At 32.9% G+C, this 71,767-nt stretch overlaps 7 protein-coding genes across 10 annotated transcripts in view; 4 read left to right on the top strand and 3 right to left on the bottom strand.

Annotated features, from left to right (window-relative positions):
- LOC108836019 (uncharacterized) overlaps positions 1-2,652 on the bottom strand; it is a 3,949-nt gene extending 1,297 nt beyond the window's left edge. Inside the window, exons 1-5 of the mRNA XM_057004168.1 lie at positions 1,765-2,652; positions 652-1,464; positions 517-555; positions 325-405; positions 102-206 (exon numbers count right to left, since the gene is read on the bottom strand). Of these exons, the coding sequence (XP_056860148.1) occupies positions 102-206; positions 325-405; positions 517-555; positions 652-1,464; positions 1,765-2,652 (1,926 nt within the window). The remainder of the gene's footprint in view (positions 1-101; positions 207-324; positions 406-516; positions 556-651; positions 1,465-1,764) is intronic.
- A 554-nt stretch (positions 2,653-3,206) lies between these two features.
- On the bottom strand, positions 3,207-5,416 carry LOC108843152 (F-box/LRR-repeat protein 16). The gene has a single exon (XM_018616261.2). It carries the CDS (start codon positions 4,864-4,866, stop codon positions 3,316-3,318), a length of 1,551 nt encoding a protein of 516 aa, XP_018471763.2. The 5' UTR covers positions 4,867-5,416; the 3' UTR covers positions 3,207-3,315.
- Positions 5,417-37,195: 31,779 nt separating this feature from the next.
- LOC108824375 (cyclin-D3-3) lies at positions 37,196-38,808 on the top strand. Its single transcript, XM_018597794.2, has 4 exons — positions 37,196-37,785; positions 37,876-38,083; positions 38,165-38,295; positions 38,408-38,808. The coding sequence occupies exons 1-4, from the start codon at positions 37,330-37,332 to the stop codon at positions 38,681-38,683; spliced, it is 1,071 nt and encodes a 356-aa protein (XP_018453296.2). The 5' UTR covers positions 37,196-37,329; the 3' UTR covers positions 38,684-38,808.
- A 4,532-nt stretch (positions 38,809-43,340) lies between these two features.
- LOC108822967 (protein ASPARTIC PROTEASE IN GUARD CELL 2) lies at positions 43,341-46,779 on the top strand. Its single transcript, XM_018596185.2, has 12 exons — positions 43,341-43,674; positions 43,764-43,884; positions 44,211-44,638; positions 44,750-44,906; positions 44,991-45,073; positions 45,149-45,248; positions 45,349-45,421; positions 45,504-45,698; positions 45,797-45,924; positions 46,003-46,104; positions 46,193-46,290; positions 46,381-46,779. The coding sequence occupies exons 1-12, from the start codon at positions 43,436-43,438 to the stop codon at positions 46,559-46,561; spliced, it is 1,905 nt and encodes a 634-aa protein (XP_018451687.2). The 5' UTR covers positions 43,341-43,435; the 3' UTR covers positions 46,562-46,779.
- Positions 46,780-52,106: 5,327 nt separating this feature from the next.
- Positions 52,107-54,220, top strand: LOC108841941 (uncharacterized). Of its 4 annotated transcripts, none has more exons than XM_018614730.2 (4): positions 52,107-52,205; positions 52,589-53,200; positions 53,255-53,718; positions 53,814-54,220. In XM_018614730.2, the coding sequence occupies exons 2-4, from the start codon at positions 52,612-52,614 to the stop codon at positions 53,997-53,999; spliced, it is 1,239 nt and encodes a 412-aa protein (XP_018470232.2). In that variant the 5' UTR covers positions 52,107-52,205; positions 52,589-52,611; the 3' UTR covers positions 54,000-54,220. The 4 variants fall into 4 exon arrangements, with proteins under 4 accessions (XP_018470232.2, XP_056857079.1, XP_056857075.1 ...); XM_057001099.1 differs by having other exon boundaries at positions 52,159-52,205; positions 52,586-53,200; XM_057001095.1 differs by lacking the exon at positions 52,107-52,205 and adding an exon at positions 52,214-52,449 and having other exon boundaries at positions 52,586-53,200.
- Positions 54,221-55,773: 1,553 nt separating this feature from the next.
- Positions 55,774-57,678, top strand: LOC108841106 (uncharacterized). Its single transcript, XM_018613889.2, has one exon. It carries the CDS (start codon positions 55,814-55,816, stop codon positions 57,455-57,457), a length of 1,644 nt encoding a protein of 547 aa, XP_018469391.2. The 5' UTR covers positions 55,774-55,813; the 3' UTR covers positions 57,458-57,678.
- Positions 57,679-66,921: 9,243 nt separating this feature from the next.
- LOC108815934 (casein kinase II subunit alpha-2) lies at positions 66,922-69,300 on the bottom strand. Its single transcript, XM_018588477.2, has 10 exons — positions 69,120-69,300; positions 68,755-68,884; positions 68,343-68,537; positions 68,099-68,256; positions 67,915-68,005; positions 67,768-67,833; positions 67,595-67,677; positions 67,449-67,512; positions 67,289-67,357; positions 66,922-67,183 (listed from the first exon to the last, which is right to left on the bottom strand). Exons 1-10 carry the CDS (start codon positions 69,203-69,205, stop codon positions 67,124-67,126), a joined length of 1,002 nt encoding a protein of 333 aa, XP_018443979.1. The 5' UTR covers positions 69,206-69,300; the 3' UTR covers positions 66,922-67,123.
- Between the last annotated feature and the right edge of the window lie 2,467 nt (positions 69,301-71,767).

Raw genomic sequence — 71,767 nt, 5'->3', positions numbered from 1 at the left:
AAAAATGTCTAAACAACTTAGCCGTCAATTGTAGTGTTAATCGGTAACATAGTCAGCTAAACCGTTAAATACATATTTTGAGTGGAATTTAGATATCTTACCTGTTCAGGGAGGATATTGGGGTCAGCCGGTTCCTCGTTGTGCTGACCAGGGTTTTGATCGTCTTCCACCGCATGAGACTGGAGTGAGACGTCGTCAGAGTTAACCTTAACAAATAAATGCAAAAACGTCTTAACAAATTAGCCGTTAATTGCAGTATTAATCGGCAACATAGTCAGCTAAACCGTTATAAAAAAAATTTACATCCAAATTTGGATAACTTACCTGTTCAGGCACGAGATTATGCTCAGCCGGTTCGTCAATGTGCTGAGCAGGGGGCATTGTCGAAACAACAGATGAGGTTGCCTATACGGGAATTATCGTTTAATTAGACGTGTTCTACGGGTGCATGAACTTAGCTGTAAACAAGGTAAATCACGGTATAAAAAGTTAGTTAAATGCTAATTGTATATTTACCTGATCTGTAGACATGTTAGCTGCTACTGGTTCCTTTACCTAAACATTTTGTTATCAGCCATAAACTAAGTTAGTGCACCAAATAGTTTTACCAAATAACCAACGGTGGATGATCTGTGGGATTAGAGATCTTACCGGTTCAGTTTCAAGATTCCCATCGCGGACAGGACTTACAGCCTCAAAAGTTTGCATAGGGATGTGAACATCTGTCTTCCCAGGGAGAGAGCTATGATCAGGCCCGATGTCAAGATCGCTAAGCACTGACCTGATGCGGATTTCAGCAGCCTCAGATGGTGTGCTATTGTCCGGTATACTTGGCATACTGAATTTCCCAGCGGCAGAATCGGGCTTCTGATGTTGTTCTTCTGATAGCTTGCTTTTGTCAGTCGGTGAATCTGGCAGCGAAGACTTTGGGAAACCCATTTCCTCAACAGGGACGTCACGGCTGGAGCTGGGCTGCCTAATGACTTGTGATAGACTGTTGATAATAGACCCTTCCATTATCTTCATTTGGCAGACCAGGGAGTCAGCGATCCTTTTATCTAAGTCCTCGAAAGCGAGCTGCTGTGATAGGATGGTCGAGGCGCCAAGTTTCTCAAACTTGTCTTCTATTGCTTTGTAAATACGCTTCTCCAGTGCAGAGATTTCCTCGAAAAAGAAACCATGGCTTGAAGTATCACAATTCTCGCTTCGTGATGCCTCCCCAGGGGAATCGTTCTCGTTTTTATCGCTTCGTTCTTTGTCCTTGAGTTTCTCCCCGCCTCGCAGACGTGCAAGCTCCTTAGCGGTCATACCACCTTTAAACATATCTTTACGGAAAGGAAAACCGTTGGTAATCAATCGGACCATGTTGTCTACGGCGGTGTCTATCAATTCATCGGCCCAAGTGAAATCTTTACCAGCTGACCATCCTTCGTACGGGTCATCGAGAATACACTTAACAGGTACCTGCAATGAAAAACGAGGTGTGTGTTAGCATTTATTATCGAGATAACTATATAAGATGTATGCAAATATAACAAGTTAGGAGTTAAACAGCACTATAGCGGCTAAGTTAGGTTGTATCCTGCTAATCAATAGAGACCAGAGTTCTACCATTTTATAGTAATAGTTAGCAGCTACTAATCAATTTATCCATTAATAATCGACTTAGCATCCAATACATTTGATCTCGTATTTGCTGGTTCTTTAACTGGTAATCCATTTATTAACAAGGAACCCTTAAATGTATACTGTTAAGAGCTTTACCTGGCATTCGACGTCTGCGTTCTTGGCGTGCCCAGGAATAAGACAGTACTTAGCAGCATTGGAGGGAGGTTTCTGCGCGGCTTCTTCATCGGTGGTCTCGCATTCGCTGTCGGAATCAACAATGACAATCGGGTCCGACACAGTGATTTCTTCTTTCAGCTGAGGGACAGCAGCCAAAAGTACATGCTGAATTGCATCAACATAACCGCGGAGTGCGACAGAGGTTTTAGCCAAATTCACTTCGTCCTTAGAAATGAGAGAGTTCGCAAGCGTTTGGAACGCAGCTCTCCCCCAAGGGAATGCAAGAAACTCGTCGAGATCACGAATCATTTCTACATGTTCCGGGATAATTTTAGGAGTGTGCGAAGAAGGAAAAAGAAGAGAAGATGTGATGACAAGACAGGCTAACTTAATCCTCGCTTCTTTGCCCTTCACAAGCTTCATCTTCAACATTTCGATGGCTGTATCGACTGTACAAAACTTCAAAGACCCAAGAAGTTCGTTCCAGTAGAGTTTTTCCTTCAAAGGGTTACGTTTCCTCCTTGTGGGTTCGGGTAACTGCCCACAATTTAACCCTGTGACGATAGCGAACTCGCGTAAAGACATTCTGACAGGGTGCCCCGCAAACAGAAACCAGACCTCGTACTGTTTGTTGACTTTGAGTATCCGGACGATCATATATTGACAAAACGCACCAGAGAATGGAGGAGTGTCCTCGATAGCAAGAATCTTGCCGAAAGTAGATTGACGAAGAAACGCTAACTCCTCTGTTTCTAGGGCGGAGATAAGCAACTCGGTTCTTTTGGTCTTGATGTACGAGTTGACCCGTTCTCCGACTGGTTCTTCGCCGGCGGCGAACATTCTTTCTGGAAGGATTTCGTCGGCCATCTCGGGTTTGGGTAAAAGGGGGAGATTTCGATTGGGAAAATTAGGGTAAACAGAGAAAATGAAATCAATGCAAAGTTGAGAAGAAGAAAGTGGGATTAAAACAGGTGAAAAATGTCGTTGAGAGGACGCGAGTTAATGCAACCCTTCGTTAAACGATTTTCATAAATAAACTTTTTACACGCAACATTCTGATTTTACAGGGAAAGGCGCGACACAGATCATTGACCAATAGGAGAAGAGGAGTGCCCGACACAAATGAGGCGCGTTGCAGGCCTACTTGGCGTAGGTTGGCGCGTGGCTTAAAACGGAATAAGGGTAAAATCGTCAACAAATAATGGTTGACAATTCAAAGGTTATATGGCGAATTAGGGGTCGGTTTAGGTGCAATTCTACCAATTTCTCTTAACTTTATTGGAAACTGATTGATCAATAGTATTTTAATGTATTATTTATGATTGGTTGATTTGTTTTATATTTATATTATCAATGATGTTATCTTTTAAAAAATTAAGTTTCTTAATTCTTGTGCTTTCAACAAAACATAATAACATACATGATCACATGAAATATTGATAATGAATTGTTAAAGATCATACAAACAAACAAGAAATAATACAGAAGCGGGATCTTCTTTTCCCTTTTTGAAAAAAAAAGACGTCGTAATCAAGTAGAACTAGTCGCTTCACTCAGCAACCATCTCCTTAGTGTGAAAGCCACAAAGTTTTTACTTGCAAGTAACTTAGTCTTCAACATAGCTAACCTACCACCACCACCACCTGCAACCTCTCCATCCCCACCACCATCAGCAACCGGCGTCAGCACCTCCTCAACCACCGTCTCAAGACCTCCCCCACCATCCTCACTTCCCATGACCTGACCTTTGGTCTCATCTCCATCCATACTCACCACCAACGTCCTCCTCCGTTCACGCAGCCACTCCCTGACATCCCCTGTAACAACAATACACTTCTTCACCTTCAGCTTCACCAGATTAGGACACCCCAACGCAAGCGCCTTGATCCCAACATCCGTAACCGGACATCCCTTGATGCAGAACTTCCTCAACGCCACGCACTTCTCCGCGATGCAAGCCATCTCCACATCCCCAATCGCACCACTCCCACAGAGAGCCAACCTTTCCAGCTTCTTACAGTTGGAAGCAATAGCAGACAAGCTCGCATGCGTCGCGTCAACACCGATAAGCACAAGCTCTTGCAGTAACAAACAGTGCTTAGCTAAAGCCATCAGACCTTCGTCCCCGATCCTCTTCGTCCTCCACCCATCAATATGAACCTTCCTAAGCACTTTACATCTCTCCACAACGCAAACCAGACCCGAATTCGAGCACTCAGGTGTCTTCACAATGTGTAAAGTCTCCAACTTTAGACATTTCGATATCCCAGAGAGTCCCAAATCACTAACTTGTAGCCTCTCCAAGTGAATCTCAGTCAAAGAACTCTCCCCATCTCCGTTAACTTGAAGAACTTTATCCCAATTACCTAAACAACGAATGATCCTCAGCTTCTTTAACGTCCTCGACGCAACTAAAGACTCGAACACCTGACCGTTAACAAGCTCCTTCAAACATACAGACCTAAGCGAAGGAGACACGTGGAGCTTAACCGCCTCCGCCGTCTCGTGGATCCCTCTGATCCTCTTAACAGACAACTCCTCGAGAACCTTGCAATGCTCCAGCACAGCGTTCAACCCCCTCGCTCCGAAATCGCAGGACCCGCAGGAGAGCTTCTTCAGGCTCTTGCAGTTTCTCGCGAACGACTCCATCCCCAGATCCGTGATCTCGCGGCAGCCGCGGAGCTTGACGCGCGTCAGATTCGAGCAGCGGAGGGAGATAACGGCGAAGGCCTCGTCGGTTAGGCTGAAGGAGTTCCGATCGCATCGGAGAGCGAGCTTGGTGACGGAATCGAATCGGGAGAAGAGGGAAGGCAGGAAAGGGAGGATCTCCGCCTTGGCGGCGAGGGATAAGCGGTGGCGGTTCTGGCCGTCGATTAGTAGCCAACGTTTGGAGACTAGAGAGCAGCGTTTCCGATCTCCGGCGGTGAGGAATTGGAAGATGTGAGCGAGGCAGTCGTCGGGGAGATCTGCCGTGAGATCGTGATCGGTGGAATCGTAATCTAGGAACTCCGGAGGAGGCCAGAGCCATAGAGCGGTGTCTCGTGATGTTGAATCCGCCGGAGAAGACGGAGCTTGGCCCATTTTGTGTGGTGCATGCGCCACACCGAGTGGAGAGGATAAAATGGGGTAAGGCTGGGTTGAGTCACGAGTCACGAGTTTTCTTTTTTGAGATTTTTTTTCTTTTTCGAGTTTTCTTCAAGTAGTCACCACCAACTCACTCTCTCTTTCTCTCCTCATCAAAGCCCATGTATTTACTTAGCGTTTGGCACGATGGGCTTTCTTTTGCTACATATTATCACAGTGGAACTCTCGAGTCTCTCAACTATTTGAATCCATATGTAGAGCTGTCAATTGGTCGGCTGTCCGTAGGCTAGCCCAATACTTAGTCTTGCGATTCGATTCGACAACGAGGATCAAGAAGGTTCTGGAGGGTTCATCGAGGGTGATTCGAGTGAGATTCTCATCACGAAGTGACGACGACAACGAGGGTTCATCGAGGGTGAGATTCTAGGTGAAGCGACGATGGCAATCTCTTTCCGGCAATCTCTCTCTCTCTCAGGCTCTCTCTCCGGCGATATCTCTCTCAGGCTCTCTCTCTCCGGCGATCTCTCTCTCAGACTCGACCATATGATATACGAAAAAAACTTAGATCCTAGCACCTCATACATTGAATCATCTTAGGGTTCCTTTAAGTTCAAATTATTAACATACAAAACAATTCAATTCATCCCCCATCTATGCCTTCCCTCATTCAATTCAATCTCGTATATGCTAGGTTAAATAAAATACGAATTGATGAAAATTGCTCTTAAATAGGTGACAATAAAAATCAAAAATCAAAAATAGAAATCTAATTAGATCTGGTTTGGGTGAGATCGGTTCGATATGATGTCTGGTTGGTGAGTTCAGTTCGAGTATGTTAATATTAATTAAAACAAAAACTAGAAAAGAAGAAAAAAAAGAAAGCTCACACACTGCGAGCTCACGACTCCTTCACTTGTCTCCCAAGCTATTTTCATCGGACCACTACTTTTCCAATGTCAAGTATTCCTTCGTGACAGGTCAGAATCCATGTTAGTTCTTCTCTCCTCTTCGAGCTGCACTGGATAGAATTTGGGTTCAAGGTTTGTAATTGAATTGATGAATTTGGTATGTACATTCGTCTTTAACACCATTGTTTTTAGGTTAATAAATGAAACTGGTATACAATGTATACAAGTGGTTGAATGGCACCGAGATCGATTAGTAAATGAAACCTATCAATTTGAGTTCTTGTTGAATCAAAACACGGTATAACTAAGAAAATAGATAATTGTACTATAATGGTATAACTATAGATAACTAAGTAAAATTCAAAAAAACTGAAGTCAATTTATTGATTTTGTTCCATTGTTTTTGTAGGATATAGTGACGAAATATGTGAGCGTACATTTTAAATTCCAAGGTCGCATGTATATAGTAACCTTGAAGATATCAGTGGAGAATATAAGTTACGACAAGTGTTATGATGATATACTCGTCGTAAATTACATACATTTCGTCGTAATTTCGTAGTTTCGATTTCATCGTTACTCCGTCATAACGTATATCGTCATAACACAGATGTAGTGTAACGTCTGCCTGTTTCATCGTAATTGAGTCTTAATATGTCCTTAAGGAGTCATAAAATAACGTCATTAAAAAGATATTAGAGAGTCCCAACTTTTATGATCCATTAACATCGACAGAAAAGTAAATTATTTGTAACTATAACGACTAGTTACGTCTACAATCGATGTTAATGGTTGTAAATGACTAGTGTCTTCTTGTTCCTCTCAGAGAGTTGCAATGATGGTGTTGGCCGCCGTCAGATTCATACGGAGCTGAGAATCTTTAGGCTGATGTCGCCCTCGGGATATTGTCAACCAAAACCAATTTCGATTATATGTCTCCTTTTTCGGGAGAACCTTCAATTGAATTTAAGAATTTAATTAGTAAAATAGTAAAGATTACAAATGTATGTATATAATTGTAAAATGATTATAACCTCTTCAAATATATGTTAATGTCTTGCGTGGACAAGTGGACTGGTGTGCTATCCGTAGTTTGTTGCATCAACTGGGTCTGACACTCTTCAATCCACACCACGACCTCGTTGTGGATCTTTTCTGATCTACGATCCACAAATGTGCCATCTTGGTGCAGGTGTGTCTCTTTGAAAATTCGGGAAAGAGACGGTAATTCTCCTTCCCGAACAGCCTAAAAAATAAACACTTAAGCGTTATCAGAAAATTCATTAATAATTAAAAGAAATTAAAAGTAAAAGAATTAAGACTTACGATCTGTAGTGCCACCCTGGCATCTATTCAGAAGTGTGGACCATATCCAAATTTCCCTCTGGATCAGGCGTCATCCGGGCTGCCAAGCGTGAAACGGACATTCTAACTGAGCGAGGAGCATACTAGTAATCCTTCTGGCCAGACCGAACAAGATCGCTGATGTAGATGGGTTTCGCATCATCTCCTATATCCAGCCACTTCTCCTCCAGTCGGTGAAGGTGTTTGTAAGCTGTAGCTTTGCTATATATTTTTGGATGTCTTCTTGTCACGCTCTTTCACGTCAATAGACCAATTCTTTTTTTGCTGCAAAAAAAATTCATTAAAAAACAAATAATGAAATTTAAAAGAAAAATAGATAAAGTTTTAAAAAATACCGCAAAACACTTGAACCAAGTGGTCCAAATGTAATCCGGTGTAAGATACCAGTTTGGATGCGCTTGGACGAAGTACCCTTGATGGTGTCTGAAACACTCTGGCTTAGGACATTGTCAACGGCAAACCTGTAATTTTTTAAAGAAACTAAATTAAATAAATGTAATAAATGAAGCAAAAATATTTTTAAAAATTAAGAAAAAATTATCAATAAGTGTTAGGCGGTCGATCGAGATTGCGTAAACCTTCTTGGTCGGGTTATTGGAGGAGATCTTCGACGGTATACCGAGCATACAGAGCATTGAGTGGCACCATCAAATCTGGATGTATAACTCCGGGAGCAGGATGCACTGGAGATGCCTCCGGAGCTGGAGGAGGATGATCATGCTGTGGAGGAGGAGGAATATACGGAGGCGGACACATATACAGAGGAGGAAGAGGAGGAGACATAGAATGACTCTGCAACGAATATCGCTGACTGACTCTCAGGGACAACCTCAGGAGCTGATGCGGTATCCAAAATAGAAGCTGATGTGTCGCGGCCGAGGAAAGTAGCACCATATGTGGTATGTTCTTGCGACACTTCCTACTAGCCATCTGTACAAAAATAAATTAGTGACATTTGAAAAATTAAATCTGTTGAAACAATAATTCCATGCCTAAACTTACTATATTTCTAAACTAAATATTTTTCTAAGCTAATTACATGTATAAACTAATTCCATTCCTAACCACCTAAACTAATTAAAAACAATAAAACAATTCCCGTGATCGTTGGGAGAGAGAGAGATGAGTGTTGGAGATTAATGAGCCACCACAATGGGATGGTTTTCTCGGCTTTTATATAGGAAATTTTGATTCATCCCTCTGGCGTCGTAACATTACGAAGTCTTACGACGAATTAGGGACGACCCGCGTTTTAGTGTATCGACCAATTCGGAATGACCCGTGCTTTTGTATTTACAGAAATTAAAGACGAATAATATGTTAAGAAGATTTTGAGATGGTCCGTGTTTTCCTTATACGATCCAGTTATGGAGAATAGGTTTTATACCCTAAAATCAAAACAGTAAACCCTAAATTTATAAGTGTAAATTCATATATAACAACATCAATATGAAATTTCATTATTATTTTAAACATAGAGTTGCTTTAAATGTAATTAAACATAAAATTGTTACAATACCATTAACATAGAGTTGTTACATATCATCACTTTCTTCAAATTCATCTTCATTGTCTTTGATATCTTGCATATTTGCATTGTTTTAGCTATTCATTTATATGCATTTTCATCATATAGAATAATATTTAGACATGTTCAGGTTGCATTTTGCATACATAAGTCTTTATTAGGTATTAGGACACCACATGGAGTTCTTGGAAACATTTGGAAGCAATGTGATCAAAAAGAGGGTGAAATATGAGCATGGATGGAGGCCTTAGAGAAATCTTCTGTTACTAAGATTTTGTGGAGACACAGGAAATTGAGTTAGATTTCTAATGGAAGTGGTTTCAAGTCATTTAGAGATGTAATGGAGGAGTTATGATCAATTTACTAGATGCATATCCATCATGGTCGAGAACCGCAGAGCGACCTTCTGGAGCGACCCCCTAAGGTGGCTCCCAACCAGAGCGACCTACCTAAGTCGCTCGCGTTCTCATCGCCCGGAGACACAAAAATGGAGGCTGGAGCGACCTGTCAGAGCGACCCCCCAAGGTCGCTCCCAACCCCAGAGCGACTTCCTGGAGTGACCCTCTGAGGTCGCTCCGCGTTATCTGCTGCACGATTTTATTACTTTTCAAGGAACTTTTTGCAATTTATTATGCACGTTTTTAGACTTCTAAACCTAAGTTTAAGTATTTTGTAAGCCTATGGAGGCAGATCTACCTTTTTCATGGGAAGAACACAAAACTCTCAATAAAAGTTCATCTCTTTTGGATTTTGATTTGTTATGTTCTTGTGTTTCTGTTGATTTCTTATATATTTCTCTACATGATTAATCTGAAATCCACCATGGGTTTAAGAGGAATCATGGAGATTAGTGAGTAATCACCTTTTGAATTCATGGGTTAGGGAGATTAAGGGTGATTAGGCTAGTTCTAGGATTTTTTAGTGTAGATCATTCTTGTTCCTTGCTAGTAGAGTATTCATAATGTATCTTTTGAGTTAGCTACTTAGAAGTTGATCTTTCCCACCAAAAAGGTGTTTGATGAAATGTCTGAGACAACTCTCCTAAGCTTTTAGTGTACTTTGCCAAAAACATTTGTTGTTAAAGATGCTAAGATAGCTATTAGTCTTGTTCTTAATGATTGCTTTCATATTATTCAACCAAAGACATTTGATGTTTGAGATGTGTTAGCAAATGAGCATTCATCTAGACATAGAGCTTGCTTAGAATTGTGTTTAGGCTTAAGGTTGATAGTTTGATTGATCATTTGCATTTCTTAGTTCGAAACTTGATCACCCAAGGTCAAATTTCCTACACCCATGAGTTCTCTTTTCCATTAGTTAAGAAAGTATCATTCTTTTATTGCATTCAATCATTAGTAGTAATTTAAAATCATTCAAATCTCTGGTTGCACTTAGATTAAATAGGCACTTGCATTCTTATTGCTTTAAATCCCTTATGATTGGTTCGACAATCTTTTATACTACATCATTTGTCTTAGGAGCCTTGAAAACTCTTAACAGCAAAACTCTTCAATTGGTTCCTCTGCTCCTCAAGAGAGCAACACTGATGCCTTACTGAAGCAAATCTTAGAGTCTCAGACTAGAAGTGAGAAGCATGTAGGTTATGAATTGAAGAACCTTCACTCCAATTTGATGGGAGCTACACTGATATGAACAACAAATTCTCACACCTTTCTTCTACAGTCAAGACTTTAGAGAATCAGTTTGCTTCTATGGCTTCCACCTCCAAGCAGCCAATGGGAACTCTACCAGGGAAACCAGACCAGAATCCCACAAAGTACTGCAATGTTACCCTCTCTACTACTTCTTCAGAGATTGAGCTGAATGAGCACAAGAAAGAGGTAGATGAGATTAAAAAATTGGTGTTTGGAACTGATATTGGACAGGTTGAGCAACAGATTATGACAACAAGTGGGGCAAAGATTGTGGAGAAAGTATACAAGCTGGTTGCAGCTAAGGTTGTGAAGAGAGATGGACACAAGGTTGAGATGGTCACGCAGGAGGACACCACTGAGGTTGAGCAGTCACCTTATGATAAACTCCCATTTCCACAGAGGGTCCTCACCAAAGCTCAGAAGAAGGTCATCTCCAAGTTCAGGAAAGATCTTAGTGATGTTGGGGTAAAGCTTCCAGAGATCTCGGGTATGCGAGAGGCTCGTGTACAAATGATGCTCATCCAGGACATTCTAACTCACAAAGATAAGGTAGCAAAGCTCATGGACTTCTCTACTCTGCAACTTGACCCACAAGTCCCACCAAAGTCTCTCCCTAAACAAGAACACCAGGGGATGTTTACCTTGTCTTGCTCCCTTGGTAAGCTCACTTTGATGATGCTCTTGTTGATTCTGGTGCAAGTGTGAATGTGATCTCTATAGAGATGGTAAAGACTCTAGGGATTGAGAGCATGAAGCCAACCAGATCTTTACTACAGTTTGGGGATTCTTCTTCTACAACCCCAATTGGTCTCATCAAGGATTTTCCTATGAAGATTGGAGCATGCAACATCCCTGTTGACCTCACTGTCCTAAAGATGGCAACTGCAAAGAGGTTCCCACTCATCCTTGGCACTCCATTTCTCACAACTGTAGGAGGTTGCATAGACTTTGATAACAAGGTCACACTCCTCAAAGTGAACAAAGCTGTCTCATATCCTCTCCAGCCCCTAGAGATGAAGTTTGTGTATTGTGGAACAATCACTTGTGAAGCATCATCCATTGAGAAACCAAAGGCTGAAGTGCTGTATGTTGAGAAAGAAACTCTTGCTGGAGAGTCCTCTACAGAGATGTGTGATGAGCACTTGGAAAGTGCTAAAAAGGAGGAGGTGAGTAGAGCCACAAAGGCTACTCATGTCAAGAAGAAGATGATGAAAGAACCTCACCCTCCACCTCTTGATACACTGCCACACACTCTCACTCTTCACCCAATGAAGCTTAAGGATGGAGTTATTGAGTACAAGATCAGATGTAAAGGAAAGACTACATCATTCTCAAGTGCAAGGGCCATCATCACTCATGAGCTCCAAGATGATCCAATCAAGCTTCAAGAGCTCCTCTCTCAGGTCCTGACCATCACTCTTAATAGTGGGAAGGACCCCCCTTCTCCACTCTCCATTTGAGGTACCACTCCACTACCTTACCCTTGTATATACCAGTTTTTCTCTGCATTTTAGTTTTCTTTTGGGTGTCTCTCTCTCACTCACACAGAGACTGTGTGATTCAAGTGTGGGGGAGATACCAAGTATTTGATCATGTTTGCTTTGATGATTTTGAGTCTCATACATTACATTTTACATTCTTATTTGCATAGAAAAACAAAAAAAAAATTAAATTTTTTTTTGAAAAACACAAAAGAATGATTTAGTGTATCATTTGCATCTTTAGGATTGAGTCTGGAAGCATATAGGTTGCATTCATGCATTAGGGGGATATCAATCTTGTATAGAGCTCATGCTAAGTACTGAATTTGATGACATTTGTAATCATGGCAAGTAGCTTGAGCATCCTATAGAAAGCTTGTAGATTTCGAGCCTTGAAACCTCCTCTTGAAACTCATTTGATTGTTTGAAACTCTCTCTTTGAAAAAGCTCTTGTTTTAACTAAACCTGATGTCTCTTGCTTATGGTCCTTTGTGTACTAAGTCATGGATATACACACTTGAGTTTTCCCATCTGTTTTACCAATCTTTTTGACAAACTCAAGTGGTACTCCACTCCTTAAACCCATACCTCCTTTTTAAACCATCATTTTTTGTTGAGTGAGGCCTCTTTGGAAAGCTTTACATGTGCATAATGTTGAGAGCATTGGGAACGATAATGCTTAGTCTCCATTCTTGCTAGATTAGCCACTCTATTGTCTAGCTATAAGAAGGGGGTGAGTGTTGTGATTGTGATTTGGGGATATGAAAGGTTTGACTCTTTGTGCTTAAATGACTAGTCTTTATGGGATAAGTAGAGGAGTATATAGCTCTTGTTTTGAGAAGTCTTGGCCCAAAAAAAATGAATAAAAAAAAGGAAAAAAAAGTCGAATAAAAAGAGAAAAGAAATTAAAAAGGGGACTAGCAAAGTTTTTAGGAGCTAAGATTTATTTAAAAAGTTGTGAAAAATCCCTTATTGATTTCAAAAAGAAAGAGTTTGATGTGAAAATGTTCTTGGGATCTTTTGATGAGAGATGTGAGTTGGGTTTGATATTGAGGAATAATTGAATATCTTGTGTGTTTGGGAAAGGGTAGAACAATGGAGATTGAGCATTGTATGCATGAGTTGATCCCTTTCTTAGATATATTATGTGTAATGTCAAGGCTACTTTTTTTTAGAACAAACCACCTTAAAATATCATTTTGAACCTCTTGATTCATTTTGCACTAAAGCCTTTTCCTTACCAAACCAAATGACTTAGACCATTTGACCATTTGTGAGATTTCTATTGAGTTTGCTTTATGAATGTTAGAGAGATGGTGGATTTGTGGTTTGTGGATGCATGATTAATGAGAAAGGAGCTGGGATAGGCCTAGAGAAGTTAGAGATGGATAAAATCTTTGCTCTTGCTATTTGGTATAATTATGCAAGGTTGTTAGGTTGAGAACTAAGAAGACTTTCTTTTGATTATGAGTCCCCATCTTCAAACCTCTTCTCCTTAGTTCTTGAAAGTTTTCTTGTGGACAAGTAAAGGACTAGTGTGGGGGAGTTGATATCTTGCATATTTGCATTGTTTTAGCTATTCATTTATATGCATTTTCATCATATAGAATAATATTTAAACATGTTCAGGTTGCATTTTGCATACATAAGTCTTTATTGGGTATTAGGACACCACATGGAGTTCTTGGAAACATTTGGAAGCAATGTGATCAAAAAGGGGGTGAAAGATGAGCATGGATGGAGGCCTTAGAGAAATCTTCTGTTGCTAAGATTTTGTGGAGACACAGGAAATGAGTTAGCTTTCTAATGGAAGTGGTTTCAAGTCATTTGGAGATGTAATGGAGGAGTTATGATCAATTTACTAGAGGCATATCCATCTTGGTCGAGAAACGCAGAGTGACCTTCTGGAGCGACCCCCTAAGGTGGCTCCCAACCAGAGCGACCTACCTAAGTCGCTCGAGTTCTCATCGCCCGGAGACACAAAAATGGAGGCTGGAGCGACCTCTCAGAGCGACCCCCCAAGGTCGCTCCCAACCCCAGAGCGACTTCCTGGAGTGACCCTCTGAGGTCGCTCCGCGTTATCTGCTGCACGATTTTATTATTTTTCAAGGACCTTTTTGCAATTTATTATGCACGTTTTTAGACTTCTAAACCTAAGTTTAAGTACTTTGTAAGCCTAGGGAGGCAGATCTACCTTTTTTCATGGGAAGAATAAAAGTTCATCTCTTTTGGATTTTGATTTGTTATGTTCTTGTGTTTCTGTTGATTTCTTATATATTTCTCTACATGATTAATCTGAAATCCACCATGGGTTTAAGAGGAATCATGGAGATTAGTGAGTAATCACCTTTTGAATTCATGGGTTAGAGAGATTAAGGGTGATTAAGCTAGTTCTAGGATGTTTTAGTGTAGATCATTCTTGTTCCTTGCTAGTAGAGTATTCATAATGTATCTTTTGAGTTAGCTACTTAAAAGTTGATCATTAGGCTTTTCCCACCCAAAAGGTGTTTGATGAAATGTCTGAGACAACTCTCCTAAGCTTTTAGTGTACTTTGCCAAAGACATTTGTTGTTAAAGATGCTAAGATAGCTATTAGACTTGTTCTTAATGATTGCTTTCATATTATTCAACCAAAGACATTTGATGTTTGAGATGTGTTAGCAAATGAGCATTCATCTAGACATAGAGCTTGATTAGAATTGTGTTTAGGCTTAAGGTTGATAGTTTGATTGATCATTTGCATATCTTAGTTCGAAATTTGATCACCTAAGGTCAAATTTCCTACACCCATGAGTTCTCTTTTCCATTAGTTAAGAAAGTATCATTCTTTTATTGCATTCAATCATTAGTAGTAATTTAAAATCATTCAAATTTCTGGTTGCACTTAGATTAAATAGGCACTTGCATTCTCATTGCTTTAAATCCCTTAGAATTGGTTCGACAATCTTTTATACTACATCATTTGTCTTAGGAGCCTCGAAAACTCTTAATATCAGTCTTCGTCTGGTAGATCTTTATATTCATGTTTTTGTGGATCAGCAAGTAAGATTTCGTCTGTAGGTTGTTCATGTACTTATATTTCAGTTACACAATCTTGTTACAAAGGTGCTTCTTCACCACCGATTATTCGTCCTCGAAGCATCTGTTATAGTTGATAACCAAGATATTCCAGATTCTTTGATCCTCAGATATGGAATAAAACAAATTTGCTTTGCTTGAGATTATTGTATTTCTGTGCCGCATTGATATCCACAACTCCAGACTTGTTATACCGAACATCTTTATTAACGACATGATCGAACTGGTCACATTTGTAGAGGACGCATTTCATCATTACTAAACTAGAGAATCCGACTTCAAATATCTTTTGCAAGACCCCATAGAATTATGTTTCATCCTTCACACATATTCTATAGTTGACTATTGCATGGCAATTTTCATACTTGTAAGTGTGAAAAGTGTAGACTCGTGTGAAAAACATAGGTGATGTTGTGACCTTAGAAACGGGCCTTGGATCAATTAGAGAAACCTTGGAGGATAGAATGAACTGTCATAAACAACCTGTAAATAAAATAAGAACACACACACACACATATATATATATAATGTTTAGTAGCTGATATACTTGGGTCTTCAACCATATAACATAGTGTTGTTCTTTCCTTTTGTTAATCTTGTTATTTGTTATTTGTTATTTCTAATATAGCTTCTTCAACCTTGGCAACAGACACACTATTTTTGAAAAGTAAACAAAAGGAATCATTTCGAATATATTTACCTTTCAAAATACTGCATTTCCTCGCAGTTTAGAAGTATATATGTGTGGACACTATGACAGTATTCTAGACTCGATCACAAAACTTCTTTCAGTTTCTCACTTAGACGTCTAATTTGACTGAAAATGTCTAGAACACATTCTACTGCATATGTTGGCATAACACCATCATCATCATATTTTCTTGGAGCTTCTTTTGGGTTCACACTTTTGACCCAAACTAGTACGAAGTGAAGTGAGAAGTTTCCTCCATCAAACTCCCAGCAACTATCGAACATTCCACATTTGCAAGAGTTTTTGCTTTCCCTTTTAAATAGTTTATGGATAGCTCATACGGATACATCCATCTGTAATGAAAATTGCCCAAAGCAATGCCTCGTGCAGGAGGTGAACAACTAGATGTTCCATGCATCAAAAAATGATGAGGAAAATATTTCTCCAAAATGCACATTAAGATCGGGATATTCTCATCAAGTTGTCTAATACCATTTTCAGTTAAGGTAAGTGTGCCAAGATCCCTAAAAAAGCTCCAATGCCTACAAATATTGTATAACAATCAGATATATGTATTCGTATAAAAATAATTTAACTCAACCACTTATAAGAATTTAATTAGATACTTGCAAGTGCTTCGTGGACATTTTTGGGATGTAGTTTTGCCAATAAAAATGGTAATAGTCGTTTCATAAGAATATGACAGTCATGACTCTTCATCCCTTCCATTTTTTGCCCTTACTCAACACATCTTAAGAGATTTGAAATATACTCATCTGATGCGGCCATCAAACCGTAGCTGAACCGGAGGTCGACCCAACACCTTACCAAACCAGCCAAGGCGCTAATCAGGACATATGTGCACTAAAAATGCCATATTTTTCAAACCTGGAGGATTTTTGCATGAAACCAATTTTCATGGATTCTACACCCAAGGCGGAATCCACACCCATTTAGAATTATACCAAAAGCTATCCGGAGCAAGAAGATATCAATTTTACAAACCGGAGGTTCTCCAGCCCATCAATCCGCGAGTACCCCAATTTAGAAGGAGATTCAAGCCTAAGGAAGGAGCGGCCTGAACCAAAGCCCATCATAAGATTCAAGAGGGATCTCTCAGATTTACAACAAGCCCAAGAAAATTAGAAAGTCCATATAAGAACTGCTTGCATTGTAAAGCTTCTTTTACAAGAACAATCATATGTCTGATGCAGCTCAAATTGACCCTAGGTCCAAAGGATTTGAGGCTTTCGACCTTTTCGCATCAGATCGTCGATGGCGTTAAATTAATGATTCTCCTCTCTGCATCTTTAGTGGTTGTGGCAAGTGTTCATATTCATGGTTCCATAAGTGGGTTGCAGTGTTTTGGAGCATAATAAAGAGTGATGACTTGGACATCCGTGATAATTCGATCAATGATGGTACTCTCCTTCTAATCCTTCTCATCCCGGTTCATTCTCTCCAATTCAGCAGATGGTATAGTTGGATATGTTCTGTATTCTGTAAAAACTTAGCTATTAGTCTTTAGTTTGTTTCTGGGGATATTTGTTGTCCGCCAGCTTTAGCTTCCAGGGATTATTCTCTTGTCTGTTGGCTTTGACTCTGGGAGATGGTATGTATTTCGTCGGCTTTGGTTGTAAGAAGTTGTGTAATTTTTTGTTTGAATCAAATATAATCTTCCTTAGGAAAAAACAAATATATAATCTAGGATATAAAGACATGGCCCCAGCACCAGCCTGTTTTGTTACTTTTTAGTTTTTACCATTTGGTTGCTCTTTTTAATTCCTCTAAAGGGAAAATAAATGTTTTAATTAGTAGCAAAGTAAGAAATCACAAGTTTCAGTTTTTAAGTTATTTGTTTTTTATTCTTTTATTTTTACATATCTTTATGAAATGATTAAAGAATTGCAATTGTTTTTTTGACAAGCTTAATACATTATAATACTTCTACGGAGTATTTATGTTCTTTTGGTTGCCTCCTTTTTTGCAACCGAAAATAACAATTATAGCAAGAACAGTGACAAGGTCTATAAACGGCTTAACTTTTCAGGTATCACAACAAGTTGTCAAATAGTATTTGTTTTTATCTTCGTACTAGGTCTATAATTATGAACTGGTACTAGAAATTAAGTTGGTGGTAATGATGTTAGATTGTATAATAATGAGAATGTACCAATAATGATGGAAAATCATGAATCAATGGACATTTTCTACCAAATTTATGTGGAATGGAGCAAAAAGAATTATCATGTTACCTAACAATCTAGCATCTTATAATGCTTACTATCAGTTTGACAAAAAAATAAATAATAATGCTTACTATAAAAATAGCAATACAATGGAACAGTTTTTATTCAAAAAAAAAACAATGGAACAGTGATTTTGAAATAATACTCTACTTCAAATGAACCAGACTAAAATGTAATTTTATTTTATAGGATGATATTTGTTATCTATAAATAGAAAATACAAGATTTTTTTCTTAGATAGTTTAATGAGAAAAGAGCTTCCTTTTAACTTCAAAAGAAATTGCGATGATCAAGTGAGTGGTAGGTAATAACACATTTGAATTTGCCATGATTGATATATGAAAATTGTCAACGGTTGGTCATTTATACAAGGATTATATGTAACTTACATTTCACAAAATACTGATATTGTATTTTAGTAGTTAGCACAAAAGGATAGTGAAATTACAAAATATATTGCTGATCTCCATACAAATAACCAAACACAAATTTTAATTATTTTATTTGCAAAATGTAACGGCTTCTAGTGTTTTTAATATTTTCTAGTGTTATTCTATATACATATGCTTGTTATATATATATATATCCTAAATGTCAAATTATTTGTAAACAATATCATATATGTGGTGATCATTATTTTATCCGAAAACACATTATATAACTTATTACACATTTTATAAAATTACTAGTGACATAAAAAAAAAACTTATTACACATTTTATAAAATTACTAGTGACATCAAACCACAAATTGTTGATAGAAGATTTCAAAATACCAAATAGGTATGCATCGAGTAGAGGAAAGACAGAAAAGTCAAAATAAGTGAATTTGAAAGAATTGACAAAAAAGTGAATTTGAAAGAAAAAAATCAATGTCTATTATATAGACTTTAATCTAGGCGAGTCTGAACATGGAAATGAGGCTGTATGAACAAGCCTCAAGTTTTTTTTTCCCATCTGATAATATTAACTTGAAGGAGGAATACAAGGTTTGATACATAAGCTGATTCACAGCAACAAGCCTCAAGTTACATTTGGCATTATGTTTATATGTTATTCGGCCGGGGAAGAAAAACTAGATCTAAAGCACGAAACTTCTAAAGTATCATTAAGGAAACATAAATGCACAAACATTACCGTTGAAACTCTATAAATTAACGATATTAAGATTATGATATTTTATTAATTTATAAATTTATTAATCTACAAAAGTTTCATTTTTGGATTTTTAGATTTTAAATATACATCTTTCTACAAAAAAAATATATTTGATTTTGTGTATATACATTAATTAAATTTTTGAAAAACGACATTCATACAGTTTTTATTATATTATTTGATGTACATAAAATATATTTCATAGAGTTTAAATATTATTTTAGATATAATTTTAATAAATCATCAAAATATATTAAGTGTTAAAATAAAAAACTAATTCCTCTGTGAATATAAAACAAATAATATAATATTTTATTAGTACATATAAAAATATATATACAAATAAATTAGTAATTTATAATTTTAATGGTACTATATATTTATCTAAAATTTTATAAAAAGTTATTATCTTATTATTTTATTAATTTGTGTCACATTTTGAACCGTCCTAACTTAAAACCTAAAAATTTATTGATTTAAGGTGTTTGTTAATTAATCAAATATTAATTTAAAGAGTTTATACTATATAAAGAATAGAAGCATGTGTACATAGAAGAGAAAAATAAATTGAAGCAAAGTTAGGTAGGGGTCACTACTTGTTACTCGGTTTAAACTCACTACTGATTCGTATCGGTTTCGAAAATTTAAAATACTTAGGTCATCTTCAATGAAACAGCAAAATACTAAATTTGGTGTAATTTATTTCCAGTGAGCCCTTAAAAGTTATATTTAAAATGAACATATGATAATATTTTGTATGTTATATTTGTATTTTTACCTTACTAAAACACTAAAATATTATTATATTTATATTTTAATTAAAATTTTATTAAACTAGTATTAAAAAGTGACAAATTAATATTTATTTTTATTTTAAAAATTTATAAAATTTTAGTCTAAATTAATATTTAAATAAAATATACAAATTAATTAAAATAAAATAACACATGTAGATAAGAAAAAATAGTAAATTACCAAATTTTGATAAATAAATACAAAAACTAAATGGGATAAATATAATTAATAAACTATAAATAATTAATGTATTAAATTACCAAAACTAAAAAGTTAATAATATAAAACATTGTTTTGGTGTAGAATTTGGTGTGATGGTTAGAGATGAAAAATAAAATTTAAAACCAAAACACAAATTTAGAGTAATTTCAACACCATATTTGATGTTATGGTTAGAGATTATTTTAGGGTTGTCAAGGTAAGTAATAAATCGACAAATTTCATTACTTGTAAGACCGAACCAAGTATCAAGTATCACCATATTGTTTAGTTCTTGGCTCATTACTTGTCTTGTTATTTACTAATAATACTATTTTCTTTTGTTTACATTCACGATTAAACATATACTCGTTACTCTTCTTATATTTGTTACTTATTTCGTTTTCATCTTGATTTTTCAAATACATGTTGTCATCAAATGTTAAATAGTAACAAGTGTTAAAAAAAATAATCTATTTGGCTTGTTATTATCTGTTACTTGTTTAGAAAATATATTTTTGTTATCATGAAAAATATATAATGCTTCTATATTGAAATACTAGGTGATTTTCCCGTGCTCATGCACGGGCATAAATATTTATAAAGTAAATGCATTATAATAATTTATTAATATATTGTTTTTAAATTTTAGTTATTCTGATATTTTATATTGTAATCAATATGTATGGTTTATTTTAAATAAAACTATGTTATTTTAATTAGACGTATAATTTTGGATATATAATATCACAACGGTTTGATTATTATTTGGATATATTAGTTAAGATTGAATTTTTCAATTCAACTAAGATATTTTTGTTATACAGATTAAAATTTTGTTATTTTCATGTAATTTGATTCTTGTCTTATATCTGTATATATATTTTGTAAGATCATGTATAATTTAATATATGTTATTTTGAGAATCAAATAGTAAAAATGAACTAAAGTGTTGATCAGTTTAAAGTTACATAAATAATTATAACAATGATAGTTAATTGTAATAGTTGGTTACTATATTTGTAATATTATTTGAGAATTTCATATTTATTTAGTAATATGTTGAGTCGTTCAATAATTTATATGTATTAAATATTAGTATAAATTAAATTATATTATTTTTATTTAATGTTTGACTTTGTATAAAAAAATTGGATTGGTCTTGTTACTCATTGTGGGTATATTGTTACTCATTTGTGGGTATACTGTGTTACTTATATTCCGTCAAATTCAAATATAATTTCCTAATCTAATTCAACCATATCAATTTATAGGACTTAATAATTTGGTGTATGTTAATTTCCAAAAATAAATTATAAAACAAAGTGATGATAGATACAATTGCATTAAAACATAATGATACATTCTAAAAAGGAAGATTAATTCTTTATTTTAATATCAAGATTATTTTTCTAAACTTCCTTTTTATAAAATCACATTATATATAAAAAATATTTTCGCTTTAAGTTTTATAAATATTTTCTTTATCATATATGTTATTTTAAAATATAAAAGGGAGCATAAAAATATTAAATCAAATTTTATTCATCAAAGATATCTTAGTTTATGTTATTTAAATTGTTTTGTAATAATTTTATAAATAGATTGATTTAAATAAAATGTTTAATACTTTTAAAATATATATTATGTTGTTTAAGATTATTTTTAAAAGGAAAGATTATTTATTTACTTTAAAATCAAGATTATTTTGTAAACTTTCCTTATTATGAATTACACTATATATAAAATATATTTTTCGTTTAATTTATAATTTTTCTTTATTATATAGGCTATTTGAGAAAAAGAAAAAGGAAACCTAAATAAAAAAGAAAATAAACAAATATTTAATACTGATAATTAGATAAATTTGATTTATTAAGGGTATCATTGTAATCAACCACCGTGAGAATTAACGTGAGAACGACACATAAGAAACTGACTTCTCAAATAATATTATAGAGATTCACGTTTTCTCTATTCTTCTAGTCTATAATATGCATAAATATTTATTTTAGAGTAATTGTCGTGTTTTTTAGTAGAATAAATAAATCAAACTTTCATGTCTATTTCTAGAGTATCATTTAGTACGTAGTTTTAAATACTCAGAAATATTCGTAACTAACTAACAAGTATTCGTAAACAGCAAGAAATAGAATGGGACAACTAACTTGTTAGTAACTCATTTTTGATTAAATATTCAAACTATCAAGTACTCATTTTTAACAAATCAAATAAATCTAAAATTGACTACTCGTGCAAGATAAATTAAGTACCAAATACACGTAAAATATCGAATGCCTTGCCTTGTTCCCAGCCTTACGGTAGACAGTAAATATAACAGAAAATGGGTGACACTAACAATCAAATGCATATGCTTTGGTAATGCCTAATACTAAAATAGTTGACAGAAAATTAAATGGAAATTATTTAAATATTATTTTGTTTTTCATTATTAAATTTATTTAATATCAAAATATTCTATTCTAAAATTGTACATTTATATTTGCAAGATTATCTAAAGATTATTTACAGCACAAGTGATGGGTTCTTTTACCTTAAATATGCTAGATATCATTTTATAATTTATTCTCTTTTATTTAAATAAGATAAATATTATGAAAACAATTATTCGAAGAACATATATTTTTGAAAAAGTTATGTATACTTTTTTAGTTATGATGATTTGCAAAATCTTAAATTAATTAAGCTTACTGAATTATTAATAATTTTCTATATTAAAGTTGTTAACTGTATAAAATAATGCATTAATGATTAAATTAATATATTCGAAAGGTGAAAACTACAAATATTTACTAGTTTAAAATTATTACTATGTGTACAAGTATTAATAGTAACAATATAAACGGGGTCTAGAGTAGGGATATGGAGGTAGAAAATTAGCGCACGGCGTTAAATTCTGGCAGACAAGACGCCATTATTAGTTATGAGTCTTATGACCCAAAAGTTTCCTTCGATCTAATCAACGCAACACAACACAGCACAACACTTATACACAAATCCTCTTAAATTCTTAATCTAATGAGCTTGTTTTGCTTCTTTCTAGTATTATCAGTAAAAATCTGGGACCATTATTATTATAACCTTGACTGATTTAGATCACAACCTGTTTTCCTTCTTTTTAAATTTATACTCCTTTTACTTATTTTTATAAAAAAGCATGTTCCTTTTTATTTTTTTTCCATGAAAGATGCCATTGATGCTTTCAATAAAAACTTGAGAATAAAACAAACAAAAATAGATTACTCTATTTATGGAGTAAACTTCAAAATGGAGTGAGATATGGAGTTAGAGTATCTCCAACCCCACTACTTATTTTACTGCAAAATGGAGTGAGAAATGGAGTGAGAAATGGAGTAATGACTAAACAAAAAAGCCTTTATTCTATATATGGAGTTATATGGAGTAATCACTTTTTTCTTTGGTCATTACTCAATTTCCCACTCCATTTTGCAGTAGAATATGGAGTGGGGTTGGAGATGCTCTTAGGTTAGAGCATTTGTTACTACATATTCACTTTTACTTCATTTTATAGTAAAAGATAGAGTTAGGTTGGAGATGTCCTTATGTATATCATATATTTTGTTATTGTATCGTGTTATATATTTTTATGGGAAAATTGCCAATAGAGAACAAAAAAACAAGGGTGTTGTCCTTTTGGTATAAATCATTTTTTGTCTAATTTTTCTCCTTTTTACCCTTTGTATTTCTGAAAACTAATGAAATAAATACTTTTGTGAATCAAAAAAAATATTAAAAATATAAATAATTAATAAAACACCTATATACACATGCCGATATTTTTTTTTCAAAAAGTTGATAAATAAGAATTTGAAAATACGTTCTACTAAAGGTAGAATGTGCCTTCTACGGAAAATGCTATAGTAGAAAGCGATTTTTAAAATAAACACGTTCATCTACTATTTTTAGAACGTACATTCTACTATTTACTAATTTTCTAAAAAGGTGGAATGCGTATTCTACTAATCCTAAAGCTATCTACTTTTCGTCCGGAAGCATCTTCTACTTTTATTAAGAATTCTAAATTTCGCAGAATGTGTTTTCTAAAATGTACTCTTCCGTCTACTAAAAGTAGAAAGCGTATTCTGGATTTTTGTCAATGTTCTAAACTTTTAGAAAGCGCCTTCTACGGATAAGATTACCCGATTTTTGCGAAAATTAATGAAAATTTTAGTTAAGGAAATATTCTAAAAATCTCCTAAAAATATTCTTACTTCCTAAAACGTGTTATTTTCGATTTTGCTTGTCAAATTTTTTTAGAAAATGATTCTCCCTTGTCTTATTTATTAATCTATGGTTTTTCCATAGTTTTTCTTTTGATTTTTTTCACAAACGCTTGTTCTCTATGATAAATATCTATACAACATGTGGTGTTTTGAAATTATGTGAAATTTTTTGTAAAGTTTTATTTTTATTTTTATAAAGTTTACAAAATTTATTTTTATTAAAAGTTTTATTAAAAACATTTTTAAAATTTATATTTTTATTAAAAAGTTTGATAAAATTAAAATGGTTACAAACGTTTTAAACTTTTTATAAAAATAAAACTTTGTAAAATGTTTTTTTTATAAAGTTAGTTTAAATTTTTTATTAATTTGTTTTTGTAAAGTTTTATTTTAATTTTTTCAAAATTATTTTAGTTTAATGTGTTTAACAAAAACTTTAAACAAACTATATAAAATTTGTAAACTTTATAAAAATAAAATAAAACTTTACAAAAAGTTTTTAATAAAAAGTTTAAACAAACTTTATAAAAATACATTTTTTATTAAATTTTTGATAAAATTAAAAAGTTTACAAACATTTTAAACTTTTTATAAAAAATAAAACTTTGTTAACTGTTTTTTATTAGGTTGATTTAACGTTTTTTATTTAAAAAAATTTGTAAATTTTTTTATATTTTTTTAAGTTTTACAAAGTTTATTTTTATTAAAAATAAAAGTTTTTATTTTTATTTTCCCTTTTTAAACGTTTTAATTATTATTTTTAAAATTCTATTAGTTTAATGTGTTTAATTAGATTAATCAATGGTTAGTTTTGGGATTATGAAAGAAATTATACTAAAAGGACAACTAAATGATGGTTTTATACTATATGGACAACCATGCTAAATTTTTGTTCCGTTTTGGCAATTTTCCCTATTTTTATTAGATATGTGTTTGAACAGTTATATAACTATACAAAAATATTGAATATACATATATATTAATATACTATGTTGGATCAAATCTATAGTGATATATTTTCATATTAGTTGTATGATTGAAATGTATTATTAGTATATTATATATTTGGGTCAAACTAAAAATGAATTATAAATATTCTAAAAATCCAATTGGACGGGATATAATGACCCATCTATTTTAACAAAAATCATGGAAATAAAGTTAATTTTATATTCGAAATATGAAGCTGATATAGCTAAAATATTTCTTTTAATAAAAAATTATGATAATATTCCAAAAAGTTTATAATAAAGAAGTTTAAAACACAAACAATCACACCTAATATATATATATATAATACTTTATTGGTAAGTTATAGCAGTAAGCATTAATATTGTTTATATATGAAAATGTGTACGTATTATAAGACCAAAAATGTGGAAGCTAATTTTTAAATTTCTTCCATAATTTAGGTTGTTTCAATAGTTTATTAATACTAGATGATAATCCGCGCCTTGCGCGGAGTGAACTTTTTTTTAAATATGTTGTATCTAAATAAATAATACATTTTTTGTTATCAATAATTTTTTTTACATTTGATTAGGGATGACATGTGGGTAGGTATCATTTGATTTGGTTATGTTCGGTTTGGATCTTTGCAAATTTGGTTCGAATCTTTATATGTTCGGTTTGGTTATAGATTCAGATAACCCATTTAATTTTTTAAAAACTTAAAGTTCATATATACTTTAAATTTCTCAAAACATAAAAATAAAAATAATATGTTACATATAAATTTGAATAATGTATACCAAAAAATTTAAATTTAACATAAAAATTGGTTTAACTTAAATATTTGGATAGAAAATGAATAGATATTTTCAGTATTTTGGTATTTTGAGTAATGTTTAGTTATTTTAAATATATAATTTTTACTATTTTTATATATTTCTAAATATTTTGGACAATTTAAAAACATCTTAAGTATTTTGTATATTTCTTTGAGATATTAATTTTTTTAAATAATATATTTAAGTATATAAATTTGATTCGAATATACTCGGATACCCAAAATATTTTGGTCCGAATCAGGTTCGGTTCTGGTTTTTAGATACCAAAATTTTAAACATGTTCAGATATCTAACCGAATTGATTAAAGTTCTATACTATTTTGTAGATTGGATTTGGTTCGGTTATTTGGATTCAGATTTTTTTTCCCAACCATATATTTTTTATTGTAACCAAATTTTAAATAAAAGTGACGATAGTTCATACTGATTTTGGGTATGCAACAATTTTTAAACCAAAACACTTTCTTTTATGTACGTGATTTATTTAGTTAATCATTATAAAATGTTCAAGACCCATTAAAAACGATAGGCTGAACTGAAAAAAAGTTACCATTGATCACAAAATTTTCAATGTGAGGCTTGTACCATTTTTAGTAATTTATAATCGTTTTAAAAAATTCGAAATACAACATATAAGAAAAAATATAATTTTTTTTATTATATGCTTAATGTGATTGTTTAATTTATTTTAACAAATAAAATTAAACGAAAAGTATAGAGGATAAAAAATTATTATCAAATCTTTATTATTCACAATCATTAATGGTGATATATATATCAATCATATTAGGAAGTTCCGTAGCTTTTATTTAAGGAAACAATAGAGAATATTATTTTGTATATTAATAATTGATTTAGTAGTTATTTAATAAAAACTATAATATATGTGTAGATGGACCAACTTATTTCTCTAACAATCCTCAGAATAATTTTCATGATGACACGTGGCTACCCAACAATGTTGCAATGTTCAAGGATTAATATATAGGGGATAGGTGTATTTTAAGTTGATTTTTAAGTTTGTTAATATAGGTTGTTTCAATAACGTGGAAGCAGCTGTGTTCTTCTTGCCGTCGGCCTCCCTCCCCTATTTATTTGTTGTTTGTTCTTTTTGTTTCCGATCTTTCATGTTGATATACTCGTGATTCTGAGTGCTCGGGATCTTCAGCCATATGGTGTGGGATCTGAGGCTTTGTATGGAATTATGGTGAGGTTCCAATGAGGCGGAAAGTGGGAGAGTCGGATCTCTCCATATGACGGACTAGTTATTTTCCAGCGACGATCGGTGGTCCCTCTCTCATCTCGTAGCGAGGGTTTTGATGCGACAAACCCTCAACGAAATATTTTAGTTCTAGTGTCTCGTCAGTGATTAGGAGTGTGTTTGTCGTTAGAGGACGGCAGTGAAGCCTCCGGAAGCTACAAATCAGACATGTGGGTAAAAAATTGATCTCTGACTGTTGAGAAATTTACGATGCCGGCAGATCTGTTCTTCGAGATGGTGGTTCCCTTAGACATGCTTCTCGTCGTCCCGAAAGTTTTTCTTATACGCTTGAGTGTAGCGAGGAATGTGTATCCTCAGACCTCTGCTATGGCGAAAATTTAAGTTGAATGTAATGTTTTAGGATTTGGAGCAGGCATGCTCGTTTCGGCATTTGGGGCCGTGGTATCCATCTGTAAATGACTTTATTATTGAAGATGACTGGAGGCTGATCAAAATCTGGGTTTGGACACCCTTTTTTTCTTCTTATCTCTGCATCTCCTCCCTACAAATACTTTTTAATTATTTCACAAATAAACTCTAATAAATATAAGTTTTAAAAATAAGCACGAATATGGAGCAAAATTTTATATACTTAACAAGAGCATAACAAATACACAACTAGATTATTGATGTGTTGAAAAGTATGCAAACAAGATTAGCATATACAGGATTACAAACTTAAATGGAAACGTTACCTAAATGACTCGTCTATTGGTAATATTTATATTAAAAAGTTCATATCAATTTCTGATTAAATAATTAATAAAAACTGCATAGTTTTATCACAATTGTTATAGTCTAAATAGAAAAAATTGTAAATCGATATCTGATAAAGTTGATCGGTAAAAGTTACAGGTACCAATTGTAGAATTACTCTGCATTTACAAGAATTATCAGTCAAAATTATAGTGAAATCAATAGAATTGTTCTTATTAGAGGCTGCGAATGAACATAATATTTCTTGTTTCTTGTTTCTTGTTTTTGAAAGGGAGATATGTAATATAGTAGTGAGAAGTCACTATTAAACTTTGTACAAATCTCAGACTCCGCTTGTTACCAACGCTTCGCTTCCTCTCGTGATTTACTTTTCCTCATTCCCCTTATTTATTTGTCTTTTGCTTTTTCATTTTTAAATCTTTCACCACACATTGTTTTCTTTCACTATCGGTAAAGATCATCAATATATATTTTAAAAAGTAGAAACTCATGTTTTCATAACCGGGACTAGAGAGATAGAAACACGTAAGAGCATCTCCAATGTAAAACTCCATTTTTTCCTCTAAAATAGAGTAAAAGTAAATATGGAGTAAAATTGTTCCAATCCTACTCCATTTTTCACTCCATAATGGAGTTATGAACAAACAAAAATTAGATTACTCCATTTATGGAGTAAACTTCAAAATGGAGTGAGATATGGAGTTGGGTTGGAGCATATGTTACTCCATAATCACTTTTACTCCATTTTGGAGTTAAAAATGGAGTTGAGTTGGAGATGTCCTAAGGACATAACTAGTTTTTGTTACTATCCGCAAAGGTAATCTTTGCAGCTGATAGTAGTTATTGATATTTTCCAATAATCACATAAAATGCAATGAACGGTTTCAAGTCGTTCTAAATTTTTTAAATTTAAAACTGGTTTTCATCTAGCGTTTGCGGCAATGTAATTTATGTAAAACAACTTAAAAAAAGAAAATTCATGTAAATATTAAAAAGTATTTGACTAATTTAAATTGAAACAATAAAATACTAATATATATTAATATATATTATTAAAGTTTAAAATAAAAATTAATTTCTGTAATTTTTAAAAATTAAAACATTTAATAGTATAATTTTATAAATATAATTTAATATTTATTGTAATAATATGATTTTTTATATTTTATAAAAGATAAATATTGTTAATTTATTATTTAATTCTTGTTGCATTTTATAGTTAACCAATCAAATCATAAGTATTTCACAAACATACCAATTTTTAACTGATGTATGTATTGTACAAACTTCTCGATAAAGCTTAAAACGCAATTATCTACATCCGTAGACGTCTGCGAGTGATGTGGTTACACCAATCAAGCCTAAAGCTTAAGACCATCTTTATAGAACTACTTTATTTTAAATTTAAAAATAGAATGATGAACAAAAAAAATAAGTTACTTTATATTTGGAGCTAACATATTTTTCACTCTGTTATAAAGTAAGAAATATAGTATCATTGATTCATTGGAGCTCTTTTACTCTAAACTCTATTTTAGAAAGAATAATAGAGTGTGGTTGAAGATTCCTTAAGACCATCTCCAATGGTTTACTCTATATTTTTTCTCCAACACAGAGTAATTCTATAATAGAGTTGGAGTTTGCTCTAAGGGTGAGCGTTCGTATACTCATTCAGATTCGGTTCAGATCTATTTGGGTTCAGGGTTTTTAGGATTAAAGATTTCAGCCCCATTCAGATATTTTTAAATTTCGGTTTGAGTTCAGTTCAGATCTTGCGGATTCAGTTCGGGTTTGGGTTCGGATAACCCATTTAAATTATTTTTGAAATTGCAAAATTCATTATATATTTTAAATTTCTCAAAATTTATAAAAAAAGTTGTATCATATATAAATTTGAATAACATATGTCAAAATACCTAAATTTAACATATAAATTAGTTTAGTTTAAATATTTGGATTGAGAATCAATATATATATATATATATATATATCAAATATTTCTGGTGTTTTTAAGTATACTTTAGCTATTTTTAACATTTAATTTTTACTATTTGTATGCATCTTCAAGCATTTTCGACGATATAAAAGTATCTTATATACTTTTGATGTTTTTAATATAAATTAGATGTAAAATAATTAATATATTTAATTATATAAGTCTTTTATGAATATATTCAGATATCCAAAATACTTCGGTTCAGATCATGTTCGATTTCGGTTCTCTAAATATCAAAATTTTGAATCCATTCGGACATTTAATCAATTTCGGTTCAGATTTGATTTTTCGAATCGGGTTCGGTTTGATTCTTCGGATTTGGATTTTTTGTCAAGCTTTAATTTGTTCAAATGGTACTCTATTTTAGAGTAAAAATAAAGTGATGAACAATAAATAAATAAATTATTTTATATTTGAAGTAAATCTACTTTCACCATATTATAGAATGAAAAATAGAATGCTATTGAAATATTTTCACAGTAAACTCTATTTCATATTGCGAAATATAGTAGAGTTAAAGATGGCCTGACAAGAGTCACATTCACCATTATGTTTTAGCTTTACAAAAATGTAGCGTGTGTTTTTTACATTTTACTCTTGTTACAAGAAATTTAAACATGTAAATATTACTATCAACCATAGAAAAATAGTTGATTTTTTTTTCAATTGACGAATTATTATTAAATATTTAAATGTGCCGAGTCTAAAATTATTGTATAGTTGTTTTGTACTAACTAAGAGCAATACTGTTTTTTCTAAAATTATTATAAATTGACTCAGTTATATTATATTGCTTATTCTATGAGTTGCATTTATTAGGTCTCAAATAGATCTGAATATCCAGGATATTTGGGGTAACCACAGATCCGGATATGTATTCGTCAGATCCGTGATTTTGGTATCTGAATTCAGATTTATGATTTTTGGATATTTAGATATTGGATATCCGTCTAGAAATTATAATATCCGCGAAGCAAAAACAATTTTAAGAAATAAAAGTGTTTTTTAAATACAAAAAATCTAAAAGTATGGCATAAATTAAATATTTTTACAAAATTTGTGAATATATCTATGCATATAATATTATTAAAATTAAAATATAAAAAATATGTGACTAGTTTTATTTATAAATATTAATATATCAAATATAGTTATTAATAAATTTAAAAACTTAATATATTTCAAAAATACGAATCTAAATCCGAATATTTAGATCCAAAGTTTAAGATATCTTGATCGGATTTGATTTTGACAGATCCAAAATTTGCTGGATTCGGATCCAAGCACTGAAAATATCATATTTTCAGAGCGGATCTCGGATAAATTCAAATCCTGAATAATAAGTCAGTCTCACGCCTAACATTTATGTATCTTAAGCGTAAAATTTGGTATATCCTTTTCAATAGTACGATGAATATAAATTGACGTTCTAATTGACTTTTTATTATTAAATATTTAAATGTGACGAATCTTAATTTATTGTATTTTTTTTTGCCATTTAAAAGGATTATATTAAAGGGACGAAGCCCATAAAGTATACAAATAAGGAGACCCAACTATATGAAACAAACGGGCCCATTACAAAAAAGGAAAAATGGTGGATCAAAGCCCAATCCACCGAAACCGCTCCTCACGCCACGTGACGCACCAAGCAGACAAACGCTCACGATTGAGACACCACCCAGAACACGCATCACCTTGACGGTAGTCTTGACCCAGCCGACATGCATCACCGGAGAAAACGAAGACCGCCAGTGGTCTCGCCAGGACTCGCCGGATTCTGCTGCCGCCGCACCCATCGGTTTCACCATGGCTGACTTGATTGGAGAGATTCATCGAGACAATCTCGAGATCTCCTCCAAGCCACTGGTTTCACCGTCATCATCACCTGAGCTTTTTTCACCGGAGAGCATCCATCGGTACCCAGAATCTCCTCCGGAAGCAAAGCCTTCACAACCACCATCGTAATCAAAAGTAAAAACTGGGAGTCCCAAAACAGAGCCGCCGTCATCACGCATGTGCCGTACGACGCGGAGTCAGAAGCCGACCGTTTGCCTGAGAAGACAAGACACAATGCCGGAGTCAAGGCCGGCCGACCGCCAAAGCCGACCGCCAAGAGGAGAGGCGACGCCGAAAAAGAAAAACAACAACATAAAAAAACTAAAAAGAAAAAAAAAGCTGAAGCCGGACCGACGGTGGTGGCTGTAGAAACCCACCTGTCAGCCGGAAAACACTAATCACGGCGAAAATCTCTAGAGAAAAAGCGGAGAGATTTATCTAGAGAGAGGGACTCAAGACAGAAATTACTTTTTTCAAGAAAGTTAATTTTTTAATTTATTGTATAGTTGTTTTGTACTAACTAATAACTATACTGTTTGTTCCAAAATTATTATTATTTGACTCAGTTATATAATATTGCTTATTATATGATACATATGAGTTGCATATATGTATTATCTTGAGCGTTAAAGTTTGGTATATCTTTTTCAATAGCACAAGAAATACATTTACATTCTTATTGACTATTTATTATTAAATATTTAAATGTTCCCGAATCCTAATTTATTGTATAGTTGTTTTGTACTAGCTAATAAATATACTGTCTGTTCCGAAATTATTATAAATTGACTCAGTTATATAGTATCTTATATATTAAAACAGAAGTCACAACCTTAACTAATGTGTGATTTTTAAAAAAATGGACCCTCCCTAGAAATCAGTTATCATATATTCATTAATAATATGTCTTACTAACAATAATGTAATTTGATTTACATTAACTGAATTCTGAAATCTAATATTTATAATCTTAATAACAATAATCTCCGCAATATATGGTAACAACCCTAAAACTGTTTTATTAAAAATAAAATCAAAACAATTATTAAATTTCGTTTTCAAATTTGGATATTGTAGAAATCTTATTTATTGTCAATAAGATTTTTACAAAATTAAAAATAAAATCATATCATATTTTATCTATTTATAAATAATATCTACCATTTTGAAAAGAAACCATTATATTGAACTAAATATGATATACTTATTTTAAATTGATAAGTCTATATATTTTTCATAAATAAAATTATTTATGCTAAAGATATAATATGTTGGTAGAATGGTTTAACATTAGTAACCCTATATAATACATGTATGAAATTAACTTATCTTAAAAAATTTATATACAGTAATTTATCAACTAAAATGAATAAACATAAAAATTGCTAAAAGAAATCTAACCCTTTGAATAACGGGTAATGTTCATAATAATTTAATACAAAATAATTTTAAATATGTTTTTTCGTGCTTTAAAATTTTGGTTTTATAATCAAACGCAAGATCAGCAGTACAAATATAATAGAAGCAATATATATATTATGTATGTGATGATTTGAAATAGTTAATTAATTTACTGCATGAAAAATAATAAATTATGTATTTAAAAAAAAATTATTGCACATTTAAATTTATAAGTAACCTTAAAAATATATACTAATTATATAAAATAAATATATATTAAAATTATTGTCTTGAAAAAATTATATGCACCTTCAAATATATAAGTAACCTTATAATTATATAAACAATATATATATATATATAACTGAAAATAAATACACGCACGGTTGTGCGGGTCCAGATCTAGTTGCTTATTATATGAGTTGCATTTATGTATCTTGAGCGTTAAAGTTAGGTATATATTGTTCTTAAAAAAGGTTTGGTTTATATTTTTCAATAGTACAACCAATACATTTACGTTCTAATTGGCTCCCTAGGCCTTGGTATTAGCATAGAAAGCTGCGCGAATTAAAATGTTCATCAAGATCAAGTTATTATATTTAGAAAAGACCTTTATAGGATACACAAAATATACTAAACTAATTTAATAGAAAACAATATAAAATCTCGAGCGTTTTAATAGAACAAGGTCTTTGAAAATTTGTAAGTTTTATTATTAGTTCATTAAGGTTATTTTCATAATTAAGTGTTAGACCAGAAAAATATGAGATATAAATAAATAGAAAATAAATTAAGTTGGTAAGATCTCCCAAATCTTAATTCAAAATAATGTATCGATCACTAAATTTTTTGAAATGGCCACGTTACATAACAAGTCATCCGCTAGTAACCTTTTCATGAACTTGACACTATATGATATATTTAATTAATATGTGTCTATTTTGTCACTTACATTATTTAAAGAACTAGGTGTTTTCCTGCACCATGTGCAGTAAAAGAATTTTAAAATATTTTTAAAAAGATAAATATAAATTATATTTATTTTATTAATATTATAATTTTTTTTTCTTATCAATATTTTAATATAAATTTGATTTAACTGAACATTAAAATTAAGATAAAACCCATTTTGTTTATTTAAAATATATTTAAGAATGTGCATGTATATATTTAAAATTATAATCTTAGGTAGATTTTTCTATCTATTTATTTTAATTAAATATATTAAATAAATATGTAAAATTTCAGAATTGTCAAAATTAAAATTAAACAATATTTATAAAATCTGTAAATATATATAAGAAACTAATGATTTTACGATTTAATTTGATTTTATGATTTAATTTTATAATTTTTTGAAATATTTTAATTTAAATGATATTTCAAAATTTGAAATGCCATAATTGAATTATTACCATATTTTAAATTTTTTTATCAAAAATAAATTAACATTAAATATAATTGTTCATGTCAATATAATCTATAAGACATGTCATCAATTTAGTAGGTATGTCACAATTATTAATCTAGGTGTTTTCATGCACCATGTGTAGTGATGAATTTTTTAAAAGTTAAATTTTATATTTTAAAATGTAATTTATTAATATTATATATTTTATTATTTTGACTAATAATTAATATAAATATCATTAATTAAGCATAAAATTAAGAGAAAATATTTTTTTTATTTTAAATTATAGTTAAGAATATATATGTATATATATAAAGTTAAAATCTTAGATAAAAAAATATTTATTTCATTTGGTTAAATTATTAAATCAACTTGTAAAAAATTTACTAAAATCATATAAAATTGTATAGTTATCAAAATTTAAAACTAAATAATATTTATATAATTTGTAGATATCTAAAAGAAACTAATGATATTATGATTTATTTTTTTTTTAATTCAGAAAATTTAGAAAATTTTAGATAAAAAATTTTATTATTATAAAAGTAAAATTATATAATATTTCGAAATTCAAAATACCATATTTGAATATATTTATTTTAGTGATGATTTATGAGTTATTACCATATTCTACAAAGTTACCAAAAATATAAATCAATATTAAATGTAATATATGAGTTATTGCCATATTCTAAAAAGATTTCCAAAAATATATATTAGCATTAAATGTAATTGTTCATGTCATATTTAACCATATGACATGTCATCAATCTTAATTGCCACGTCACAATTGTTTTTGTGAAAAACGATTGTAGAGAAGGCATGTGGCAAATCACTTCTCAAATATAGACTAGGGGATATGACAAAACTTGATTTATGCTGATATTCTACTTATCAAAGGATATGACAAAATTAATATTGTTAAAATTTGTAAACTCTGTAGTGTTTCTATATCAACAAAATAAAATTATCAACATATCTTAAATTTTTGTATCTATAACTATATTTTCTTTTGAAACTCACAAAATATATTATCTAGAAATGATTATATACAAAAGATAATAGTATATAACTAACATTTGTTCATGAGTTATTTACAAAATATGCTATTAGAAAACTTTAGAATTTAGTAATTCATTAAGATATTAATGATATATCAAATTTTATTATAAATTTAATTGTTTAATTATAAAAAAATCTGTTGAGAAAAATCTAAACAATCTTACCAAATTTTTTTTATTTTTAAAATAAATTTTATAAATCAATTGGGTTAAATATTTAAATATAACAGTGTATTTTATAAAATCTAGAAATAAACTAAAATGATAGATGGTAAAATATAGTTTAGACACAATATGAAAATATAAACCATCTTAAACAAATATCTTTTGTACTATAGTTAAATTTATTATATACAAACTGTAGAAATTAAAAAAGAAATTAAAAAAATTATCTATTTGATTATTTGAAATTATGAATTATAGTATAGAATTAAAAATATATTAATATATTTTATCAATTAATAACAAAATTAAACATGTAAAATAAATTATATATTAATAATATATATATTTAATATTTTATAAATCAATTGGGTTAAATTATTTAAATATAACAGTGTATTTTATAAAATCTAGAAATAAACTAAAATGATAGATGGTAAAATATAGTTTAGACACAATATGAAAATATAAACCATCTTAAACAAATATCTTTTGTACTATAGTTAAATTTATTATATACAAACTGTAGAAATTAAAAAAGAAATTAAAAAAATTATCTATTTGATTATTTGAAATTATGAATTATAGTATAGAATTTAAAAATATATTAATATATTTTATCAATTAATAACAAAATTAAACATGTAAAATAAATTATTATATATTAATAATATATATATTTAATATTAAAATGAACAACAACAACATGCAATTTGCGACCAATCGCAGGTCGCATATTACACGATATCAAAACGAACAACAACGTGATCACATGTTGCAGATTGTGCGATAGGTAAACTAACAGGATCTATGTATCCTAAAATAACACTAGAACAAAAAAAATAGTATACAAATAAAAAATATTCTCAGAATAATAGTATTAGTTAAAAATCTAAAACTTTTCTGTTATATTTGGATTTTAGATTTAGTGATTAAAAATTAATGTTTAGAAAGTGGCGTTCAAGTAAGAGTTTAGTGTTTAAAAGAATTTAATTATTTTAATCCCTTAATTATTGATAATTAAAGTTTCTTTACAAGTTCTATTATGTCATAACTTTTCCTGTGCAATAAACAAATTTATCCACAAATGTATCTCAATTTATACAGTATTATTGGTAAAAATAAATAAAAGAGAATTGTTTTTCCATCTCTGAAAATAAAACAAAGAAAACACAAAATAAAGAAGACAGAAAATTTTGAACAAAAAAAAAAAAAGAAGACAGAAAATAATTAAAAATAAAATAATATTGAAGAAAAACAAAAATAAAAAATAGGACAAGCGTGAGATTAAAACCCTTCACTTTCTTGGCATTTGTCTTCACTACTTTTTTTTCCTCTCTGCAGTAGCATCCATAGGGGGAAAGAGAGAGAGAGAGAGAGAGAGCTCTATAATGGCAGAATGAACAAAGCACTTTCACAAACTCTTATCCTCATAAGAGGAAGATAAATAAGATGGCTTTAGAAGAAGAGGAAGAGGTTCAAAACGCACCGTTTTGTATGCTTTTCTGCGAGGAAGAGAGCCATGAGTTAGAGAGAGACGAGAGCGTCGTAAAGTTTCCGTTTTTACATTTGGGTTTTCTCGATCATGACATGTTGTGGGATGACGATGAGTTACTAGGTTTGATTTCGAAAGAAAACGAGCTAAGGCCGTGTCTTTCCGACACAGTGTTAGATGAGTTTCTTGTCCTGTGCCGCGAGAAGGCTCTTGATTGGATCTTTAGAGTGAAAACTTATTATGGGTTTAATGCGTTGACGGCTCTTCTTGCTGTTAACTACTTCGATAGGTTTCTTACTACCAGGAAGTTTCAGACAGATAAGCCATGGATGTCTCAGCTCACAGCTGTGGCTTGTCTGTCTTTAGCTGCTAAAGTTGAAGAGATCCGTGTTCCATTGCTCTTAGATCTTCAGGTAAGTTTGCTTCTTTCTCAGATTCAGTTTTTTTGTATAATGTCGCTTGTCTGTTCGTTGAAATGCTGCTTTTGTGTTGTGTTTGGTAAGGTGGGAGAGCCAAGATATGTCTTTGAGGCTAAAACCATACAGAGAATGGAGCTTTTGATTCTCTCTACTCTTGAATGGAGGATGCACCCCGTGACTCCAATCTCGTTTTTCGATCACATTATCCGTCGATTCAACTCTAACTCTAAGTCTCACCAGCAATTGGAGTTATTGAGTAGATGCGAATCTCTGCTGCTCTCCGTTGTTACTGGTAATGCTTAGACCTCTTGAGTCCATATGACTTTCATTTGGATCTCTTTGATGCTGAATTGTGTTTGTTATTGGTTTTCAGATTCGAGGTTTCTAAGTTACAGTCCTTCTGTGTTAGCCACTGCAATAATGGTCTCAGTTGTTAGAGATTTCAAGACGTGTGACGAAGCTGAATACGAATCTCAGCTCATGACTCTACTCAAAGTTGATCCGGTATGTGGTGTTGTTATTACTCAAAGAGTAAATAGTTTTGGATCAGTAAAATACTTATGCAGTTAGTGTTTAGGATCAAGAACTGATTCCATATTAATATTTACCTGAACAGGAGAAAGTAAATAAATGCCATGAGTTAGTGGTTGATCACATCCCAAGCAAGAAAAGGATGATGCAACCCTCTAGTCCAACCGGTGTATTTGATGCATCATTCAGCTCTGATAGCTCAAACGAATCATGGGTTGCGTCTGCTTCTGCTTCAGCTTCAGTGTCTGCATCACAGTCTCCAGAGCCTCTATTCAAGAGGAGAAGAGTTCAGGAGCAGCAGATGAAGCTGTCTTCAATAAACAGAATGTTTCTCGATGTGTTCGCAAGTAGTCCTCGCTAATAATTTTTAGAAACATATAAGATATGTTTTCCCCTGTTTACTCTCTCGGCTCTTGTGTCTATGAACGGTTTCAAATGGTGTACTCTTCAGTATTTGATAATTTGAAAGATCTTTTACTTGTTTCATGGGTTTGGTGATGATCAATTTTCACCTTAAATCATTTGCAATTGTTACAATCTTTCATAATCACCAATGTTATAATTATGCTACTTGTCCTTTGTCTGAAAAAATCACATGACATTATTAGTTATTTACTTACTTAGTACATATTTGAGAAATTTGTCAATTGAATTAAAGAGACAACTAAAGAGTTGGTTGGACACAACTAGAACCAAATACACTCTTCTCCAAATCATTTATTCATGGTTCCCTTCACAAACGCCATCGTTATCATTGTGCTGCTTGTCCTTTGTCTGAAAAATCACATGACATTATTGGTTTATTTACTTAGTACAGATTTGAGAAAAATTTCCATTGAATTAAAGAGACAAGTAAAGAGTTGGTTGGCCTTCTTAAGCATTGTTGGCTTCTACAAAACATTTATTAATGGTTTCCGTTTTTAGAGATTTTGATTTGAAAGGATATGAAGTGAGACCAAACAATTGGGTTGGTTTGAGTACTTGTTTCTTTTCAGTAGTGGTGAAAAGCAAAATGGTGTGGGGGAAGATATGCACATCACATACGTACACATATCACATTTTATTATATTATATTTGCAGATGCTATGTCATGTCAAAACATTAAATAAAAATACCTTCCATGAAGAGTCTTGTTGTTAAACAGCACCAAGAAAATAGCATTGAAGAGATTCAAACAAATAAATAACAATGATAATAAATAAAATTAAAATTGAAGATTTTAGTTGAAAAGGAATGAATGTACCAGTCCAAAACCAAACCACTCAGAAGGATTGTTTGTTCTGTGATCTCTGAGATCTTGTGTTTCTTGGGAGTAGTACTAGACGTTTTAATATTTTCAAGAAAGAAGAAAAACATTATATTAATCTTTTCCCTTAGGGTGTTACAAAAAAAAGAAAAAAAAAAATCTTTCCCTTAGGATGTTAGGAGTTTCAAAAATCAATCAGTGTGTCAATTATTCGATGGTAAACAATTTACACACCAAGAAGCTAATTCCGGTCAGAATCTCACGCAAAAACCAATTGATATAGACAGTAGAAACGCTTCTTCACATTAGAAACAGTGGAGACATCACATTAACATTTGATTCACAAAACCAAAATTGTTATCATTATTTGTGATTATGAATTTTGAATCCATGGGAAATTAGACGTTTGGTCTCTATCGGTGCTGTTAAAACCAGACCAAAGACTGAACTATATATTTTTTTGGATCACGGTTCAATAAGATTCGACCGGGTCAAACCTGGTTCAGTAATCTGGTTTAATTAATTTTGAGTATATAAATTTAAAAGTAATGTTAAATATGATACATAATTAAAATATAAATAACTTTTAAACTTAAAAATTATAAATATAAACTAGTTTTAAGTTCATATAGATAGATTTATAGATTTTTGATAGTTTTAATGGTTTAGTAATTTTGAGATACAATCTGATCACGTGATCGGTTCATGGTCGAACTAATTATTAGATCCAATCCGACTATATATACAGTTTATGGTTGAATCCGGTCTAACCACTGGTTCGGTCCGATTTTAAAAACACGGGTCTCTATATACCAATACAAAGTCTTTTGTGTAATATACACACCTTATCAGGTAAAAAGACTTAACCTTAGATGTCATCAGTTGGTGGATCTAAGAATAGTTTTACTAAAGCAAACCTATAAAAACTAGTAAATACATTTACAAGTTCGAATGGGCATTACTAAAATTCTGTACAAAATTACATCAACTAAAAAATTATGGTGGGCAGTTATCCACCCACTCCCCACCTAGCCTCGTCCCTGGATGTCATCTGTTCCAACTTCCAAGGTAAGCATGTGGTTACTAAGAGTATATCCATCCTCATCCCATAATGTACTCCATAAAGTAAGTGTTTTTTTTTGTTCATGCTCCATTTTCCAATTCGATTTTTCAAATAAATTATGAAATAAGGATGAGACGTTTTAAGCATCATATGATGTTTTATGGTGAATATTGGTAGATCTTTCCCTGTGATCTTCTACCTAGAAAAATCAAAGAGAGCTCAAATGGTGAATATTCTAATTTATGCCACTAAAATTCACCAAAATCTGTTTTTCTTTTTTTTTTCCAAAAACTTTATACTATAGAGATCCTGAGATCCCTCAACAATTTGCAGCTAGGTTTTCTGAAAAGATGATCAATCTTAGAAAGGTAGTATTTGACCGTTGGCTCTAGTTACGTCATTTAAATTTTGTAACACGTTTTGGGCCAAAAATAAGCGAAAGTAGATAGCGACCCGTTTAGTCTAATTCGTTTTTATGCTATTGGATTCCAACCGGTTTAAACCATTGACTGGCATGCGAACTTGCATGTGAGTAGGACACACGTGCGAGCCCTGGAAGGAAAACTAAAGCGTGTAATCGTGTATCTTAAAGACCCTTTTTTGTCGACTATTGTTTTAGAGAGCCCACAAGAGCAAATACAAGTGAAAAGTTGAGCAATTCATTTCCCATCTTTACAAACTCGACTAAAAGATAAAGCCCACTTTTATCTTTCAAACCCATCTTCGTTAGAGTTCATATCTATAAATTTAGTTCAGTATAAACACAAATATACATATTCAAAGTGAATAGACGTGAATCTTACATTTTGCAAAGATGATTTGAAAACTTTGGAAGAAAATATCTACAAGATAAGATAAAATTAAAAAGATATAAGACAACAAATTAAAACAAAATTTAAGTAGATTTCTAATGAAGTATGCTTAAAAGTTAAAGTGAAGTCTACTGTATTAACTTTTAAGTAGACTTCATTTCTATCCGAAATATTTTAAATCAGAAAATATAGACATTAAAAATATAAAAATAACTTTAAATCTAATAAACTTTAGAAAAATGTAAAGTTGTAAGATAAAATAGTAGTAAATAAATCACAAAGTTTGAATATGTAACTTTATTCAAATATAAATACAAAAATACATATTTAAAATCTATATATGTAATTCTTACCTTTTTGGGAGGAGTAGATAAAACCATGGAAGAAAATACCTACAAATTAAGATAAAATTTTGAGAAAAATATAGGACAGAAAAATTAAATTCATATTTTTGAGTCTGCTCTAGAATTAAAATTTTGGAGTACATTTATTGTAAATCTACTATGATTGTTTATTCTTTGTTGTTTTACTAATTTTAGTATATGATCTTACAATTTTTGAATATTAGTTTGAAGATTATCATTTTAATTTATTCATACAAAAACTAAAACTAATCAAAATTATTTTGATTTTTGTAATCTCAATTTTTTTCTGGTTTGGTAGACTTGCAAATTAGTCTACTACGTTTTTTGTTCTGTATTTGTTTAGCAAATTGATATATAATTTTATTTATTTTTCTTTTTATTATTCTAATAATATATGTTTTCACATTTTTCATTGAAAACTTACTTTAATTTAAAATTATTTTTCTATTCTAAAATCCTAGTAGACTACAAAAGACGTCTACTATACCCTAGAACCGACTAAACTTCATTATACGTCCAACTACAAATTCTAAACTCTAAATGAGTACTTGATAACCAAAAAGTCTCAATAAATCGCTGTATCAAATACCAAAATAGGTAAATATAAACTATTCAACATTGATATGTAAAATTTAGGTCAATAAAACAAAAAAAATCTAAATCTAAAATCTAACCCTAAAAAGCTTACATGTTAAAACCTTTTATTGCTAAACAATAAGCATTGTCCAACACATGATTACCAAAACAATATACATTCTTTTAAATTGTTCAATAATATTAATTTTTAACTTATATACCTCATAATTGTTCTTATATTGATGATTTATTAAAACTCTCACACAATTTTTTTTATATTTTTTCAAAACTAAATTACTAAATCAAATTACGACGTAGATATGAGAATCAGTATACATAGTAGACTTCTTAGGGGATCTACATGGTGTAAACTTCTATCTATTAAAAGTAGACTTCCGAATGATAGAATCGAAAATAACTTTTTGTTTTTTTTTGGTTGTAAGAGGTAAATAACAATTTTACAACTTCTTTGGGTTAGTTGTGCATTTAATTAAATATGGGGTATATATTTGTGTTTTAAATGAACTATTTGTTTTCATGCACCAGGTGCAGTAGTAAAATTTAAATTTAAATTATATTTAAAAATAAAATTTTATTGTTATTTTAAATTTTATTATTTTATTACCAATATTTTAATATACATTTTGATTTAATTGAACCATAAAATTAAAATAATTTTTTTTTGTTTATTTTAAATTATATATTCAAGAGAATATGTATATATTTAAAGCTATAATTTAGATAGATTTTTATCTATTTCTTTTGTATATATTATATTAAATAAACTAGAATTAATAATAAAATTTGTATAAAATCATGTTGACAAAAATAAAAATGTTCGAAAAAGGCACTTTGTGTTGAAAAATGAAAAAAAAAGCCACAGAGCTTAAAACTATGTCGTTTGAGGTTTAAAACAGAGCCTTGGTTGCTGGTTTTGTATTCAAAGCAAAAAGTAGCTTTGGTTCCCGTAGATCTAACGTTTGACTCGCATCCTCTTCTTCCTTCTTCCTTCTTCCTTCACTCCACTCCACTCCATCGGAGAGATTAAGATATGGCACTGACATTGATCAGCGCGACAATCACACTCCTAATCTATCTCTCTCTTTCAATCAATTCAAACGCGGCTCTTCCCAGCGATGATGATGGATCACGCCCTCCCATGCTCCTCCCTCTCTTCCTCTCTCATCAACCCAATTCCACCTCGAGATCCGTCTCTATTCACCATCGTAAGCTCCAGAAATCACTCCCTCACTCTCGCATGCGACTCTACGACGATCTCCTCCTCAACGGGTAAACCAATCACTCCCTCCCTTCCCCTTCCTTCCTTCCAATCCCCAATTACTCGATCTGAGAGAATGCATTATTATCAAATCCCGCAGGTATTACACGACTCGCCTATGGATTGGTACCCCTCCCCAGATGTTTGCTCTCATTGTTGATTCTGGAAGCACTGTTACCTACGTCCCTTGCTCCGACTGTGAACAGTGTGGCAAACACCAGGTTATTAAAGTTTCAATCTTTATCTTGGCCCTGTTCGTTTACTGGTCGCGGGTTCAGCCACCGATCGCAGCGACCAAACGCTGGCGACCAGCCATTAAAAATTTGGACGCTAGAAATTCTAACATGGGATCAAAATCGTGTAATTAGAAAAAAAATTTTAAAAGAAAAACAGTCGCTGCGATTAAACGCGCGACCTCCAAACGAACACTATCAGCGACATTAAGTCGCAGTCGCTGGTCACTGACGCTAGCGACTAGCAAACGAACAGGGCCCTTTGTGTTGTGTGCTTACTTATCTTACCAACATTCATTCATTGATTCAATCAGGATCCAAAGTTTCAGCCGGAGATGTCCACAACCTACCAACCAGTCAAATGCAACATGGACTGCAACTGCGACGACGACAAAGAGCAATGCCTCTACGAGCGTGAGTACGCCGAACACAGCAGCAGCAAAGGCGTCCTCGGTGAAGACCTCATCTCCTTCGGCAACGAAAGCCAGCTTACACCTCAGAGAGCTGTGTTTGGTTGTGAAACAGTGGAGACGGGTGATCTCTACAGCCAGCGCGCTGATGGCATTATCGGGTTAGGGCAAGGGGATCTCAGCCTTGTGGATCAGTTGGTGGATAAAGGCTTGATAACAAACTCTTTCGCCTTGTGTTACGGAGGGATGGATATCGGTGGAGGTTCCATGGTTCTTGGAGGCTTTGCTTATCCTCCTGATATGATATTCACCGACTCCGACCCTGATCGTAGGTAAAAGGATTTGCCTTTTTTTTTTGGTTCCTTCTGATTAGGGGATAATCCTGACAGATACGGTTTAATACCTTTCCACACATTTGACTCTTAGTTTCGGGATGGCGACAGTCCATATTACAATATAGATTTGACGGGGATACGTGTTGCTGGGAAGCAGTTGTCGCTTAGCTCTGGAGTCTTTGATGGGGAACACGGAGCGGTTTTGGACAGTGGCACTACCTATGCTTATCTCCCTGACGCTGCCTTTGCAGCTTTTGAGGAAGCTGTAAGAGTCTCTCTCTCAAATCTAATCTTTTTTTTTGTGTTCAGTTTCTGGTTGTTAGCTCTTAATCTTGTTGTATTGCTGTAGGTGATGAGGGAAGCTTCTCCGTTGAAGCAAATTGATGGCCCTGATCCGAATTTTAAAGATACTTGCTTCCATGTTGCTCCAAGGTATTATCTCTTTGTTATCAAACCTTTTTTAAATCAATGGAAGATACTGACAGTTTACTTTGGGTTATGCTTAAGTAACGATGCCTCTGGACTTTCGAAGATATTCCCATCAGTGGAGATGGTCTTTAAGAGTGGACAATCATGGCTTTTGTCTCCTGAAAACTACTTGTTCCGTGTAAGTAACTTAGTCCTTAAACCTCTTATGAAGTTTCATTTTCTCTCTATGTCTAATGTTGTAGCAGCTGATGTGATTTTACCTTTTTGTTCAATAAAAGCATTCCAAGGTACATGGCGCGTACTGTCTCGGTGTATTCCCAAATGGGAAAGATCATACGACTCTTTTAGGAGGTAAGTAGATATCATTTTACTCTGATTCTTTTCATTTTGGCTACCTTCACTGGTAACGCAATATCTTGTGTGTTTTGATCAGGAATTGTGGTTCGCAACACACTTGTTGTGTATGATCGTGAGAATTCTAAGGTTGGATTCTGGAGAACTAATTGTTCAGAGTTATCGGATAGGCTTCCTATCGATGGTGCACCACCAGGTCCACCACAACCACCACCTGCAAAATTGCCTTTAAATGATTCAAATCCATCTCTCAATACATCAAGCAATCTCCCAGGTTAGTCATTTCATCTAAAACTATTTTCTACTGGAACTAAGAGAAGAAGAACCTATTTGTCATCATGTCACTTGATGTTTTTGTACATATTTCCTCAGGGGAGAAGATTCAAATTGGTCAAATAAACCTTGATATCCAACTAACAGTGAATTCATCATATCTGAAACCTCGCATTGAAGAGCTCTTCAAGGTATTCTCCAAGGAGCTCGATATCAAAACTACACAGGTAAGCCTTATTGATAATAAACACACTCAATAGCTTGCTGTTTCTTTATGTTGCTAATATCTGAGTCATCCATCACAGGTCTATCTATCAAACCTCACCTCTAATGGAACCAACTCTCTAATCAGAGTAGTTGTTTTCCCTCCTCAATCTTCTAGCTTATTCTCCAATGTCACAGCAACGGTATCTGATGTTTTTTACAATTAACTTTTGCTTGATTTTCATCATCTTATGTACTTACTTGACCGTTCCATCATTCTCCTCCTTGTAGAGCATAGTTTCTCGGTTTAGCAATCATCAGATCAAACTTCCTGACATCTTCGGAGACTACCAGCTCGTTGCCTACAAACTCGAGCCTCCGAGAGAAGGGTACCAGATTCGATCTTTAAGTTCTAAAGAATAGATTGTCACTCCATTTGTCTCAAACACAAGCCTTTTTTTTCCTTTCTCGTGCTTTAGGACAAGGTGGCAGATGAGAAACACCATTGTCGTGATCGCAATTGTGATGGTCTCTGTAGTTGTTGGTTTATTAGCTTATGGAGTTTGGTTGATGTGGAAACGCAAACAAGGATCAAATCCATATACACCTGTCGATGAAGCCACCACCATTGTCGCTGAGCAAGAACTGCAACCTTTATAAACAGCCTCCTCTAGTACCTTTCTTTTATCTTACAGACTGTTCGGTCTTTATTCAAACAACGGCATACCAACTGTCTTAATTATGTTTATTGCTTAGTAAATAATGCCAACTTTTTTGTTTTTAATTATGAGTGTTTTATATCATTTTTCATCTGTATTATTAAAAGAGAAGTACACATATAAATTGTCTTTAAGTTTTCAAAGTTATTTACACTACTATGTCACTGAGAATTAAATAAGTTACCAATTTTAATGTTTGTCTTTTTCAGTTGAGTTAATGTGATGTCCTAATATTAATTAAGTTACCTATTTTAATGTTTGTCTTTTTCAGTTGAGTTAATGTGTTGTCCAAATATAAAATTTATCTTTCCTAATCTATTAAATTAATTTCGAAATTATTTATAGTTTTATTAATTGCTGTCTTTTCAGTTTAATAAATACATTTCCTAATTCTAAATTTATCACATTTAATGATAATAAAAATCGCATATGGTATGGTAGGAAAATTATTGTGCCATCACTATCTTTTAATATTCGAACCAAATCAATTTTTATGTTAAGTTTAAGTTTTTGGCATACATTATTCAAATTTATTTTTATATATATTTTTTACTTTATATTTTAAGATTTTTAAGTTTTTTAAACAATTTAAATGAGTTATCCGAACCAGAATATGAACCGAAATTATAAATACCCGAATGAGGCTAAGACCTTTCACCCCGAAAACTTAAAACCCAAAGAGACCTGAATCAACCCCGAATGGACATCCGAACGCCCACCCTACTACAAGATATAGAAACATAATCACCTTATTTATTTTCGAATAGTTATTTTCCATTGACTTTTTCATCAGTCTACAGTAATTATAAAACTAATTGTCAAAATCCAATCTGAAAATTATTGAACACGTAAGCCCATTTATAATAAACTAGGTGTTTTCGTGCACCATGTGCAGTAGAATAATTTTAAAATATTTTTTAAAAGATAAATATAAATTATATTTATTTTTTATTAATATTATAAATTTTGTTTTTTATCAATATTTTAATATAAATTTGATTTAACTGAATATTAAAATTAAGATAAAACCAATTTTGTTTATTTTGAATTATATTTAAGAATGTGCATGTATATATTTAAAATTATAATCTTAGGTAGATTTTCTATCTATTTATTTTAATTAAATATATTAAATAAATATGTAAAATTTCAGAATTGTCAAAAATTAAAATTAAAGAATATTTATAAAATCTGTAAATATATATAAGAAACTAATGATTTTACGATTTAATTTGATTTTATGATTTAATTTTATAATTTTCTAAAAATATGTATATATTTTTGAAATATTTTTAATTTAAATGATATTTCAAAATTTGAAATGCCACAATTGAATATATTTATTTTAATGATGATTTATGCGTTATTGCCATATTTTTAAAAAGTCCAAAAATATAAATCGATAATAAATATAATATATGAGTTATTACCATATTTTAAATTTTTTATCAAAAATATAAATTAACATTAAATATAATTGTCCATGTCATATTAATCTATAATACATGTTATCAATTTTAGTAGCTATGTCACAATTATTAATCTAGGTGTTTTCATGCACCATGTGTAGTGATGAATTTTTTAAAAGTTAAATTTTATATTTTAAAATGTAATTTATTAATATTATATATTTTATTATTTTGACTAATAATTAATATAAATATCATTAATTAAGCATAAAATTAAGAGAAAATATTTTTTTTTATTTTAAATTATATTTTAAGAATATATATGTATATATATAAAGTTAAAATCTTAGATTAAAAAATTATTTATTTCATTTGGTTAAATTATTAAATCAACTTGTACAAAATTACTAAAAATCATATAAAATTGTATAGTTATCAAAATTTAAAACTAAATAATATTTATATAATTTGTAGATATTTAAAAGAAACTAATGATATTACGATTTTTTTTTTAATTCAGAAAATTTAGAAAATTTTAGATAATAAAAATTTTATTATTATAAAAGTAAAATTATATAATATTTCGAAATTCAAAATATCATATTTGAATATATTTATTTTAGTGATGATTTATGAGTTATTACCATATTCTACAAAGTTTACCAAAAATATAAATTAATATTAAATGTAATATATGAGTTATTGCCATATTCTAAAAAGATTTCCAAAAATATATATTAGCATTAAATGTAATTGTCCATGTCATATTTAACCATATGACATGTCATCAATCTTAATAGTCACGTCACAATTTTTTTTGTGAAAACGATTGTAGAGAAGACATGTGGCAAAACACTTCTCAAATATAGACTAGGGGATTGGCAGTTAGATCAAATATATATTATATTACATTTCATTTTCTTACAAATTTTAATCTTAATTTTTATATGTCACAAATTTGTTAAAAGTCTAAAAATTATTTTTTTTCTTACAAATTTTATAACTAATGCATCATACTTATCATTCGAAAACTTTGTCTGTTATATATCTTACACATACATTGATACATCTAATCATATAAATGTTAGATTTATTTAGGTGATCTCCAGTATTGGTGATACATTTTATGTTAAACGCAAAATTATTAAATTACTTAATTTAATATGATTAAATTTACAAATATAAAATTTAGTACACCCAAAATAAAATTTAAAATTAAATACCAAGTGAGATTATTTTTCTTAACAATTTTATATTAATAAAAATTCCAAATATTTGGAATTCGAAAGCATTATGATCCACACATATACTATTTTAGTTATGATAATTGAATTTATATAAGAATATTTTATTAAAATTTTAATTTTTTATAACTGCAAAAAATTAGTTTTCGATCTAAATTTACGATCAAATATTACAAATATATCATTTAATACAAACAAAAAATTAAAAACATAAAATAAATACCCGTGCGGTCGCACGGATCAAGATCTAGTTAGTATTTTGTTTTCTATGTTTTTTTCTCTCATTGCCCAGTCATTTGTAAAAGATTGTATGGAAACTGCATTCAATCGATTTTTTTACTCTGTCCAGATTAATTATTGAAGAGAAAAGATAGGAAACAAAGTTATTGTTTTTGTTTGTGAATGTGTATATATTTATCACAAAAACCAAAACGAGTTATTTGCAAGGAGCATGCATGCCCGAAATCACAATTCACATTTCAACTAATAATACAAACCAAAACGAGTTATTTGCAAGGGACATGCATGCCAGAAATCACAATTCACATTCAATACAAAACCAAAAACGAAGTTATTGTCTGGCAAAGCATATTTATATAACATTTTCTGATTTCAAAAACAAAAGTGCATTTTTACTGTTAACTTTTATATTATTATTGATTCATTTAGTGTATAACAAGTAAAATTAAAATATAAATATTGTTGTAAAATATATAAAACGAAATTAGCACATTTAAATTTACCTTACAATCGTCTCTTACCTTCGGCATTGAAACAGTCAAATTTCACCCTTTTGACCGCTTAAATGCCCAATAATAGTTTTCCTCTTATAGTCTTGAATTCTTGATTGATAGAGATTTTAGAGAGCATTAAGTTTCCATCAGTGAATCATTGATTGCTGATAAACAATTTAAAAATCATTTAGAAACTGACTAGATCTTTTAGATGCTTATTCTTCTATGCTTCCATATAAATATTTAAGTAGAACATTAAACTTTAAAATATTTAAAGTAGTTATCAGTTAATTTAACAATATCAAAGTATTTTTAAATCAGAAACTTTAAAAATCCATATTATTAAAAGAGAAGTACCCATATAAAATACCCCTTAATTTTCAGTGTTATTTACACTTCCATGCCGCTGACATTAATTAATACTTTCTATTTTAATGTTTTATCTTTTACACTTTGATTAATGTGTTTTCCAAAACTAAATTTGAATTAAATACATAATCAAATAATATTTCCTATTTTAATGCTTTGTCTTTTCCACTTACATTAATGTTTTTCTAAAATTAAATTTGAATTAAATACACTTCATTAACTTCTCAATTAAACCAGTGTCAAATTCGAAAAAAACATTTTTATTGGACAAACAATTCATGGAAATTATAATATCAATTCTTCATTAAACAAATCTGAACAAAAAAAGTATTACCAAATTTGAACCGAAACTAGATAATATCCAAACAGATTTACCATTTTGGTATCTAAAGAACCATAACCAAACCTTATCCGAACAAAATATTTCGGATATTCGAATGTCTTTAAATCATATTTATATACTTCAATATGTTAGCTATTTTTCGAGCTAATATCCAAAATATAAGTTATTTTAAGTTGTTTAAAATATTTGAAATATAAAAAAAAAGTCAAAAGTAAACATCTAAAGTAGATAAACAATAATCAAAACACCAAAAATACTTAGAATATATATTTATTCTTCATCCAAATATTCAAGTTAAACCTACTTTAATTTTTAATTTAGGTATTTTAGCTTACATTACTCAAATTTACATGTTATATTTTTCTTAGATTTAAGGATATTTAAAGATATATAAATTTTGAAAATTTAAAAATAATTTAAACGGACTATCAAACCCACAAAGATCCGAATCAAACCGGAACCAAAGTTTATAAAAACCAGAATAGAGATAAAATCTTTAAACTCTAAAATTTCAAACCCGAATAGATTTTAACCGAATTCGAGTAGATACCCAAATATTCACCCTTAGCTTAGTCAATATAAAACGATCAAATATTACAAATATACTATTTAGTGTACATAAATAAATGCTAAAACTGAAAATTAATACCCGTGCGGTCGCACAGATCAATATCTAGTATATTCTTGAAACTACAGTTTGAAATTAAAAAAATTTAATTATTTCAAAACAATTTTGAATAAAAATATAATTTGATGAATATAGTTAAATATTAAACATTATTCTTAACAAAAATATAAAATATTATATATAATACATGATAATTATATTTTATAATACTTTATAAGATAATTTTATATTGTGCTTTACTACTGTTATAGCAACCAGCTAAAGGAATATATTAATAGGACTATACAGTTTTAAGAGCATGAGCATGATGTTTTTAATTATAAAATACAAATGTATTATCATCAGTTCTATCAATTGAGGTTTATTAGAAAACAAACTGTGTGCAACATTTATTAGAAATGACAATTCAAACATAAATACAACAGCTAAACAAAACCGAGTTATTATGTGACCACGCATTTTTACATTAATTAATAAATATATTTATGGTAACACTTACTAATTTCCAAAATTAACAACTCATATTCACTGTAATTTTGATTCGATATATTAATTGATACAATTTATGGCAAAAAGTAGAATTGAGATAGGAAATATTCTCAATGTATAAAACCAAAATTGCTTTAATGAGAATTTCCATATATGTGTATTCAAATATTGACTAGAAAAATAAAAATCTTTTTAATAAATTACTTGATAAACAAAATAAAAATATATTTCACAACAGCATTGCGGATATTAATTTGGGGGAATAAAAAAAACTCTTTCAACTTCTTTAATTCTTTTGGATTCTTCTACAACAAGCGAGCGATTTGAGAGAACAGGAGGAGCCACAGTCAATTTTCTCGAATTAGTTCGGTGAATAATCTCTCTCTCCTCTCTCTCCTCTCTGTTCCTTAATTTTTTTTCTCTCTCTGATAGGGGTTTAGGGGTTTAAGTGTGTCTCCAAGAACTCTGGATTTACGCTAACAGATTCCGATCCATCGTAATCGCTTTCCGGGCAAGCGTGATATCCTCTAATAACATCACCGAATCACTCGATTTTCAAGAAATCATATATTTTTCGTCAATAGGATTTGACCCACTTTAGGCTCTGGAATCAGTAAAGATCAAAGTTGAAACCTTTTGTCTGCTTTCTTGCTTTCCATTATTGCAGAACAAAGTTGAATGCTTTTTTTTTGTCTATTTGGGTCTAAATCTCATTGTCTCAGTCGAGTTTTGTTTTTTTGCGATTGTAGCAGAAGAACAAAAGCCGAAGCCTTTTATGGATACCTCAGAAGACCCCAAAGTTGATATCTTGGAGTGTGGTGGGAATGTGACTGATGAGTCTCAAGAGGAAGAAGAAGAAGAAGAAGAAGGGTTGTGTCGTCAATCCTCTTCCAGCTCCTCATTTGGTGATTCATTCTGTGCTCGTGACGACGACGATGATGACAATGATTTTGAAGCCGAGTCAATGTTAAACAAAGATTATCCATTACCTGACACTTTTGGTGATGGGGCTGAGCTGTTGGGTTTGAGGAAGAAGAAGAAGCTGACGGATGAGTGGAGGAAGTTTTGTCAGCCTTTGATGTGGAGGTGCAAGTGGTTAGAGCTCAAGGCTAAGGAGATCGAGTGTCAAGCAAGAGGGTACGACAGGGAAGTTAGAAGTTACTATCAGAGTAAACAGTTTGATCTGGAGAAGTCAGGAGAAGGCTATGATGGTGAGAGTCAGAGGATGAGTGTTTACAAGAGAGGAAGAAGGAGACGAGTTGAAGAGACAACAGATGTTGCTGCTTATATCTCCAACCATAACGTTTTCTCTTATTCTGAAAAGCGGAAGCCAACAACGTTTAAAGCTCAGTGTCCTGTTCCTGGTGAGATCTAATTACACATTGTTAAATGGTTGTTTCAGCACTAACTTATGTTAGGTTTTGGTACAGGGCGGAAAGCTACAGTCAAGGAGGAGGAGGAAGAAGAGGTTGAGGATGATGATTGTTTTGTTTCTGAGTCAGATCGTTCTGATGATATGCTAGGAGAGATTCTGTGTAAGATTGATGAGGCGCAGGATAAAGCAAAAAGATTGAAGAAGCGTGTTGATCAGCTCTTGTGCGAGTCTCAGGCTACTGCAACAATAGCTCCATCTCGGAGAGACTTTAGGGTGCAGAACGGTAAGCAACATGCTCTTGTGGAGGAAGAAGAACCGTCTCTGCCTCATATTCAGAGAGAAGGGACGGTGCAAATTGGAAGGCAGCGTATCTCTGCTGATCATCATACTGAAGATTTGTCGATGATACCTCAAGCTCCTCCTCCTCCTTTTGAAAGCGATGGGCAGTTTTTGTATAACATCTCTCCACTTCCGTATGGGGGTTTAGGCTTTCCCACTATCGAAGATGTAAGCATCTTTCTTTCTTTAACATTTTCATATTATTATAAGTGTTTGGTTGGAGTTGAGAAAAAAAGCTTTGGAAATGGTTGTTTTGTGTTCAGTTGCTGATGGATGGATCAGAGATGAATGATTATGAAGCAGAACCGGAGCTTGATGATTGTTTCAGGAAGCTAATGAATGAGTTTGGAAAAGATACTATGTCAGAAGAAGCAGATGATGATGATGAAGAAGAAGAAGAAGAAGAAGATCCTACACCGGCCACTAAGAGGCATAAAACCTCTCACTGAAAACTATTATCTCTCTCTGTGTACAGAGCCTTTGTCCTCCTGCTTGATCAGCATAAAAGCTTCCTGAAAGTAGTAGTAATATTGGTATATTCTGTTCATTCCCCCTCTCTCACACTCTAGTAACTCTTTTCATTTGGCTTTTAAGAACTATGAGACCACAATAGGTTTCAGAGTTTGTGCATAGTTAAATGACTTCTTATCACAGGATATTTTCTTTCTTCTATATCATGAGACCCTTTCTTTTATGATTCACAAAATTCAAGAGTTTTAAGAGCTTTTCTTGTGTGGAGAGTTCAAGTGATTGGGCACGAGAATCAAAAACACATAAGCATGCGGATTAAGCGAGTGTGATTAAACTTCAAACCCTTAAACTTTTGATAAATAGTTAAATATTGAGCTCCTCCGCCAGATACACATGTCAAGTTGAGAACTTAGTCTGAACTCTTAAAGTTGTTTCTTTCTTGATTTGTGGATCTTGTAAAGAAATGATTGATTAACATGGGAGATGAGTCAGGTTTAGTGATAGTAGTTCATTTTACCTGTAAAGACCAAATACTATTAGTGATGATTAATTTGAGTTTTAAAAGTTGGCTTTTTAGGCAGCCGCATTTTCTTGAGACCCAAACAAGAGATTTTGATAGTATTGTTGTTAAGGACAAATGTTTCTCGAAAGGGACATTAACTTCACTCTCATTGGCTCTCCTTGAGGGGGACCGCAAATCCAACTTCACTTGTCTCTTTCTTTTTCTTTTTATTTTCTACTTCTCTGTCTTGAAATGTATAGCGTGTTGTGTAAATCATTGGTCATATAGACCGTAATGTCGTACTCGGGACTTAAATTTGATAGATATACTCAAATGTTACGTTCTTATCTTGAAAAGTCTCAAACATCTAAGCATTAACTTTGATTGGTACCCAAAGAAATAGTTTGGGAGTTTCGTAACTAGTACCATAGTTTCACTACATTGAAACATAGACCAGTTGTTTGTTACTAATAACAAGTGTGAAAGACTGAAAGTTTTATCTAACATAGATCTTTATCACTTTAGTGGCTGTTATAAAACTAAGTGAACTGAAACTCCAAGAACATTTAGAAAAACTAGTGAACAAAACTTGACTAAACCATTTATTTATTGATTGTGTGTATGAGGAAACTAAAAATTACAACTTTAAACTTTATATTTATATTCTTAAAATAATTACCATATTTTATGTTCACAAGTTCTAAATATGTTTATTATAGTATTTTTTTATTGGTGCATCAGGATTTTAAGGTATTTGTGCTTAAGTTGAAGATATAATTATTTTTAGAATTGGGATTTGTATTTGAGTCGAAATGATCATGTAAATCTCATAATATATCCTAGAGTAGAGCATCTATATGAGAAGTCTTAATTGTAACCATCTTGGTGGACATGAATGATTCATTAAATTTTGGACAATAGATAACGACATCAACATGTCAAAACCACCAAGGTTAATGTCCATCATCACATATCTAGAGTTTGTGTGAACACGAATCTTTTGGTCCATATATTTTCACCTAATTTTGGTTAAAGAACACGAAACCTTGATGTATACTATTATTAACATATGATCTTGGAACTTGAAGTGGAAAGGTAAAGGCTAAAAAGAGGAGGTAGCCGCCATTAAACCTTTTCCACGCGAGCTATTTATTTATTATTAATTCGACCTAAAGAGAAGAATTATGTGGTCTTTTAGCATAAAAGCATAAGTGATTGATTAGTTAAGTCTCTTCTTCTTCTCTTTCAAGATCAAAGAAAAGCAAAAAAAAAAACAAGAAGAAGAAGAAGATGCTCAAATTCGATGAACCGCAATGCACAAACCCGTCTTGTTTCTTCTGCAGCATGAAAGAGCCAAACCCTTTTCGTCGAAGATCGAAACTCGCAGCGATATTCAAACAGATCCCTCGTACGGAGTCAAAAGACCATGTCTTGGTCTTGAGTGGTCTCTGGAACATAGCCATGTCCGAGCCTGACGACCCAGAGTTCCCATCACTCGGTTTGTTCGAGTGTATGTCAAAACTCATACACAAATCAATCAAAAGCACAGCTTGGCTTCTCAAAGACCAAAACATTTTCATTCCTTATTACGCAGCTCATATCATCGGTTCATATGCTATGAACAAGGAAGAGTTGGCTTCCCTAGCGGTGGTTGATTCAAAGGCCCTTGTGGTTCCTGCTTTGTTGGAGCTTTTGAGAGGGAGAATCAGCTGGGTTGAGCAGAGAGCCGCGGCTCGAGCGCTTGGTCACTTAGCTAGCCATGACAAGAGCTTTGAAGCCGTTTCTTTGTTTGAAGATGAGATCGTGAAGCTTTCGATGGAGATAGCTACTACTTGTTTGAAGAATGTTTACAAAAGCTTTCTTGGGGTTGAAGATAGCTTGAGGATCAAGTATCAAAGCGATTTGTTGACGAGAGGGCTTGGTGGGTTGGAAACAGAGAATCGAAAAGCAGAGGAATGGGGGATTCAGCTACAATGCTGGTCTTTAGATCTATTGAACTGCTTCGCCTCGCGAGGTAAGTCTATAGATAGAATCTGCGAGGGAGGTTTCCTGAAGAAGGTGAGTGAAATGTGGGGCGGTTTAGTTAACCGGAAGTCATCAGGAGGCATTGGATTGATAAAGACTCTGTGCAAAACAGAGTATGGAAGAAGCAGAGTAAGTGAGGTTAGAGAAGTGATCGAGAGACTTTGCGATGTTTCGAGATCTTCTGATGATTGGAAAGAGATGGCTTTAGATACCCTTTTGTTGCTTCTTAAAGACTCCAACGTTAGGTATCGAGTTATCGATGTTTTAGGACATTGTTTAGTTGACCTAGCAGAGGATGTAGTTGTTGGAGACAGAGTAGCTCAAGTAGTTTTGCAAGATTATCACAAGATTAAGTACAGTGGCTTGAAAGTGAGTAGCGAGGAAGCTCAGAGAAGTATAGAGAGTCTTTGGGAGGTTAAAGTAGAGAGGAAGAAGAAGGAGAGGCTTATGAGTAAGACAGAGCTCGAAGAGAGAAGAAAGATGGTGAAGTCGTTGAAGAAACAGGGGAAGAAGAAGTTTTTAATGGGTTCTGTCGAAGAAGCGATGGAGATTTATACAGTGGGGATTGATTTGTGTCCGTTGGATATGGTAGGAGATAGGGTTGTGTTGTATAGCAACAGAGCTCAGTGTTGCTTGTTGCTGAAGAAAGCTGAGTCTGCTATTAGTGATGCTACGAGAGCTTTGTGTTTATCTGGTGTGGATGATCCTCATGGTAAGAGTTTGTGGAGAAGATCTCAAGCGTACGATTTGAAAGGGTCGGCGAGAGAGAGCTTGATGGATTGTTTGGCATTCGTAGATCAACGGCTCCAGCATTCGAGTACGGAGAGGGTACCGTACTACGCGGCACAGATGATTAAAAAGCAGATGAAAGACACGTGGGTTTTCTCAGGGTTTGACTCAAAGACCTGAACAAAGCACAACTACTGGACGATGTCGTTTTCCGCATAGACTAGATTTTTTTTCTAAGTAGCTGACATGTGTTATAAAATTGATAAATCTGCTATAAACTTACAAGTAACATGGAATCTTTGATGTATGTTTGAAAGTTTTGAAACTTCTAACATATTATCTGAAACCGTTATGATATTTTTTAGGAATGAGTGTCTAAACCCAAAATTTTGTGTATAATAACTTTTTATTAAGCTTTTTATCGTCCATACTTTGAATTTAATTGGTCTAGAAAGACTGAGATAACTCCAGGGTGAAGGAAAGATTCAAACTTATCAGATGTTAATTGGGCTCTAAAATCTTCAATTGCGTGGTTTTAAAAGTAAACTAGTTTAAGTGAGTTGGAGACTAACATAATGGAAGACAAAAAAAACAAAAAAACAAAAAACAAAAAAAATAATAATGGAAGACGCGTACTGACGAGACTTGTTCTAAAAAGATCATTGGCTTCTGATCTATGTGCACGATGTAGGCGCTTCTTCCAGCAAAAACTTAAAAGAAATATATACACAGGATGTATAGAGCACTACGAAGAATAAGTGAGGATAAAAGAAAGACAGTGATAAGTGTTAGATAGAGAGCATGAGAGACAGTGTTTCAGAAAAGAAAGAAAAAAGAGCATGAGAGACTTGAATAATACTGTGTACTGATTTTTTGTGTTAATATCAAATTTATCTATATCCTACTTGCAAGTAATTATAAAATGGTTACAAGTAGTTAATCATATATGTTAATTATGAGATAAACAAATGGATGTGTTTGACCACTACTGAGTGCTTCAAGTCGACCACTTCACGTTTCCTAAAACATTTGCTTTACTCTTTTCAGTTCAATACATGAGACATAAACATTAGAGAAAAACATGACGGGATAGAAATTGTTTATATACAAAAAATAATCAGAATAATCTGTCTTTTTGATACAGAAGAAAATGTAACTCAGTAACTAACCACATCAACGGCTAGTGGTTAAAGCACTTCCAATAGTGACTACTTATTTTATTAACAGGAAATTTTCCAAAAAGAAAATGTACTTTTATTTATCATAAAAAATGTTTCAAATATAATTATTCTATTTAATTATTAGTTTCTTATGTTCTTACATTTTACAATAGTTCAATAAAATTAAAAATCTCAAAACGAAACATTAATTAGGAAACTAATTTCTAGTACAACTATAAATAGAATAAAGAGTAACTAATTTTGTTTGTTGTTTAATTTCTCAAATTTAAACCTATATTTTAGTTATTTTATACTTATACTTTGATTATGTTTTTCTTATATATATATTTTTGGTTAATCTTCTAAATCTCTATCTGAATTTAAAGTTAGTTGTTCATAATATATAGAATATCAATTCGAGTTTTCTAGGATCATTCATGTAAACTTTTGAATGCCCAGAATTACTTAACACATTGCCTTGAACCTACATTACAAAATATGAATTGATCCTAAAAACATAACCAAATTATAATGAATAAACTGAACATTTCTCATAAATTTAAATTTAAACTTCTTACTTATTCGGTTTTTCATTAACTATTCGTTCATAGTCATTATATTGGCACATATTTTGTAATGCACAAAATTGAGATCACTAACTAATAAATTACAAGTATCCTCATTTTCGTTTTTATGTCATTTCACTTTTTGAAGTGTCACATCATTATCTTATTTTTGTTCTTTCAATTTATATCTTGTTGATGCAAAGGATGGTTCAGACAGTTTTCGTGACGATAAAAGAAGCAGTCGCTGCAGCTCCAGTGAATAGCCTCACTCGGTTTGACATTTACATCAAAGAAGAAATCTACTCAGAAATAGTTGAGAATGGGGATAAGAAAATTAATATCACCATACTTCGTGATGGCGAATAATCCACCATATAAGTTAAAAAAAAAAAAAAAAAAAAAAAAAAATAATCCACCATACTCACATGAAATCTTAATGCTAAAGAGCCAAAACTCCTTTTCAGAAGAAAAAAAAGGACAGCGTCAAAACTTCCCGCTCTGCCACACTATTTTATATTTATAGTTTGATTATATTTTGCTTATATTTTACTTTTTGATTAATCTTTTAAATTTCTATTTGAAATTTAAAGTAAGCTGTTCTTACCATGAAAAAAAAAAATCAATTCGAATGTGTTAGGATGGATACTTTGTAATGTTGTGTTCAGTTGTTCCCAAAAGGCCTAAAGTCCAATACAAGGAATTTGCAAATTTGCTTTTGCTTTGGCCTTTTTGTGTGAATTAGCTTCACATTTTTAGGGTGATAGCTAAATTCCATTTTTTGTGTGAGAACAATCTTTGTCTTCAGTTTTCCCTAAATTATAAGAACACATTTCTTCAGTTTGTGATTGTCCACAACTATACACACATGCTCTAATTGATAACCATTGAATATGAAGAATAAGAATGAAAGGAATGAAAAATAATAAAATTAGAGGAAAATCTATTTCTTTCTTATTTTGATAAAGAATAATTGTAGTCTATTATCCCTTAAATGTTAAGGAATGTAAAAGGAATCATATGTACCAAATATTCCTTATATATGGTGTAAATTATAAAAAATGATAAAAAATTAACTATTTTCCCTTATTTCCTTGGTCACCATTTAGAACTACAATCTAAAAATCGAGATATTTAAATTTACAAGATAAGCATATAAAAATAAAAGTATTCAATAAAATCAAAAGATTTTTGGAATATCAAAATGAAAAAATAAAATCGGAGAATAAGCAGAGATTACGCGGAAATTTATTTAAAGTTTTTAAATTTTTTTATTATATATATATATTATTAGTTGTAGAATTAAAAACACAGACATGCTAGTCTAGTGATTTATTCTCTCTACATTGTATTACAGGTTGCGAAATAGAATCGTTTTCTCATTCATATCCCCATAATTACTAAAATGTCCCCATCTTCTTCGGCGATCTGAAACCCTAAATTTACTCCTTTTTGTTTTTTCGATTCAACATTTTTACTTGTAAATATTCTTGAGAAAAAGATCAGAATACTAAACTAAGTTTTTGTCACAAAAATAACACAAAAAAAAAAATTACCAAAAAAAGTTTTATTGAAGGGTAAATATACATTTATAATCCTTGGGTTAATCAATCTAAGACTTAAGGTTTAGAACTAAGGAATGAGTTTTAGGAATATGTTCAAATTTTTTAAAATAAAAAATAAATATTAAAATTTTCAAAATAGAAATATTGTTGTGAAACTAAGTGGGGAAACGTGTTTCTATTATTAATCTCGACCAGGGGTCTTACATATATATATATATACATCAGGTCGTGTTTATCCTAAGTGGATAAGTACAACAGTCGATAAGCATTATCTCCTGCGGTCGGTACAGTCCTGGTCGGTCCGGTTATGTCGATCACAATCTGGTACATAACACTCCCCCTTGATCGACACATCCGGTACTGATTCGTTGCATGCTTAATGTTGCCTCATTAAAACCTCTCCTGGAAAACCCCAAAACCAATGTGGCAAAATGGGAAACCATGGACAGGAAAAAGAGTACAACACATGAACTCCCCCTGATGAATGCATCACTGTAGTAGACGCATTCCATCTGGTATCCGAGTCTTCCTGAACGTTGAAGCTGCATATGACTTGGTGAAGATGATCAACTGGATTCTCCTTGAATGAACTAGTGAATGTTAGACGTCTTGATGTCTTTGGAACTCCATAAAGATGTGGTCAGGATGTACATCTTTGCTGCTGATCACTCCATGTCTTGGTCGAACTGATGGCGCTTCGAACGATGCTCGGATGGACTTTATAGTCTGCAATAAAACTTTACTTGCAGGTCCTTTTCATGTCCAACGGATATACTTTGGTTATATGGCTTTATCAAAACGTGGACATTCAATATATATTGAGTCTTCTGACCCAAACACATACGAACCACTTCTCTTTATATCTTTTGCCCATTTGGACTTATTTCTCTTCGTATGTGCCAATTGTTTTATCCATTGTAGCCAGTCTTTCTTTATTTCCTTTTGTCGATCAATGTTATGTTATAGACCTTGTCTATACACGTCCATTACCATGAGTGTCTAAGGTCATACCATAAATAATTATTTGCTGCAATGGAACTCATCAAACTATGAATTCGCAGTCAAATGCACTCATGTCTTTTATACATAGCTATCGATCTTTTCTTGCCTTTAGCAATACTATATTTATTAAGCCACGACCAGGTATGCTTCTGGTCACTATCTTAGATTATGGTTCTCACTTTAGGCGTGCTGACTTAATCATTCACACACTCACACAGCTATGATTTTTCTGCAGTTTTACCATATGTAAGACATAGCCTGTTTAATCAATTGATAACTTGTATCATTGAAATCATTGAACCTCTCTTTAGGTTGGTTTGTTATAAACATAAACACAAGGAATTATAATATCCTCTATAAGGATCTATGGACTGATTGTACTAAGTATTTTCTTAGTCTTTCATATCACTTGCAGCTGCTTTGTTTTCAGTCCATGAATAGCTTAGGAACAAAACTATTCTATGAGAATTTATTTTCTCATCTTTTTGATACTTTTATCATTTCTTTATCCAGTGATCAATATGCTACTTACTACATTTATTTCTTACTTATATCCAGACCTTTTCGAATTTGTAGTAGCATCCACCACATAGGAGTATATCTCCTTATAATATGTTCCTTTGGTCTCTGTGAGTATCCTTGTGTAATCAAGCCATTCCTTGAATACTTTAAATATGAATATGAACACCTTAGTGCATGTCTCACGATTTCTTTTCCTTTCCCACACAGGACCTATTTTTCACTGGTTTTATCTTATCAGATGGTGTTTCTATATATGGCCAATACACTCATCTCTTTTATAGATTCTTTGAATCTTTCTTTGAACCCCCACGGTTTCCTTTAGTCTATGAATGCATTCTTGTATTCTCGTGGGTTCTGATCCTCGCTTATATCTTTTAAACTCAAGTACTATTTCCTTATGCATCTTTATCTTTTATGTGTCGACACTTCTTTTATAGTGTTCCATTGTGTTCCAGACATGAACTAATCGATTAGAGATTTCATTCTTACTAAGAACCTTCATTTACCTTGCAGTTTGGCGTCCCAAACTACATGGTCTGGTATCTTAGATGTTTAGCTGCGCAGCCTTATCTCAATGTCTGGTCTGGTTTCTCTTATGACCTCGGATATGTCATTTCTAAGCACCTTTCTTTTTATTTCCGAGGTTCCTTATCTTATGGAACATATTGGTCTATCTTTAGACTTTATAGCAACTTGATTATGTCTCTTATAGGACATTAATTTCGTGGTGCTTAAGCTGGTATGACTTAGTCATTCTTTTTCTTTTCTTTTCGGGTCTAATCTGTCTGGCATTCTTTTAGCTAGCTTTGTATGATCTTTCTTTGGACGTCTTAAATCATATTCTCTGGTCCGAGGATCTTGCCAAGACAAGGATGGTTAATACCATTCAATTTCTCTTTATACTTGTACCAGCTTATTTCTTTCTCCCCCTGATGTTGGATAGTCGGATTCATCATGTAATCCGTAAACCTGGCCTTAATCTGATCACCCATATTTTGGCTCAAGGTCTCTTATAAAATCGTGGGAGGAAGACATTCTCATATCCAACATATATTCCCAATTTTATCTCATCTTCTTATGAGGTTCCATCCTAGACGGCACATATTATTGTGGTGGTCTAAACATAATCTCTTAGGATGGTCTATGTCTGGATCATGACCCTTTATCATTTTTAGATGGGAATATCTATGCTCACTTTATATGGCCTGATGCATATTTTTATTACATGTAAATCCATGTGTTCCCAAGCATTAGCTAGTGATCTTTGTATCACAAAGAATTCGGCCAAGTTCTATCATGGTCATAGACCATGTCACTCGGATTTTTAGTGTTGTTCATGTACCACGGGAGTGTCATTTCTCCCCCTCATGAACATGCTTATAAATCTTTTAGATGCTTGGAACATTATAGCCTATTGAGTTTCCCTTGTGTACATGTTACACAACGTGAGATTCTATGGGATAACTCTTTTGTGCCTTTTTCGATATCAATCTTTGCATCAATTTTAAAGACCTGGATGGCTAGTCCAGTCATGCCATAAAGTGTATAAAATTTCGTGGTCAACCTATCTGGTTACCTAGGCCTTTTGCCTTTATCATACTGATATTTTAGCATAGTTTAGATCAGTTGGGAGTACAGTCTCGACCATTTTTATGCCTTGGGCAATTTTTACTTTCTTTATAATCTTAAGGAACTTATATTTCCTTTGCCCATTGGTTCAATGTGGAAACCATTCATTTTTCAAAATTTTATAACTCAAATGGGACTTTTATTTGGGTGAATAATTCATGCCCCTTTTAGGCAATGCCTTTGGTCGGATGATTTTTAATTACTATACTCATTTTTAATTTTTTATTTGTCATTTATCAATCAAGAAATTATCAAGCAAGTCAAACATGATAATATAAAACTAAAACAACTCTTAATATATATAAAAAAATCGTAAATGACAAACAAATAAAACATAAAATCAGAATGTCGAAATCTCGATTCTTAGGCAATGTATAAGCCGGCCACTCCTTTTATTATTCTGGACGTGACTTCTTTGGATTCATCCTTATTCTCTCCAGCCTTATTGGCTTCAGGAAGTCTCATCTCACTGGTTTTGCTTTAGTATCTCATTATTCTTCTCAGCTTGTAATAGATACGAGATCAAATTCGTATAAGTAGTGAAACCTTTTTCTGTAGGGATATTGTAACAATAGATCCTTTGGATCAGATGTGAGGAATGTCTTTTCCAGTAAATCTTCCTCTGTTACCTCTTCACCACATAGTTTCAATTTTAGAAACGATTTTGATTAGAGCTGAGTTATATTCATCTACGGACTTAAAGTCCCGAAATCTGAGATTTATCCACTCATGCCTAGCCTTTGGTAATAACACTATTGTGTATCTGGATTTTAACTCTGTCCAAAGGTCTAGAGGGTTCTCAATATTTAGATACTGATCTCTGAGATCCTCAGTGAGATGTTGGCGAATAATTGTTACTGTCCCATTTTTTTCATTTTCAGTTGCATACTCGCCTTTGATGATACATCTGTCAAGTCCTCTTATCTTCAGGACACTTGCAGTGTTCATGACCCATTTTAAATAATTATCTCCAGAGAGATTAAGGGCTGGATAATCCAAATTTGACATCTGAAAATATAGATTTTAGAATCTTATTATTTGACTTATAATCAGATTCAAACAATGCATTTTGGTTTCTTTCAACCTTTTAGTTATGCAATGTGATTTGGTTTCTTTCAACCTCTAATTAATTATATAATCTAATCCGATTTATTTTAGTCAATACAGCAATGCAGCTTTGGTTTCTTTCAACCTTTAAATTTATGCAATGCAATCCAATTTTTTTTTAAATCTAGCAATCTAGAAAATTTCTATAAATTTTTTTTTTATCAATCCCTAATGATTCAAGTCAATTTCGACATTGATCAGGGAAATCATCTAGCAAATAGATTAAAATTTAACAATTTCAATCGAAAATCACCTATTTGCAATCGGATTTCATAAAAAAAATAGGGTTTGTATAATTCTCAATCCTAAGCAGTTCTAAACATCAAGAACAACTTTAAAAAAATCAAACTAGACAATCAGATCAATATTCAAGTCGGAATCATAAAAAAAAATTAGATGTTTTTGGATAAAAACCGATCTTGTTTATGTTTTAGGGGATTGATCGATTTCTAGGTTTAAGGATTCGATTTGATCATTCAGATCAAAGAGGTTTTGAGATTCAGAAACCATTATGGTTTTGATTTTAATTGTAAAACAATCTCATATCGAACTTTTGGTTTAAGAGTTTCGATTTACTCATGGAAGGGTTTGGACCTATTAATCTTTGCTAGGGTTTGATTTGGGGGTTTTGCAAAATTTTAATGGTCATTCCTTTATCAATCAACCATGTTCGATTATGAGTTCTTTTAGGTTTCAAAGTTTACCTTTAGAACTTTGAAGTGTAGATTTGGACCACTGAGAGCTGGAACAAGTCGGATCGCGAACTGCATGACCGGAACAGATCAGAAGCTGGTCGCGTGTCTTAGGTTGAGCAAAAACCTTTTGTATCTTTAGAAACCTTAATCAAAAATGAATCAAAATAAGTTAGTATAGATAGATGAAGTAAATCGCAGAAAATAACAAAGTATAAAGAGAGGCTGCGGTTTAGGCTTTTGATTAGGGTTTTAGGGTAGTTGATGGCGCGGGTTGGAACAGAGCTTGAGGGCGCGTTTGAGATCGGATTGATACGAGGTTTGCGGCGATGGATTCTTCACGTCAAGAGCTTCAATTTGATATATTACACGTCGTCTGGATCCTTACGGTTTGAGAGAACGAACGGTTTGAAGTCGTCGAATGAGTTTTAGAATTTCAGGGTTTTAGGTCACTTGACGGCGTGTCTTAGAATAGAGCGTGAGGGCGCGTCAGGAGTCAGATAGAGGCGAGGCCGACGGCGTTAGATTCGTCTCATCAAGAGCTTTAATTTGATATATTACTCGTCGTCTGGTTCCTCATGGTTGAAGAGATCGATCGATTTGAAGTTGTGCCGAAATTAGGGTTTTTAGGGTTACTGGCGGCGCGTATTGAAACAGAGCGTGAAGGAGCGTCTGAGATCGGATTGACACGAGGTTTACGGCGTTGGTTTGGTTTCGTCGAGAGCTTCGATTTTATATGTGGCTCGTCGTCTGGATCCTTACGGTTGGAGAGATAGAGCGATTTTAAGATGCGCCGTTTTTAGGGTTTTTGGTGGTTTTGGGTAGCTCGGATTTTAGAGAACGTATCGTGCTGATAACGTGTTGTGAAACTAAGTGGGGAAACGTGTTTCTATTATTAATCTCGACCAGGGGTCTTACATATATATATATATACATCAGGTCGTGTTTATCCTAAGTGGATAAGTACAACAGTCGATAAGCATTATCTCCTGCGGTCGGTACAGTCCTGGTCGGTCCGGTTATGTCGATCACAATCTGGTACATAACAAATATGGTATTTTGGTCATTTTATTGTTTGAATACTATTTTGTGACAAAAACTTAAAGTGTTATTTGAGAAAATTGCTAGATATTTTTTGACATTTTTACTTGTTTTATCCACGATTCTTACCAAATCTACAAAGAATCACTTGATTTCATTCTAGAAACCCAACAAAAACAGAAGTAAAACAGAAGTTCACTTGTTGCTGTACAACACAACCGAATTACTTCATCTCGCTATGGCCAAACCATGGAGCATTTCTCAGCCTAGCCGAGGCGGTCAGATTTTTAGAACAGGGATCCTATCATTCTATTTCCTTTTATGTAGTTTTTATTTGTTGATTTTAAGTGAAACTGAACCAAATAATGTAAAATATCGACTTGTTATGTTTTTAAATTCGACTTGATAGAGGTTTTAAACCCAATATAGTTCTACAAGTTTGAAAATACATGAAAGCAGTCTCGAGAATATCTGATAAACTTTTAGGATTAGGCAGTGACATCACTTCTTTAAAGAAAACAATAACCATAACATCACGTCACTTTGACATACTCAGAGAACATCTCTACTGAGTTCTCGTTCTGCTGCTTTCTGCTGCCCTGACTTGCGCGAAATAAGGGTGAGCCTGTCAATTCACACAAGTATCAAACCTAACTTATCAAAATCTCACTCTCGTGACCATATATTCATGTAAAACACACAAGATTCTGAGTGATGTTCTGATACGTACCATTGCTTCTTTTGCAGTTAACCTGTCTTGATGATCATACCGCAGTAGCTTGTCGAGGTAATCAATCGCCTACAAGTAAAGAAAACAAGTTACAGCTGAGGGGAGAAACTGTGGCAAAAGGTCAAGTGTTTCGTAAGGAATAAAGAGAAGAACAAGTTACCTCAGGTGAGACCAAATGGCGATTGTCAGCATTGATGAACTTGGACCAAGGCTTCCTGCTATGTCTGTCAAAGAAGTCATGAAGGAGAGAGTTAGTCGTCATTGGCATTGCTCTAACTGTGGATGATATATGTTTCTACTGCTTACCTCCCAACAAGTGCCTCTAGTTGGGCATCAAGTTCTAACTGATACTTATTCAGATATGCATTCAGTTCATCGGTTCCAAGGACCTGAGTCAAGAGACAAACAATTACTCTTTAGAAGTGATACCCTCTTAAAGGAAACGAGCATGATAGAGTTTAGCCACACGATTAAATTACCTTTGCAATTTTGACGAGCTGATCTTGGTTATCATGGCCATAAAAGAAAGGTTCCTTGCGGAATATCTGGTAACAGAAGATTACAAGAGACATCAGATGACTGTATAAATATGGCCCTTGCAAATTTGCAAGATACTCAGTACTCACCATCCCAGCAAACATGCAACCGAGGCTCCACATGTCCAAGGAATAGTCATAGTCCTGTAAATCCACTAGAAGTTCCGGTCCCTTGAAGTACCTGAGGCCACACACGGACGTTACACTCTAGATTTATAATAAAAAAAGAGAGAGAGAGAGAGAGAGAGAGAGAGAGAGAGAGAGATAATATTACCTTGAGGCCACACGGACGTTATACTCTTTTCCAGGATGATAAAACTCAGCGAGACCCCAATCAATTAAGCGAAGTTTGCGGAGCTCATGGTCAATCATGACATTGTGTGGCTTGACATCTCTGTGCATTATACCTTGCGAGTGGCAGTAGTCCAACGCCTGCATGCAGCATGCCATATGAAAAGTTTGAAGGGTTAACACTGACCTTTATATGTTGTGGGACGATAAATAGATAAATAAATTACCTTCAACAGCTCATAGATGTAGTAACGGATGTCATAATCAGTCAAAGTCGGATACAGAACCTTGAAGTCAGTGCTGTTAACATACTCAAATATCAAGCTTGGTGTTTTTGAGTGTTGGTCTCTCACAACATCAAACAGCTTGACAATATTTGGCCCTCCACAGAGATTCTGAAGTATCTTAATCTCTCTTCTAATCTGTTTTAAGGATTAAATAACAATAAAAAAAAATCAAATCAAAACTAATAAAGGCAAAAGAAACAACATCCTTTCCTACTGAATCTTTGTATAGAATGTTTAAGCCTCTTATCTCTTTTGCAACACCAAAGTGAATTACAGCATCAGAAAGCGACTAAACATGATTTTATGGTTCCATATCCATCAATAACAAGTCTATGTAGACAACAAGACTGACCTTCTTCTTCTTGACAGGCTTGAGAATCTTGATAACGCACTTCTCGTTGTTGTTCACGTTAATCCCCTCAAACACCTCACTGTATTTGCCTCTCCCCACCTTCCTGACAACCTCGTAATCATCTTGCTCCCTGAGATTATTAACAACACACAAAAGAAGAACTTTCTAACCAAAACATCATCAACATATACAAAACTAACTCTCCTCAGACAGATCAAAACTCAAACTTGGAATCAACAATCATGAATGAACAGAGAGCTATAGCGAAAAAAATCAAAATAAATCTACCGAGGAAAGATGTCAAAAAATCAACATGAAACGCAATCGATTAGGGTTTTCAGAAAGAGGGGATTATTTTTACGAACCCCCACTGAACGTTGAGAGACTCGTAATCCCAATACTCCTTGGGTCGGATCACGTTGACGTCGGTGTAAACACGAGCTTTCGACATCCCTCTCCGCACGGTGGTGGAAGGTGGAGAGAGAGAGAGAGAGATCTCGTCGAGAAAATTAAGAACCGTTCGAAGAGATTATTGCTAAGGGAAAGTAGGAGAGCTTATGATTTGATTTGGCGCATATATCATCCACTGCGCTCGCCCACGCTCGATTATTACCTTTAGTGGCCTACACTAATTTAGAGAAAAAAATAAATACTGTCGTAGAATAGCGAAAAAGCTTATCTTATTAATGATCGAATAAATCTATATTACTATCTTGAACTAAGTTTAACGTATGGCGCCGCTAGGATTGAGAGACGCAAAAGGCGATTCTGAGATCCCAAAACCCTTCTCCTCCGACAAACCCTTTCCGGCCACCTAGATCATCAACCTCGGCTCTCGGGACGCAAGGGAGACTCCCGACACTCCTTGCGATCCCAAAAACGTCTGTCTCTCTCCTCTCCTCTTCTCTGTGTTTTCTCCGGCATCTTTCCGATCTCCTCTGGCTTTTTTGCCAAGTTTCACAATATTCTCTCCATTAAAAGCGATATCGTTTAAGGCAAGTCACAGCAAAACCCTAATATTCCCATTAACCTATAAGGTCTCGCCCCGCTCGCTGTTTCTCCTCACCGATCTCTCTTACTGCAACCTCGCTGACTACTCTCTAGCTTTTGCTAAGTCCCCTGCAACCGATCCCAAGATGTGTCAATCCTCTCTGCTCGCACGCAAGGGAACCTCCTCCTCTGGTAACAGAGACGAGAGAAACAAGGAAGATGATATCATTCCCATCCCTGAATGCGATATCAACGTGGTCAAAGAACGCTTCCGTCTCACCCTCATCGGACGAGTCTTTCACCTTGGAGGGCGCAGTATTGATGCTCTGATCCATCTCCTACCCCGCCCACGAATCTGGAACGTTGAAGGCAGAGTCCATGGACTCAACCTCGGGAATGGTCGTTTCCAATTTGACTTCGATAATGAAGAGGACCTCTTAACGGTTCTAAACAAGCGGCCGTGCCACTTTAACCTATGGAGCTTCGCCCTAGAACGCTGGGAACCCTTCACCAGTGAGGATTTTCCAAACACGATACCTTTCTGGATCACCGTAACTGGAGTCCCAGTTCATTTCTGGAATGATCAAACGTTTACGCAGATAGCCAATGCCTTGGGGAAGAAGCTTCTTGTATATTCAAAGAAAGCAAGGATCCAAGTCTCCATCGATGCTAACAAACCCCTCCAGTTCGAGCGCAGGATAGGATTCCCCAACGGCGATATTGGAAGGGTTTCCCTTTCCTATGAGGGACTTCACCGATACTGCTTCACCTGCTTCCTCATTTCACATGACGAGAATACCTGTCCCCAGCTAACACCAGCTGAGAGGGAGATTAAGAGGAAGCAAAGAATCGAGCTCTATGCAAAAGAGCAAGCTCGCTACCCCCTACAAGGACCTCCATCTCTCAACCTGAGAAGCTCCCTGAAAAGGTCCCGATCCCCGTCAAACGGGAGACACTCTAGCCCTATGGCAACATCGCGGATCAACGATCAGAACCGAGAAAAGAAACGCAGGAAAAGTGAATACTCCGCCAACGCCACGCACGAAGGCAGGAGTTCAGACTACCATCTCAGAGACCATAAGAGCTCAAGCCGACAAGACGACCGCTCAAATCGCTCCCACAAATCTAGAGAAGTGTGGAGCAGACTAGAAATCCCCACCAGACGGGAGGATACTCGTGAAACTCGGGGGCGCAGCAACGACCGCCACCACTACCGAAATGCTCCCCACCATGCTGCACCCATTCCGAGGAACACCTCCACCATTGAATGGAGGCCACGACGTAACTTCGCAGACACCCGAAACAGAGCTCCCGCAAACAGAGTGTCGCGCCACGCCCCTCTGGAGATCACAGAAAGGTCAAGAACAACTGGCGACTCCCAAAGGACGATCTCCGACGCTCGTGCATCCCTGGAATCAGGAGAAATCTCAGCTTCCCGAAACAAAAATGCAGGAGGGACCAATGCTGAAACAGAGGAAGAGCGGATCCGTCGCATCAAAGGGAAATCCATAGTTACTGATGAAACCCCTCTTCAGACATGAGCGGAGGACGAACAAATGTTAGTGCAACAAAGCACGAAGCTCACCATCGCAGATTCGACCCCGACTCTCCCGCGACGTGAAGCTCACATTGATCAAAGGTACGATCCCTCCCCAACAGAACATAGAGAAAAATCCATCGAACTAGAAGAGTTCTTACATCAGGACCCAACCATTCCTTTGACTGAGCTAGAAAATGAAGAGATAGATAAAATGGTTCTTGAAACAGAACGTTTAGAAATGGAAGGTACGTTGTTTGATGCTGATAATGATGACCTCCTGGAGGAAGTTTCTGATGATGATGCAGAGATGATAGACACAATATCGCAACTCCATCCAGCAAATGCTGAGTTCTCGGAGATAGATGGCTCTCATCAAGCCAATCCTCCAGCCACCATCAAGATGGCGAATCCAAAACAAGTACCTGCAACAGAAAGCAAGCAGGAGTCATACGTACCAAAAGGCCTCCTCAAGAAGAAGGCTCC

This window comes from Raphanus sativus, chromosome 2, assembly GCF_000801105.2.
Source record: "Raphanus sativus cultivar WK10039 chromosome 2, ASM80110v3, whole genome shotgun sequence".
Lineage (NCBI taxonomy): Eukaryota > Viridiplantae > Streptophyta > Magnoliopsida > Brassicales > Brassicaceae > Raphanus > Raphanus sativus.
This window is presented reverse-complemented; position numbering and strand designations above follow the sequence as displayed.

Bases quoted from the DNA above. Each gene is read 5' to 3' on its own strand.
- LOC108815934 (XM_018588477.2), bottom strand. From the start codon at position 69,205: ATGTCGAAAGCTCGTGTTTACACCGACGTCAACGTGATCCGACCCAAG. The intron at 68,006-68,098 runs GTAATATTATCT...GTGTGGCCTCAG, and splicing joins AACGTCCGTGTGGCCTCAAG to GTACTTCAAGGGACCGGAAC. The intron at 67,184-67,288 runs GTACGTATCAGA...GTGAATTGACAG, and splicing joins TAACTGCAAAAGAAGCAATG to GCTCACCCTTATTTCGCGCA.
- LOC108841106 (XM_018613889.2), top strand. From the start codon at position 55,814: ATGCTCAAATTCGATGAACCGCAATGCACAAACCCGTCTTGTTTCTTC.
- LOC108841941 (XM_018614730.2), top strand. From the start codon at position 52,612: ATGGATACCTCAGAAGACCCCAAAGTTGATATCTTGGAGTGTGGTGGG. The intron at 53,201-53,254 runs GTGAGATCTAAT...AACTTATGTTAG, and splicing joins AGCTCAGTGTCCTGTTCCTG to GTTTTGGTACAGGGCGGAAA. The intron at 53,719-53,813 runs GTAAGCATCTTT...TTTTGTGTTCAG, and splicing joins GCTTTCCCACTATCGAAGAT to TTGCTGATGGATGGATCAGA.
- LOC108843152 (XM_018616261.2), bottom strand. From the start codon at position 4,866: ATGGGCCAAGCTCCGTCTTCTCCGGCGGATTCAACATCACGAGACACC.
- LOC108822967 (XM_018596185.2), top strand. From the start codon at position 43,436: ATGGCACTGACATTGATCAGCGCGACAATCACACTCCTAATCTATCTC. The intron at 43,885-44,210 runs GTTATTAAAGTT...TGATTCAATCAG, and splicing joins AACAGTGTGGCAAACACCAG to GATCCAAAGTTTCAGCCGGA. The intron at 45,074-45,148 runs GTATTATCTCTT...GTTATGCTTAAG, and splicing joins TGCTTCCATGTTGCTCCAAG to TAACGATGCCTCTGGACTTT.
- LOC108824375 (XM_018597794.2), top strand. From the start codon at position 37,330: ATGGCTTTAGAAGAAGAGGAAGAGGTTCAAAACGCACCGTTTTGTATG. The intron at 37,786-37,875 runs GTAAGTTTGCTT...GTGTTTGGTAAG, and splicing joins CATTGCTCTTAGATCTTCAG to GTGGGAGAGCCAAGATATGT. The intron at 38,296-38,407 runs GTATGTGGTGTT...TTACCTGAACAG, and splicing joins CTCTACTCAAAGTTGATCCG to GAGAAAGTAAATAAATGCCA.